The following is a 72,089-nucleotide window of genomic DNA, read 5'->3' on the forward strand; positions in this document are numbered from 1 at the left end:
AGAGAAGGTTGTTGATGAAATTCAGTTTTGTTACTTTGGTCCTGAACAAAACAGTGCAGAGAAGGACACAGTAAATGAGGAAGAAGTGGAAGAGAATGTAGAACCTTCTGTAAGTAAGACATTTAATGATCACATAACAAAATTTGCAATAGTCTCTAAAGAAAGACCAAATGTTACTTGTATTTGTTGCCGCAGAACTCATTATAGAAAACAAACTAGGAATGTTGATCTCTACAGAAAGAGTGAAAATGAAGATAATTATAAGTGGAAGGATTTTGCCACATATATATTTCTAGAAAATTGTTTTGAATTGGGTGAAGATCAGCGTATTTGTAAATACTGTTACAACAAGTTAGAGGAAAATAGAATGCCGACCAGAGCTGTACATAATAATTTAGAATTGGATGCTATTCCTGCTGAACTTTCTGAATTAAATACATATGAGTCTATACTCATTCAATGTGTTCATCCGTTCCAGACCATTGTACGTATGGAGCCCAAAACTGGTAAATTACCTCCTTCAGATTTACTGAGAGGTTTAAAAGGTAGAGTGGTGTATTTGCCCTTGGATTTGAAAAAAAATATGGAAACTATTGATGCGGATACTTTGGAAACTGAACCATTAATTATTCTGGTTAATGGTGTACCTACAAAGAATAAGAAGATTTGGCAGGAGCTGGTAGATGTGCGGAAAGTACAAAGAGCAAATTTGTATTTGAAAAAAAATAACAAATGGTATGAATCAATTTATATAGAAGAAGAAGAAGAAGAAGAAGATTTTCAAGAAGACACAGAAACACCAACTGGACAAATTGAAAAAGTGGACAAGTCAAAGGAAGAAGAAATTTATGAACATTTTAGCATACATCCTCTTCATTCGAAAGAAGTTATGGGAGACAATATTGATCTCTTTCAGATGAAGAAAGCAAAAGGAACTCCTGTGAGTGTATGGGAGGAGAGCTTGGAAGCTCGATGTTTTCCTCAGCTGTTTCCTAAAGGAAAAGGAGGACGATACGATGAACGTCCAGAACAGATTCCAGCTTCAGAGTATCGGACTACAAGACTATATGCTGAAGATCCCAGATTTCGACAAAGTATTCCTTATTTGTTCCATCTTTTATTTGAAAGCGACTTGTCTGCACTGTCTTATGCAGTAAATCACATTTTAAAAAGTGGAGTACATTTACAAAATGTGTCTGCTAAGGATTTTATGGAGAAAGTGCAGCACCGAGATGATCATTTGGAAACACAACTGATCAATCTGATGGCTTGTCAGCGTGGGACAAATGAATATTGGTACCGACGCCATGGTGAACTAAAATGCATGTTACGGAATTTAGGAACACCAACATGGTTCCTTACCCTAAGCTGTGCCGAGTACGCTTGGGATGATTTACTGGATTTTCTACGAGAGGCCAATTCAAACATTAAAAACATCGAATACAAGACAGCAGGAGAACTGTGCTCATTGGATCCGGTTAATGTTTGCAGATATTTCAATCATAGATTTGAGGCTATGATGTCCTTCATCTGCAATAAAAAAAATCCACCCCTTGGAGAAGTAGTGGATTTCTTTTGGAGAAAAGAGTACCAGGCAAGAGGTGCTCCTCATATTCATATGCTGTTGTGGATCAAGGATGCCCCAAAGTTTGGAACAGATGCTGATGAAGCAGTGTTATCTTACATTCAAGAATATGCAACATGTGCTATACCAAAAAGCACAGAAGAGAACAAGTTAAAGGAGCAAGTTTTACGTTTCCAAAGTCATCGGTGTGGAAAATACTGTCGACGGAAATACAAGAGCAAAGAAAAATACTACACTAAATGTCGATTTGGATTTCCTAGACCTGTTCTTTCAAATGGAAGAGTCAACAGTTTTATGTCAGCTGTGAGACATACTATCACAAGAAAATCACCTAATAATACCTACAACCTTAAAAGAAAAGAAGAATCAAAAAATATAAATGACTACAACCCAGTCATTTTATCCATGTGGAATGCTAACATGGATATACAGTATGTAGCTGACAATTCCATTGCTGTGGCACGATATGTAACGTCTTACATTACGAAATCAGAAAAAACAGAATTGAAGGAAATGTGGGAAGAGATTTCTCACGAGAAGACTGTCAGTAAGAAGCTGTACAGTTTCAGTTTGCAGATGTTATCGCATCGAGAAATTGGATCCTACGAATGTTCAGATAGGTTATCTTCTGCAAGTCTCTACTCGAAGTCAAGAAGAATAATTTGGGCAAGTTTAGGCCTTGCAGCAATGAGAAATCGGGTACCGAAATCTGTAGGAGAAATTGAATATTTGGTCGAGAATGACCCAGAAAGTACAGATATATTGAAAACAAACATGTTGGACACATATTATCCCAAGAGAAGTCATCATCTGGAGAACATGTGTCTCTATGAAGTGCTGCAGAACTACATTTATTCAAGGAAAGCCGCAGAAGACATCAATAATGGAAAATATAAAGTCGTTGGTGAAGAAGGATGTTTGGTGAAGCAAACAAAAGGAAGTTTGATAAATCACCGGAAGCTGAGTTGCGACACTACTGACAAGAAAGAATTTTACTACTTGGCTCTTTTACAGTTGTTTAAACCATGGCGTACAGAGGATGAACTACTGGGAGAATTTCAAAGCTATGAAGATTCATTTAATGGTTGCAAAGACAGCATACAATGCAATACATTCACAACTTATCTGCAAATGTTAAATGAAGAAATTGAACAGGAAACTACAATTGCAGCAGAAATAGCTAGAGACAGTTCTCAGGACAGCCAAAGTTCAGGAACACACAGTCAAGATCCCCTAGGACAACCAATCATTGAAAATGAAGCATCAATAGCCATGAATGAAGTGGAAACGGCTATGAATCAAGCTCAAGAAGAATTTATAGACTTAGAAAATTTGGAAAGACAACTGAATCAAGAGCAGCAACAAATTTATGAAGAGATCAAAAACAAAATTGATCACGGATTTCTACATGTAAAAAAAGAGTGCTCATGCACATCATTTCATCCAATCAGGAAGTATGTAAGCGGACAAGCTGGAACTGGAAAAAGTTTCCTAATAAAAGTCATCAGAAGCTACCTACAGCAAAAAACGGATTCTACTTTGTCTTGTGTGGTTACTGCTCCAACTGGGTTAGCAGCATATAACATAAAAGAAATCACCTTACATCGTTTGCTAATGTTACCAGTGGAGCATGAGAACAAAATACAATTCAACAAGCTAACTGGAGAAGCATCCTTGGAAGTTTCAAGAGTATTGAAGAAGATGCAAGTTCTCATTATTGATGAGGTGAGCATGGTATCAAACCTAATGCTTGCCTTTGTGCATTTAAGAATGCAGCAAATTTTGAAGACAGACTATGACATGTTATTTGGTGGAAAACACGTCATAGTTTTTGGAGATCTTTTGCAACTTACTCCAGTTAAAGGACAACCAGTGTTTAATACTGTGACACATGAAGACACGAAGAAGTCATTGGGAAGCATCGGAAATACAAATATTTGGTCCTTCTTTGAGTACAAGGAACTTACTACTAATATGAGGCAAGCAAACGATGAAGAATATGGAAGTATTCTGAAAGATATCAGGATTGGACTACTGACAGAAGTTGGCAAAAAAGCATTACAGAGTCGGCTGCTACATAATTTATTTCCAAAGGAAGAAATAGTTGCAGAGAAGATATACAAGAACATTGCAGAAAACAAAAGTGTCATCTGCTTAATGCCAACTCTACGTGAATGCTCAATATTCAATGAGGAGCTTTTGAAATTGGAAAAGGAAGAGATCAGGAAATTGGAAGCAGTGGACAAAATTGAGGATGGAAGAATTACTGTCACAGTAACAGGCAAACTGAAAAATAAATTGGACTCACTAGAGAAGAACATCTCCAAAACAGCTGGATTAGAAAAAAATCTATATGTTTGCATGAACTGTAGAGTGTTTTTAAGGAGAAATTTGGATGTTGAGAAATGTTTAGTTAATGGAGCGATGGGAAGAGTTGTGGGTTTTATTAATTACCAGAAAAAAGAAGGAGTTGAATGTTTAAAAATAAAATTTGATCAGATAGATGAAGTTGAAGATATTTGTCGTTGTACAGTTCGTTTTATGCTTGTGAAAGACTTATATGTACGTAGGAAGCAGTTTCCGTTTTCTCTAGCATATGCTGTAACTATTCACAAGTCTCAAGGATTGACTGTAGATTGTGCATTTGTGAACATTGGTTCAACTGTGTTCAAAGAAGGTATGGCATATGTTGCTTTGTCACGAGTCAAAACATTATCAGGTTTATTCATGATAGACTTTGATGAGTCAAAAGTTAGTGCTGATACAAACTGTGTAAAAGAGTATAATAGATTAAGAAGAAGCTATGCTCCTCATTTAGGTCAGTATCCTGTGTTGGAGAAACGTGTAGTTTCTCGTAAAAGAAAAAATGAGAATATCTGTAGTGAAGATGTAGAGAAGAGGAAAAAAAAGAGGAGTGATGTAATTGCAAGCAAAAAGAAAAAGGAAAATGAAGAACAGGTTGTAGGATGTCATTTTGAAAATAGCTCTGGTGTCAACTGCTACGCAAATGTAGTGCTGAATGTTGCATTTTATCTGGAAAGTTTGCAAGAGCAGATAATAGTAAATCAGGGAAAAAGATTCTGTTCAGAGCTGAGTCTCCTTTTTCAAAAGCTGAGTAAAGATAAAACTCAAATAGAAAGTGCTACTGACATTAGAAAACTTTTAGATGTATGTTCAGGACGAACACAGTTTTCTCAAAATGAACAGCAAGATGCACATGATTTTTTGATGTATTTTCTTCAGGTAGTGGAAGAAGAAGGAGTTCCCATTGACATTTTTTTTGGTCTCTCTTATAAATGGGAACATAGTTGTGATAATTGTTATAATATATGTGGCTCTATTGTTGATAATGAAAGGTTTATTTATTTGACATTGCCAGAGAGTAAAACAGTCACTTTTGCAAAATTAGTTAAAGATGCTAATCATAGCATGAAATGTGGTGAGTGTAATTCTGACATGTTTTCAACATTAATTTTAAAGGAATACGGACAGTATGTAATTTTAATGATGCAACGATGTAGAGCTGATGGTTCAAAATTGGATACTTTAATAAAGAAGTTTACAGGACAGCAATTATCAATTTCAGGAAAAACTTTTTTAACTGTTGCAATAATTTTCCATGATGGACCTACTGTTACTTCTGGACATTACACAGTTTATCTTAAATGTGAAAAAGGCTGGACACTGTGTAATGATTCCCAATTGATTTTCAAACAACATTTGCCTTTTGATTTAGCAAATTCCTATCTAATCTTCCTGAAACCTAAATTTTAGAGAGACTTGGCAAGATCTGGACAAAACAATTTTACCATTTTACTGGATTACCATTGCAATTTTGTAAAAAAAAACATTTTTTAAATTATCATTTGGCCTAATGGAAAGATAACCAATTGTAATGTGGACTTTTTTAATTTTTAATGAAACTTTGAAAAACCAATAATTTAGAGATTATAGGTAACTTCTGCACATTTTAAATTTTGGAATATTATTGGACTGCCATTGGAAATTTTTTCAAAAATGTTTTAAAAAATTACTATTTGGCCATGTGGAAAAGTAACCAATTCTATTGTGGAATTAATAAATTATTCAAAAAATTTTCGTGAACCAAAATGTTACAGAGAATCGGTGAGATCTGGACAAATTAAACTTTAGAATTTTATTGGATTACCGTTGGAAATTTATTCCCAAAAAAAATTTAAAATTACTATTTGGTCTAAAGGAAATGAAATCAGATGTATTTTGGAGTTATTTGAGATATAATATTGTGATTATACTTCTGAAACAAACATATCAGACGGTATTTTAAAGAAATAACTATTGGTATTAGATGATATTTTTTTAGAATATTATGCTTTTCTATAATGTTAAGTTTAAGTAAAAAGAGATTCTGGGCTTTTTTATTACAATCTTTGTGATTGTTATTTTTTTTTGCCCGCTGTAAAATGATGAATGCAATTGCTTACACAATTTATAGTGAAATGCAATATATTCTGAAAACAGCAAAAATAAGGCGAAAATATTTTTTGGAAAAAAATGTAAATGTGTGTACTGTATTATAAAATGTTTTTAAAATATTAATACTTTTTTCTTTTTTTCCAGATAGATATAGAAAATTTTCGAAAACTACAAACATTTTTAAAACTATTTTTTAAAAAAACAAATGAATAAATATTTTTTCAGTGAGTATGGTAAGTCAATAATAATAATTGTAGTCTCTCAAGGACAATGTAATGTGATAAATGATTTTTAGTGTTTTTAAAAAAAAAAAAAAAAAAAGTACGCGCGCGTACGGTAAAAAAAAATAAAAAAAAGTTTTTAAAAACATATGTAAAAAAAAGATGAAAGATAAGGTTGGCTCTTAAAAGAACCGTTGTGTTCATGCAGGGACAGAGGAAAGGAAGCATGGGAAAATTATTCAAAGCGACAAATGTGCTGATCTATTTTGTTGTTCACTAGGGAAACACTGGTCTCCCTATGGCAAATTAGATCTTTACAAAATGTGCAATGAATATCAACCTTCCGAAATAGAGGGTTCATTTCCAGAGGGCCAGCAAAAGGAGATTCTCCCCCCACAGATGAAGGGCTCACCTGACCTGCAGAAGAAGGAGTCAGCCCTGCAGATGATGGTTCAGGCTGAGCTACTGTGGATGTACTGGCTCGTCTTTCTGAAGAGTTACCTCCAAAAAGATGACCATGTGTCCTTCTGTGTACATCCTGGAGGTGTCTCTTCATGGTGTGATTCCCAAAGGAATACTTCCTGTTAGGATTACCTCTAGAAAGTACACGCTGACACAGCTTACAAGTCACTAAGGGTGCATTTACCTTTTGCTGGCCTTCAGGAAAAGTAAAATAATCCCATACATAAGAGGGCTTTTGTTTCCTCGATCTCTGCCTCAAGACAGTGCTGCTAGTGCTAGCCTCACTCTCAGAAGAGCTCTGCTGTTCAGCCATCGTATCCCAAAGACAAACCAGCTTCTTCTCCCAAGGGATCACAAGCAGAAATGAGGGGAATGGGTGTGGTGTAGGAGAGTTCTAGAACTGAAAGTAGTTTCAACCAATCAAAAGTTGTGTTTCATGATCACATGACCTACCGTACGCTTACGGTACGCTTACGGCAAAAGTGCGCATGCGCGTAAAAAAGACACGCGCTTGCGCGCATGCGCATAACAGTCACTACCCGACACTTCCGCGTAACGTGTGCGTGTGGCGTAAGCGCGCACGCGTCCCACGCGCAGTACGCGCGGCAACGCAAAGTGCGTAACTATACGCAAGCAGCGTAGATAGATTACGGACGTTGCGTAAACCGTACGCTTACCGTGAGCTTACAGTACGCGTACTAAAGAAATATTTTTTTTTTAAAAAAAGTACTGCAAATAAATTTTACATGTTTATTTTTAAAAATATATTTAAAAAAACATATTAAAGAATTTTAAAAATGTAATCATAGTCTTTATAAAAGGTAAGATAATTAAATTAAAAATATGTTAGAAAAAAAAAATTAGCATTTAAAAAACCTTGCAAATTCACTGAAAAAACCATGGGTTTCACACACGTTATAGTTAGGAATTAGCATTTAAAAAACCTTAGAAATTCTGTGAAAAAACCATAGGTTTCACACACGTTATAGTTAGGAATTAGCATTTAAAAAACCTTAGAAATTCAGTGAAAAAACCATAGGTTTCACACATGTTATAGTTAGCTGGACATTTTACTCGTAAAAAACCAATGAAATTGCCCCGTTATAGTTAGTTCAGCTAACTATAACTCGCGCGCCCGCAATGCACTGCTGATGACGTCACATATTACATCACTCATGACATGGTCAGTGACATCACTCATGACATCACTGATGACATCTCAAATGACATCACTGATGACATCACTGATGACATCATCCATTGAATGTGTGTTTTTCTGAAAATTAAATATGTTTTATTTATGTATATCTCAAGGTCGATGGAAGAATAAATGGGTATATAAGTGTCTAAATGGATGATTTGTTTTTGAAAAATTGATTGTTTAACTGACTGATTAAGTGTATCTTAGTGAATACATGGCTTAGTGAGTAATGTTTAAATATGTATATATCTGTATCAGTCTCTCACTTTGTGTATAAGTGGCTGCATGGGTTGGTGAGTAGCTACATGGGTGTCTATATAGGTTATTAGTTGGTTTTTTGAGTATCAGTCTGAGTGTCTGCATGGTTCGGTGGGGGGTATTACGTAGTGCATAGGTGCATGAATGAGTGACTCACTGTTTGTATGTGTTGAACAGACCATGTGTGCAGGACTGCATGGGTGGATGAGTGTGTGTATGGGTGTGTTAGTGAGTGAATGACTGTCTCAATAGTGTCTTTATGAGTAACTACATATGTTTTAAACTAGTATATGTGACTATTGGTGTATATATGTGAGTATATGCAAGGGTGAGAGATTGGAAGAGTTCCTGTATGAATAAGTATGTGTTTCTATAAGTGATTGTTTAAAAGACTAAGTATGTGTAAGTTTCCGTAGAAGTAAGTATGGTGGTGTGTGTATAACTGTATATGCAAGTAAATGTATGTTTGATTCTTTATTAGCACGAGTGACTATGTGTGTGAGTAACTCTATGCATGAGTGGCATTGTGTAACAGGATGTATAGGTATATGAGTACATATGATGAGTGAGTACATGTATGAGTGACTGTATTGGACTGTTGGTGAATGAGTGGATGTGTATGTGGATCTTAGAATTACTGAAGAGGTTGTTGTAACTGGTATTGGTATGTCCATTGTTTTGTAAATTTTAGTCTCTTTTTTTGAATGTGTGTGTCAAAGGTTATATTAGGGTGAGAGGAGGTCTACCACTCTATTACAAGGATGATGTCATCAGTGATGTCATCAGTGATGTCATTTGAGATGTCATCAGTGATGTCATGAGTGATGTCACTGACCATGTCATGAGTGATGTAATATGTGACGTCATCAGCAGTGCATTGCGGGCGCGCGAGTTATAGTTAGCTGAACTAACTATAACGGGGCAATTTCATTGGTTTTTTACGAGTAAAATGTCCAGCTAACTATAACATGTGTGAAACCTATGGTTTTTTCACTGAATTTCTAAGGTTTTTTAAATGCTAATTCCTAACTATAACGTGTGTGAAACCTATGGTTTTTTCACTGAATTTCTAAGGTTTTTTAAATGCTAATTCCTAACTATAACGTGTGTGAAACCCATGGTTTTTTCAGTGAATTTGCAAGGTTTTTTAAATGCTAATTTTTTTTTTTTTTTTTTTTTTCTAACATATTTTTAATTTAATTATCTTACCTTTTATAAAGACTATGATTACATTTTTAAAATTCTTTAATATGTTTTTTTAAATATATTTTTAAAAATAAACATGTAAAATTTATTTGCAGTACTTTTTTTTAAAAAAAAATATTTTTTTAGTACGCGTACCGTAAGCTCACGGTAAGCGTACGGTTTACGCAACGTCCGTAATCTATCTACGCTGCTTGCGTATAGTTACGCACTTTGCGTTGCCGCGCGTACTGCGCGTGGGACGCGTGCGCGCTTACGCCACACGCACACGTTACGCGGAAGTGTCGGGTAGTGACTGTTATGCGCATGCGCGCAAGCGCGTGTCTTTTTTACGCGCATGCGCACTTTTGCCGTAAGCGTACCGTAAGCGTACCGTAAGCGTACGGTAGGTCATGTGATCATGAAACACAACTTTTGATTGGTTGAAACTACTTTCAGTTCTAGAACTCTCCTACACCACACCCATTCCCCTCATTTCTGCTTGTGATCCCTTGGGAGAAGAAGCTGGTTTGTCTTTGGGATACGATGGCTGAACAGCAGAGCTCTTCTGAGAGTGAGGCTAGCACTAGCAGCACTGTCTTGAGGCAGAGATCGAGGAAACAAAAGCCCTCTTATGTATGGGATTATTTTACTTTTCCTGAAGGCCAGCAAAAGGTAAATGCACCCTTAGTGACTTGTAAGCTGTGTCAGCGTGTACTTTCTAGAGGTAATCCTAACAGGAAGTATTCCTTTGGGAATCACACCATGAAGAGACACCTCCAGGATGTACACAGAAGGACACATGGTCATCTTTTTGGAGGTAACTCTTCAGAAAGACGAGCCAGTACATCCACAGTAGCTCAGCCTGAACCATCATCTGCAGGGCTGACTCCTTCTTCTGCAGGTCAGGTGAGCCCTTCATCTGTGGGGGGAGAATCTCCTTTTGCTGGCCCTCTGGAAATGAACCCTCTATTTCGGAAGGTTGATATTCATTGCACATTTTGTAAAGATCTAATTTGCCATAGGGAGACCAGTGTTTCCCTAGTGAACAACAAAATAGATCAGCACATTTGTCGCTTTGAATAATTTTCCCATGCTTCCTTTCCTCTGTCCCTGCATGAACACAACGGTTCTTTTAAGAGCCAACCTTATCTTTCATCTTTTTTTTACATATGTTTTTAAAAACTTTTTTTTATTTTTTTTTACCGTACGCGCGCGTACTTTTTTTTTTTTTTTTTTTTAAAAACACTAAAAATCATTTATCACATTACATTGTCCTTGAGAGACTACAATTATTATTATTGACTTACCATACTCACTGAAAAAATATTTATTCATTTGTTTTTTTAAAAAATAGTTTTAAAAATGTTTGTAGTTTTCGAAAATTTTCTATATCTATCTGGAAAAAAAGAAAAAAGTATTAATATTTTAAAAACATTTTATAATACAGTACACACATTTACATTTTTTTCCAAAAAATATTTTCGCCTTATTTTTGCTGTTTTCAGAATATATTGCATTTCACTATAAATTGTGTAAGCAATTGCATTCATCATTTTACAGCGGGCAAAAAAAAATAACAATCACAAAGATTGTAATAAAAAAGCCCAGAATCTCTTTTTACTTAAACTTAACATTATAGAAAAGCATAATATTCTAAAAAAATATCATCTAATACCAATAGTTATTTCTTTAAAATACCGTCTGATATGTTTGTTTCAGAAGTATAATCACAATATTATATCTCAAATAACTCCAAAATACATCTGATTTCATTTCCTTTAGACCAAATAGTAATTTTAAATTTTTTTTGGGAATAAATTTCCAACGGTAATCCAATAAAATTCTAAAGTTTAATTTGTCCAGATCTCACCGATTCTCTGTAACATTTTGGTTCACGAAAATTTTTTGAATAATTTATTAAGTCCACAATAGAATTGGTTACTTTTCCACATGGCCAAATAGTAATTTTTTAAAACATTTTTGAAAAAATTTCCAATGGCAGTCCAATAATATTCCAAAATTTAAAATGTGCAGAAGTTACCTATAATCTCTAAATTATTGGTTTTTCAAAGTTTCATTAAAAATTTAAAAAGTCCACATTACAATTGGTTATCTTTCCATTAGGCCAAATGATAATTTAAAAAATGTTTTTTTTACAAAATTGCAATGGTAATCCAGTAAAATGGTAAAATTGTTTTGTCCAGATCTTGCCAAGTCTCTCTAAAATTTAGGTTTCAGGAAGATTAGATAGGAATTTGCTAAATCAAAAGGCAAATGTTGTTTGAAAATCAATTGGGAATCATTACACAGTGTCCAGCCTTTTTCACATTTAAGATAAACTGTGTAATGTCCAGAAGTAACAGTAGGTCCATCATGGAAAATTATTGCAACAGTTAAAAAAGTTTTTCCTGAAATTGATAATTGCTGTCCTGTAAACTTCTTTATTAAAGTATCCAATTTTGAACCATCAGCTCTACATCGTTGCATCATTAAAATTACATACTGTCCGTATTCCTTTAAAATTAATGTTGAAAACATGTCAGAATTACACTCACCACATTTCATGCTATGATTAGCATCTTTAACTAATTTTGCAAAAGTGACTGTTTTACTCTCTGGCAATGTCAAATAAATAAACCTTTCATTATCAACAATAGAGCCACATATATTATAACAATTATCACAACTATGTTCCCATTTATAAGAGAGACCAAAAAAAATGTCAATGGGAACTCCTTTTTCTTCCACTACCTGAAGAAAATACATCAAAAATTCATGTGCATCTTGCTGTTCATTTTGAGAAAACTGTGTTCGTCCTGAACATACATCTAAAAGTTTTCTAATGTCAGTAGCACTTTCTATTTGAGTTTTATCTTTACTCAGCTTTTGAAAAAGGAGACTCAGCTCTGAACAGAATCTTTTTCCCTGATTTACTATTATCTGCTCTTGCAAACTTTCCAGATAAAATGCAACATTCAGCACTACATTTGCGTAGCAGTTGACACCAGAGCTATTTTCAAAATGGCATCCTACAACCTGTTCTTCATTTTCCTTTTTCTTTTTGCTTGCAATTACATCACTCCTCTTTTTTTTCCTCTTCTCTACATCTTCACTACAGATATTCTCATTTTTTCTTTTACGAGAAACTACACGTTTCTCCAACACAGGATACTGACCTAAATGAGGAGCATAGCTTCTTCTTAATCTATTATACTCTTTTACACAGTTTGTATCAGCACTAACTTTTGACTCATCAAAGTCTATCATGAATAAACCTGATAATGTTTTGACTCGTGACAAAGCAACATATGCCATACCTTCTTTGAACACAGTTGAACCAATGTTCACAAATGCACAATCTACAGTCAATCCTTGAGACTTGTGAATAGTTACAGCATATGCTAGAGAAAACGGAAACTGCTTCCTACGTACATATAAGTCTTTCACAAGCATAAAACGAACTGTACAACGACAAATATCTTCAACTTCATCTATCTGATCAAATTTTATTTTTAAACATTCAACTCCTTCTTTTTTCTGGTAATTAATAAAACCCACAACTCTTCCCATCGCTCCATTAACTAAACCTTTCTCAACATCCAAATTTCTCCTTAAAAACACTCTACAGTTCATGCAAACATATAGATTTTTTTCTAATCCAGCTGTTTTGGAGATGTTCTTCTCTAGTGAGTCCAATTTATTTTTCAGTTTGCCTGTTACTGTGACAGTAATTCTTCCATCCTCAATTTTGTCCACTGCTTCCAATTTCCTGATCTCTTCCTTTTCCAATTTCAAAAGCTCCTCATTGAATATTGAGCATTCACGTAGAGTTGGCATTAAGCAGATGACACTTTTGTTTTCTGCAATGTTCTTGTATATCTTCTCTGCAACTATTTCTTCCTTTGGAAATAAATTATGTAGCAGCCGACTCTGTAATGCTTTTTTGCCAACTTCTGTCAGTAGTCCAATCCTGATATCTTTCAGAATACTTCCATATTCTTCATCGTTTGCTTGCCTCATATTAGTAGTAAGTTCCTTGTACTCAAAGAAGGACCAAATATTTGTATTTCCGATGCTTCCCAATGACTTCTTCGTGTCTTCATGTGTCACAGTATTAAACACTGGTTGTCCTTTAACTGGAGTAAGTTGCAAAAGATCTCCAAAAACTATGACGTGTTTTCCACCAAATAACATGTCATAGTCTGTCTTCAAAATTTGCTGCATTCTTAAATGCACAAAGGCAAGCATTAGGTTTGATACCATGCTCACCTCATCAATAATGAGAACTTGCATCTTCTTCAATACTCTTGAAACTTCCAAGGATGCTTCTCCAGTTAGCTTGTTGAATTGTATTTTGTTCTCATGCTCCACTGGTAACATTAGCAAACGATGTAAGGTGATTCCTTTTATGTTATATGCTGCTAACCCAGTTGGAGCAGTAACCACACAAGACAAAGTAGAATCCGTTTTTTGCTGTAGGTAGCTTCTGATGACTTTTATTAGGAAACTTTTTCCAGTTCCAGCTTGTCCGCTTACATACATCCTGATTGGATGAAATGATGTGCATGAGCACTCTTTTTTTACATGTAGAAATCCGTGATCAATTTTGCTTTTGATCTCTTCATAAATTTGTTGCTGCTCTTGATTCAGTTGTCTTTCCAAATTTTCTAAGTCTATAAATTCTTCTTGAGCTTGATTCATAGCCGTTTCCACTTCATTCATGGCTATTGATGCTTCATTTTCAATGATTGGTTGTCCTAGGGGATCTTGACTGTGTGTTCCTGAACTTTGGCTGTCCTGAGAACTGTCTCTAGCTATTTCTGCTGCAATTGTAGTTTCCTGTTCAATTTCTTCATTTAACATTTGCAGATAAGTTGTGAATGTATTGCATTGTATGCTGTCTTTGCAACCATTAAATGAATCTTCATAGCTTTGAAATTCTCCCAGTAGTTCATCCTCTGTACGCCATGGTTTAAACAACTGTAAAAGAGCCAAGTAGTAAAATTCTTTCTTGTCAGTAGTGTCGCAACTCAGCTTCCGGTGATTTATCAAACTTCCTTTTGTTTGCTTCACCAAACATCCTTCTTCACCAACGACTTTATATTTTCCATTATTGATGTCTTCTGCGGCTTTCCTTGAATAAATGTAGTTCTGCAGCACTTCATAGAGACACATGTTCTCCAGATGATGACTTCTCTTGGGATAATATGTGTCCAACATGTTTGTTTTCAATATATCTGTACTTTCTGGGTCATTCTCGACCAAATATTCAATTTCTCCTACAGATTTCGGTACCCGATTTCTCATTGCTGCAAGGCCTAAACTTGCCCAAATTATTCTTCTTGACTTCGAGTAGAGACTTGCAGAAGATAACCTATCTGAACATTCGTAGGATCCAATTTCTCGATGCGATAACATCTTCAAACTGAAACTGTACAGCTTCTTACTGACAGTCTTCTCGTGAGAAATCTCTTCCCACATTTCCTTCAATTCTGTTTTTTCTGATTTCGTAATGTAAGACGTTACATATCGTGCCACAGCAATGGAATTGTCAGCTACATACTGTATATCCATGTTAGCATTCCACATGGATAAAATGACTGGGTTGTAGTCATTTATATTTTTTGATTCTTCTTTTCTTTTAAGGTTGTAGGTATTATTAGGTGATTTTCTTGTGATAGTATGTCTCACAGCTGACATAAAACTGTTGACTCTTCCATTTGAAAGAACAGGTCTAGGAAATCCAAATCGACATTTAGTGTAGTATTTTTCTTTGCTCTTGTATTTCCGTCGACAGTATTTTCCACACCGATGACTTTGGAAACGTAAAACTTGCTCCTTTAACTTGTTCTCTTCTGTGCTTTTTGGTATAGCACATGTTGCATATTCTTGAATGTAAGATAACACTGCTTCATCAGCATCTGTTCCAAACTTTGGGGCATCCTTGATCCACAACAGCATATGAATATGAGGAGCACCTCTTGCCTGGTACTCTTTTCTCCAAAAGAAATCCACTACTTCTCCAAGGGGTGGATTTTTTTTATTGCAGATGAAGGACATCATAGCCTCAAATCTATGATTGAAATATCTGCAAACATTAACCGGATCCAATGAGCACAGTTCTCCTGCTGTCTTGTATTCGATGTTTTTAATGTTTGAATTGGCCTCTCGTAGAAAATCCAGTAAATCATCCCAAGCGTACTCGGCACAGCTTAGGGTAAGGAACCATGTTGGTGTTCCTAAATTCCGTAACATGCATTTTAGTTCACCATGGCGTCGGTACCAATATTCATTTGTCCCACGCTGACAAGCCATCAGATTGATCAGTTGTGTTTCCAAATGATCATCTCGGTGCTGCACTTTCTCCATAAAATCCTTAGCAGACACATTTTGTAAATGTACTCCACTTTTTAAAATGTGATTTACTGCATAAGACAGTGCAGACAAGTCGCTTTCAAATAAAAGATGGAACAAATAAGGAATACTTTGTCGAAATCTGGGATCTTCAGCATATAGTCTTGTAGTCCGATACTCTGAAGCTGGAATCTGTTCTGGACGTTCATCGTATCGTCCTCCTTTTCCTTTAGGAAACAGCTGAGGAAAACATCGAGCTTCCAAGCTCTCCTCCCATACACTCACAGGAGTTCCTTTTGCTTTCTTCATCTGAAAGAGATCAATATTGTCTCCCATAACTTCTTTCGAATGAAGAGGATGTATGCTAAAATGTTCATAAATTTCTTCTTCCTTTGACTTGTCCACTTTTTCAATTTGTCCAGTTGGTGTTTCTGTGTCTTCTTGAAAATCTTCTTCTTCTTCTTCTTCTTCTATATAAATTGATTCATACCATTTGTTATTTTTTTTCAAATACAAATTTGCTCTTTGTACTTTCCGCACATCTACCAGCTCCTGCCAAATCTTCTTATTCTTTGTAGGTACACCATTAACCAGAATAATTAATGGTTCAGTTTCCAAAGTATCCGCATCAATAGTTTCCATATTTTTTTTCAAATCCAAGGGCAAATACACCACTCTACCTTTTAAACCTCTCAGTAAATCTGAAGGAGGTAATTTACCAGTTTTGGGCTCCATACGTACAATGGTCTGGAACGGATGAACACATTGAATGAGTATAGACTCATATGTATTTAATTCAGAAAGTTCAGCAGGAATAGCATCCAATTCTAAATTATTATGTACAGCTCTGGTCGGCATTCTATTTTCCTCTAACTTGTTGTAACAGTATTTACAAATACGCTGATCTTCACCCAATTCAAAACAATTTTCTAGAAATATATATGTGGCAAAATCCTTCCACTTATAATTATCTTCATTTTCACTCTTTCTGTAGAGATCAACATTCCTAGTTTGTTTTCTATAATGAGTTCTGCGGCAACAAATACAAGTAACATTTGGTCTTTCATTAGAGACTATTGCAAATTTTGTTATGTGATCATTAAATGTCTTACTTACAGAAGGTTCTACATTCTCTTCCACTTCTTCCTCATTTACTGTGTCCTTCTCTGCACTGTTTTGTTCAGGACCAAAGTAACAAAACTGAATTTCATCAACAACCTTCTCTACATCTGATACCGTTCCTCGGAACAGAGCCCTATTCAATTCATTTAACTTTATTGCTGGACTTTTGGCAAAATACAACCGTCTCACAAACTTTCTCATTCCAGTATGATGAACAGCCAGCATCCTAAAATGATGGAAAACACTATTGCACACTTTTCTAGATAGACAAGCCAGAGAATGACCCTGCAAACCAGTATTCTCTCTCACTCTGCATGGATCCAGACTTTGAAGCACCTTAATCTTCTGTTTTACACTTTTTTTACTATATTCTCTTAGAAACTCTCGAAATTTGTCAATAGATTCCTGACGCACAGTGCAAATACTACTACAATTCCAAGTGTACACTGGGGCTTTAGGACGTCTCCCCATTGCCTCATCTGCCATCACTTGTACCTCATCTCTTGGAACCATTATCTCCTTCTCCATTATGCAACCATTTGTTACTTCGTATGAACGACCTCTGGTGTCAACTGCATGCAGCAAACTATTACTTTGAAAATAGCTCTCTTCATTAAAAAAAGGTTCACTACTTGAACTATGCATCCACTTTCCTAAAAACACTTTACAAAAGTTTGTTCTGTTCACTACTCTTTTCCTTTTGCTATGTGATTTCAGTACATTAACCATTTTGTCTAATGTACGCATCCTATTCAAAATTAATATGAATAGTTTCCTTTTTAATTCTAATGCCTTTGCTGCAATGGCTTCAATTTATTTTTTTCTCTTGTAATATTTTGCCTTTTGCTTATATTTCTTCACATCCTTTATCAAATTGGACATAACTCTTCTCTGAAACATTTTTCTACGTATCTCTTTAAACGCTGTTTTTCTGTTTATGTAAATCTTTTCAGTTGCAGAAGGTATATTTGCATTAACTAAATTCTCAATTTTTTCCTGTTCTCTTCCTTTTGTAACATTCTTTCCAGTACAGACATTTTGTACATTTTTCTTTGTTTTGAATATATTTTTAAGAAATTGTTTTTTCTGCTTACCAGAAGATTTTTTCTTTTTCCCAACATGAGCATCTTCTACTAACTTTGGTCCTCCAGTTGTCTTCAAATATAGTTTTTTTTTTTGCGTTTTTTGAACTCTGGATTTTGTAGGCATCTTAAATTTTGTTCACTGCTCTTCAGCAATACCTGAAAAAAACTAAAAAAAAAATCCTTTATTGTATTTAAATATATTACTACATTTCTTTTCACAATAGTCACAAAACGAAATTTCTTTGCCAATTTTGAATGCACACAAACTGCTCTTTTTTTTGGGCAAGTGAAAATCACTTTTACAAACTGTCACATTATTAAACCACTTTTCAGATTTTTTAAAAAGCCCATGTCCAAAGTGCTACACTCCAGCAAGGGCAACCAGCCTTAGTGATGCTGAATGTATTTGCATTACAGACTGAAACCTGAAAACCCCACTCGCTTGTAAATACTGTGCATGACTATACATGGCAAGCACATGGGTGTGTGCTAAGACTCTGCTTCTTCCCCCAAAAATTCGCTCCCCCTTTCCATCTAATGTAACTGTGAAATCACCAGAGCAATACGCAATAAATCTCTGCCTATAATTCCTCTCTGCACACAGAGTCATGTTTTCACATTAGTCCCAAAACTAAATTTCTTTGCCAATTTGAAAGCACACTTACTGCTCTTTTTTTTTTCGGGGCAAGTGAAAATCACTTTTTACAAGTGAAAATCACTTTTACAGGCTGACACATTATGAAACCACTTTTTTTGATTTATTTAAATGCACATGTCCAAACTGTTTTTTCAGACCACCACCATGTGTATTCTCGGTGACTGCCTACACTCCAGCAAGGGCAACCAGCCTTAGTGATGCTGGATGTATTTGCATTACAGACTGAAACCTGAAAACCCCACTCGCTTGTAAATACTGTGCATGACTATACATGGCAAGCACATGGGTGTGTGCTAAGACTCTGCTTCTTCCCCCAAAAATTCGCTCCCCCTTTCCATCTAATGCAACTGTGAAATCACCAGAGCAAGACGCAATAAATCTCTGCCTATAATTCCTCTCTGCACACAGAGTCATGTTTTCACATTAGTCCCAAAACGAAATTTCTTTGCCAATTTGAAAGCACACTTACTGCTCTTTTTTTTTTCGGGGCAAGTGAAAATCACTTTTACAGACTGACACATTATGAAACCACTTTTTTTGATTTATTTAAATGCACATGTCCAAACTGTTTTTTCAGACCACCACCATGTGTATTCTCGGTGACTGCCTACACTCCAGCAAGGGCAACCAGCCTTAGTGATGCTGAATGTATTTGCATTACAGACTGAAACCTGAAAACCCCACTCGCTTGTAAATACTGTGCATGACTATACATGGCAAGCACATGGGTGTGTGCTAAGACTCTACTTCTTCCCCCAAAAATTCGCTCCCCCTTTCCATCTAATGCAACTGTGAAATCACCAGAGCAATACGCTTTAAATCTCTGCCTATAATTCCTCTCTGCACACAGAGTCATGTTTTCACATTAGTCCCAAAACGAAATTTCTTTGCCAATTTGAAAGCACACTTACTGCTCTTTTTTTTTTCGGGGCAAGTGAAAATCACTTTTACAGACTAACACATTATGAAACCACTTTTTTTGATTTATTTAAATGCACATGTCCAAACTGTTTTTTCAGACCACCACCATGTGTATTCTCGGTGACTGCCTACACTCCAGCAAGGGCAACCAGCCTTAGTGATGCTGAATGTATTTGCATTACAGACTGAAACCTGAAAACCCCACTCGCTTGTAAATACTGTGCATGACTATACATGGCAAGCACATGGGTGTGTGCTAAGACTCTACTTCTTCCCCCAAAAATTCGCTCCCCCTTTCCATCTAATGCAACTGTGAAATCACCAGAGCAATACGCTTTAAATCTCTGCCTATAATTCCTCTCTGCACACAGAGTCATGTTTTCACATTAGTCCCAAAACGAAATTTCTTTGCCAATTTGAAAGCACACTTACTGCTCTTTTTTTTTCGGGGCAAGTGAAAATCACTTTTACAGACTAACACATTATGAAACCACTTTTTTTGATTTATTTAAATGCACATGTCCAAACTGTTTTTTCAGACCACCACCATGTGTATTCTCGGTGACTGCCTACACTCCAGCAAGGGCAACCAGCCTTAGTGATGCTGAATGTATTTGCATTACAGACTGAAACCTGAAAACCCCACTCGCTTGTAAATACTGTGCATGACTATACATGGCAAGCACATGGGTGTGTGCTAAGACTCTGCTTCTTCCCCCAAAAATTCGCTCCCCCTTTCCATCTAATGTAACTGTGAAATCACCAGAGCAATACGCAATAAATCTCTGCCTATAATTCCTCTCTGCACACAGAGTCATGTTTTCACATTAGTCCCAAAACTAAATTTCTTTGCCAATTTGAAAGCACACTTACTGCTCTTTTTTTTTTCGGGGCAAGTGAAAATCACTTTTTACAAGTGAAAATCACTTTTACAGACTGACACATTATGAAACCACTTTTTTTGATTTATTTAAATGCACATGTCCAAACTGTTTTTTCAGACCACCACCATGTGTATTCTCGGTGACTGCCTACAGTCCAGCAAGGGCAACCAGCCTTATTGATGCTGAATGTATTTGCATTACAGACTGAAACCTGAAAACCCCACTCGCTTGTAAATACTGTGCATGACTATACATGGCAAGCACATGGGTGTGTGCTAAGACTCTGCTTCTTCCCCCAAAAATTCGCTCCCCCTTTCCATCTAATGCAACTTTGAAATCACCAGAGCAAGACGCAATAAATCTCTGCCTATAATTCCTCTCTGCACACAGTCATGTTTTCACATTAGTCCCAAAACGAAATTTCTTTGCCAATTTGAAAGCACACTTACTGCTCTTTTTTTTTTCGGGGCAAGTGAAAATCACTTTTACAGGCTGACACATTATGAAACCACCATGTGTAACTACAACAAAAACAATTTCCATTTCTATTATTCATTTTTAAGTTACCACATACATCCCCTCTCAAACTGTAAACTCACCTTTAAAATTAGTTAGTTGTGAAAGAAATGTGACACTCAAACAGCAGATTATCAGAGCCAGGATCTCTGTTGTGTTCACCTCTCTCCTCTCAGCAGAACCAGATAATGGCAAACTTTCCCTCTATTTTTCCACACATATACTTGTAAGTTTCAAATCTCAGTGCTTCCCCCTTTTTTTCAAATGTAATCACACATTTCTATTGGTTTAAAACCAACCCTTTTCCAAAAGTACCCTTCCCCCAACTTGACTTCTGCCTAGTACCCTTCCCCCAACTTGACTTCTGCCTGCTACCATAGCAACAGCTCATGGAACACTGCTGTGTTGAGTTAGGTCAGAAGTTCGCCAAACAATGTTTCAATTCCACAGAGCAAGAGTGCTTGACTTTTCAAGCCTAACAGCAAATCCATAGTACTGTTCTTTGGTTACACATTTTTTTTTACCAATAAAAAACATGCTTCTATTAATTTACACATACAGCCTAGTTTTTATTCTAGAATGGTATGAAACAGCCAATCAGTTCTTTTTGTTTTGAAAAAAATATGTATGCCTCCATTTCCAAACTGTCTTTCTTTTCATATTGCCATTCTACTGAAAGACACCTCCTGAGTGCATCCAGTTCTCCTTTGAAGATGTTCACAGTGTGGATTGTAGGGCACAGCTATGTCTTCTGGAGTGAAAAGTTTGCAGAGAAAACAGGTATTGTGAGAGACCTTGCTTTGCCAAATGTAGACATTAAATGGATTGGTCAGAGAGGGTTAAAGTGGCACCAATTGATGCCATTGGTGAAATCCTTCATTCAAATCCAACACCCTGACCTCATAATAGTGCACTGTGGTGGCAATGACCTAGGCACTTTGACTGGGGTAGGTCTGGAAATGCTTATTTATTTATTTATTTAAGCTTGTACCGCGCACAGCTACCCACAATGGGTTTCCCGGCGCCAGGGATAGACTGTAGAAGAAAAGAGAATGTCACCTTGACTTAAGGCCTCTGCCGACTATTGGTCACGCTTAGTAAAGAGCAGGGTCTTCAAAGCCTTACGGAAGCGGAGTAGGTTGGTCTCAGATTTTAATGCCAATGGGAGGGAGTTCCAGTATTTAGGACCAAGAGTGGAAAAGGAGCGGCCTCCCATTTTTGCCAGCTTCCATCTTGGTACTGTGAAATTGCCAATGTCCGATGACCTTAATGAGCGCAGGGGTCTATAGGGTTTTACCAGCCCCTGAACATATACTGGGGCGCTACCCTGCTTAGCCTTGAACATATAGCAGAGTGCCTTGAATTTAACGCGTTCTGGGATGCTCAACCAATGGAGGTCACGCAAAGCGGCAGTGGCTGAGGTGCGTCTGGGGACATTCTTTAGCAGGCGCGCGGCCGCATTTTGCACCACCTGCAGCACATGTATAGTAGCTTTATCTGCGCCCAAATAGAGAATGTTGCCATAGTCCAGGCGTGATGTTACAAGTGCCTGGACTACAGTTCTGCGAGAGGAGAGGGGGAGCATCCACAAAATCTTGTGAAGCCATCGCAAGGTTGAAAAGCAGATGGCTGAGACCTTAGTAGCCTGTTGTCTCATAGTTAGCCTGTCGTCAGTAATGACGCCCAGGTTATGAAGGACACCTTTGCACAACTGTTTACACTTTTCCCTAAAACTGCCTTTGTGTTTTCCAACATATGCCAAAGGCAAAAATGGAACTGGTCCAATCATTTCTGTCCACAGATTGACAAAGCAAGAAAGCACGTCAACAAATCTGTTTCTGCTTTCCTCCGTGACTATGGTATGGGTGCCATTTACCACAACAACTTGCGTGATGACATGCAAGACATTTATAGAGGAGATGGTGTGCACTTCAATGATGAAGGGAACAGAGTCTTCCTCTTGAACCTTAGACTCTGCATCGGTACTTACTTGTAGGTACCACTAAAAAAATGACTTCATAAACACAACAGCTCTTTTTAGAGCTCCCTAATATCTAAACTCTTAAATCTGCTTTTCTTTTATTTTTTTTTATTTTTTTTTACCGTACGCTTACCGTAAGCTTACCGTACGCGTACCCCGTGATTTTTTTTAAAATCAATAAATGTTTTCTTTGTACTTTTCTGTCCTTCTTTGACCCCCTTACAAATGTTAGGGGGTCTGTAACTCTCCTCATTGCCCCCTTTCCTTGTTTTCACTCTTTTTTTTCAGAGTGAAATACACAAAATGGCGGCCGCCGCTTCCTGGTTTCGACCGATTCGAATGTTTACTAAGATCTAAGAGCCAATCAGAATCGCGCTCGCGCACGCCACCGTACGCTTACCGTAAGCTTACCGTAAGCGTACGGTAAGCGTACCGTAAGCGGGCTCAGATATATATATTGATTTAAAGGCTATTTTCTCAGAATCTACTGAACAGATTTACACCAAACCTACAAAAGGCACTTCCTTGACCTAGGGACTACATCTCTGCCAAATTTTGAGTAATTCTGTTCAGCCGTTCGGGCTGTAGCTCGTTCTAAAGGTCCTATGGAAAAATGCATGGGAAAAACGCGTTTTGGGACCCCCCTTTTATCTCAGCCCCCGCTTGACGAATCCCCCCGAGACTTTCAGGGTAGGAGCGGAGCGTAGCGCCCCACCTAATTTGAAAAATTCGCGAGGATTCGTCAACCGGCGCCAAAGTTATTCAAAATAGAATGTTGCGGATTTCCTATGGAAAAGGGGTCCTAACTATAACTACCTACTGGCGACCGCCAGTAGGTAATATATATATATATATATATATATATATATATATATATATATATATATTCACTTAAAAAACCATAGGTTTCACACATGTTATAGTTAGCTGGACATTTCACTCGTAAAAAACCAATGAAATTCCCCCGTTATAGTTAGTGCAGGCAACTATAACTCACGCGACCGCAATCCTCTGCTGATGACGTCAGATATTACATCACTGATGACATATGTGTCTTTATGAAAAATAAATATTTGTAATATATTTATAGCTAAAGATTAATGGAAGAAGACATGGGTAAATAAGTGTCTAATTACAGTGATGTAATATCTGACATCATCAGCAGAGGATTGCGGTCGCGTGAGTTATAGTTGCCTGCACTAACTATAACGGGGGAATTTCATTGGTTTTTTACGAGTGAAATGTCCAGCTAACTATAACATGTGTGAAACCTATGGTTTTTTAAGTGAATTTGCAAGGTTTTTTAAATGCTAATTCGTAACTATAACGTGTGTGAAACCTATGGTTTTTTCAGTGAATATATAAACATATAAATATAATCTGCATATCTATATAAATATAAATTCATGCAAACATATACATATATGCATACATATGCATGGTATGTACATGAAAGTTTGAAAAACTCTAATACAAGCAAAGCTAAAAAGCCACCTAATTACAAACAGAATTGCTTTAACTTAAACGAGGGCGATACCTATTGCATTTTCAATGCTTGTTTACTTTGATTCCATCAAGAAGGCATTCAGATGTGTCCCACATTTTCCATAAATTCTGAATGGTAGCACTCTAGTTGCTCATTAGATCACTGTAGTAAAGCTACTGCTCACCAGGGAAGTCTGCTGCTGGTATTGAAAGTGCATGTTTCAGTCTGCATGTCAGAATTTTTTAATGAAATAGAGGAGGATTTGATAAGTCACTCAAAATGTGCCCTAATTTTTCTTTTTTCCTCACTAATCATAATTTCTATGGCAAAATGAACCTCCTCATTGTGTTCCTTTTAAATTAAACTACTCACTCTCTACTACTCACTCGCTACTACTTTCTACTACTCACTCTCTACTGCTCACTTTCTACTACTCTCTACTACTCTACTACTCTCTACTACTCACTCTCTACTACTCTCTACCACTCACTCTCTACTACTCTACTACTCACTCTCTACTACTCTCTACTACTCTCTCTCTACTACTCTCTCTACTACTCCCTCTCTACTTCTCTCTCTACTACTCACTCTCTACTACTCACTCTCTACTACTCTCTACTACTCTCTACTACTCTCTACTACTCACTCTCAACTACTCACTCTACTACTCTCTCTACTACTCACTCTACTACTCACTCTACTACTCTCTACCACTCACTCTCTACTACTCTCTCTCTCTACTACTCACTCTACTACTCTCTACTACTCTCTACTACTCTCTCTGCTACTCACTTTCTACTACCCTCTACTACACACTCTCTACTACTCACTCTCTACTACTCACTCTCTACTACTCTACTACTCTCTACTACTCTCTCTACTACTCACTCTCTACTACTCACCCTCTACTACTCTCTACTACTCTCTCTCTACTACACACTCTCTACTACTTGCTCTCTACTACTCACTCTACTACTCACTCTACTACTCACTCTCTACTACTCCCTACTACTCCCTACTACTCACTCTACTACTCACTCTCTACTACTCTCTACTACTCACTCTCTATTTCTCCACTACTCTCTACTAATCACTCTCTACTACTCACTCTGTACTGCTCTCTACTACTCTCTCTACTACTCTCTACTACTCACTCTCTCTACTACTCTCTCTCTACTACTCACTCTCTACTACTCACTCTCTAGTACTCTCTCTCTACTACTCTCTACTACTCACTCTCTACTACTCTCTACTACTCACTCTCTACTGCTCTTTACTACTCACTCTACTACTCATTCTCTACTACTCATTCTCTACTACTCTCTCTCTGCTACTCAGTCTCCACTACTCACTCTCTACTACTCTCTACTACTCACTCTCTAATACTCACTCTCTACTACTCCCTCTACTACTCACACTCTACTACTCTCTACTACTCCCGCTACTACTCACTCTCTACTACTCTCTACTTCTCACTCGCTACTACTCTCTACTACTCACTCTCTACTACACACTCTCTACTACTTGCTCTCTACTACTCACTCTACTACTCACTCTACTACTCACTCTCTACTACTCCCTACTACTCCCTACTACTCACTCTACTACTCACTCTCTACTACTCTCTACTACTCACTCTCTATTTCTCCACTACTCTCTACTAATCACTCTCTACTACTCACTCTGTACTGCTCTCTACTACTCTCTCTACTACTCTCTACTACTCACTCTCTCTACTACTCTCTCTCTACTACTCACTCTCTACTACTCACTCTCTACTACTCTCTCTCTACTACTCTCTACTACTCACTCTCTACTACTCTCTACTACTCACTCTCTACTACTCTCTACTACTCACTCTCTACTACTCTCTACTACTCACTCTACTACTCATTCTCTACTACTCATTCTCTACTACTCTCTCTCTGCTACTCAGTCTCCACTACTCACTCTCTACTACTCTCTACTACTCACTCTCATACTCACTCTCTACTACTCCCTCTACTACTCACTCTCTACTACTCTCTACTACTCCCTCTACTACTCACTCTCTACTACTCTCTACTTCTCACTCGCTACTACTCTCTACTACTCACTCTCTACTACTCACTACTACTCTCTCCTACTCACTCTCTGCTACTCTCTCTACTACTCTCTACTACTCTCTCTACTACTCTCTACTACTCTCTCTACTACTCTCTCTCTACTCTCTACTCTCTATTACTCATCCTCTACTCTCTACCTCTCTACCTTTCTCTACCTCTCTCTCTACTACTCTCTACCTCTCTACCTCTACCTCTCTACCTCTACCTCTCTACCTCTCTACCTCTCTCTACCTCTCTCTACACGCACACATATGCACATATATGCATTTATATATATGTATGTGTATATATATGTATATACATACATATATAAACATATATATAATCTGCATATCTATATAAATACAAATATAAATGCATGCATACATATACAGATATGCATGTTATTTACATGAAATTTTGAAAAACACTAATAAAAGCAAAGCTAAAAAGCCACCTAATTACAAACAGAATTGCTTTAACTTAAACGAGGGCGAGACCTATTGCATTTTCAATGCTTGTTTGCTTTGGTTCCATCAAGAAGGCAATCAGATGTGACACATTTGGCATAAATTCTGAATGGTAGCACTCTAGTTCCTCATTAGATCACTGTAGTAAAGCTACTGCTCACCAGGGAAGTCTGCTGCTGGTATTCAAAGTGCATGTTTCAGTCTGCATGTCAGAACTTTTTAATGAAATAGAAGAGGATTTGAGAAGTCAAAATGTGCCCTAAGTTTTCTTTCTGCAGCACTAGTCATAATTTCTATGGCAAAATGAACCCCCTCATTTTGTTCCTTTGCAAATTAAATGTTTTAAATGTTACCACTTTATTCCAATCAAGATGGCTGCAGGTGTGCCATACCTTTGTCATAAGTAAGACTGTTAGCGCTCTAGTTGTTCTTTAAAACACTCTGGGATTTCTGTCATTGGGCTATACTTGGGCTACATCTCGGTGATATTTGTGCTACATTTGGGCTCTTTTGTCTCTGGTGGCCATCTTGGGAGACTTGTTATGAAGTTTCCTAATTTCCTCATTTACTGCAGTCTCCTCAGTAGGCATACTGTCAGGTTTTTACTTTGATTCAATGAAGAAGGCATTCAGATGTGTCACACATTTGCCATAAATTCAGAATGTTAGCACTCTAGTTGCTCATTAGATCACTGTAGTAAAGCTACTGCTCACCAGGGAAGTCTGCTGCTGGTATTGAAAGTGCACGTTTCAATCTGCATGTCAGAATTCTTTAATGAAATAGAAGAGGATTTGAGAAGTCACTCAAAATGTGCCCTAATTTTTCTTTCTGCAGCACTAATCATACATTCTATGGCAAAATGAACCCACTCATTTTGTTCCTTTTTAAATTAAATGTTTTAAATGTTACCACTTTATTCCAATCAAGATGGCTTCAGGTGTGCCATACCTTTGTTATAAGTAAGACTGTTAGCGCTCTAGTTGTTCTTTGGAACACTCTGGGAAGCTGCAGTAGAACACAAAGGAATCAACTGACAGTCTCTGCCCTTGTTGGATGTACATGTTTTACTGAGAATGTCAGACTTCATTCTCACATGACTGAGAAAGATAATGTGAATTTACAGAAAATATGCCCTCAGTTTAGCTTATAGATCACCTTCCAAACCTCTGTGGGAAAAGCATGTGAAAATAGTTTTCTCTCAAACATGATTCATGATATCCCAGCAGAAGGCTTTTTCACATGGTAAAATCACCTTAGAACATACTACAATTCCTAAAATGAGTATGGTACCATCAACAAATGATTTATAATGTAGCTAAAGTCTTAAAACCTTCTATTAACTGCAATGCTTTTTAATGAGGTGCTATCATGTATATTGGTCCCAAGATGGCTGCCAACACTTCTTGGATGAAGTGCTGACAGCCAATCAGATCTCACAATGAGATGTGTGGTTAGGCTCCGCCCAGATATGTATATGATTTTACTTTTGATTTTCTCAGGAACTACTGAACGGATTTACACCATATATGCAAAAGGCACATGCCTGACCTGAGGACTACCTCTTTGCCAAATTTCAAGTAATTCTGTTCAGCCGTTCTGGCTGTAGCTGTGTCTAAAGGTCCTATGGAAAAATGCATGGGGAAAACGCGTTTTGGGACCCCCCTTTTTTCTCGGCCCCCGCTTGACGAATCACCCCGAGACTTTCAGGGTAGGAGCTGAACGGAGCGCCCCATTAGTTTTGAACATTTCGCGAGGATTCGTCAACCGGCGCCAAAGTTATTCAAAAAAGAATTTTGAGATTTCCTATGGAAACTAGGTTGTAACTATAACTATCTACTGGCGACCGCCAGTAGATAATATATATATATATATACATATCATTAGAGAAACACAAAGGGGGGGAAGATTTACTGACCTTTGGCACAACACAGAGCGCCAACACCTTTGCAGCATTGTATTGTGTCAAAGGGTGAGAAATAAATACAGCCATTTTTAAGATATGATGCTCTTCTCTCCCCCAGCACTGGCTCACTTTAGGCTGCTGTAGGAGATGTGTTTTGCTCATTTAATCCCCATGTATTTTTTTCTTTCTGTCTACCCAGTTTTGGACTTCTCTGTGACAACCAATTGACTTTCACTCACAGTAAATTCTGTGGAAATGGACTGAGAGTGGTAACCTCCAATGTCTGCCTTTGAAGATAACGTCACTGCTACACACCTGAGGAAAGAGGATCTGGGCCAGTTACATGCAAAATTTAAGTACACGTGTATGGGCTGAGAGCGAGAGACTAGTGTCTAGCCCAACATAGTATTTTTGCCTGTTGCAGAAGGGATCCTTCAGGAATTGGTGCTGACCTGGTGTAGGCCTTGTAATGTGAGTGGAATTTATAGTAGTGGTGTGTAGTGAGTACTCAAAGGCTGTGCACTTACTGCATAATACCTTATGGGCGAAATGTTAGTTTCTCCATACATAGGCCTAGAGGCACCAGTCAGGTATAAAGTAAACATGTACCTCAAGTGGAAATACACTGTTACTTTTGTGCTAACAGTACTCTGGCACTTTGAGAATCATCGTAGCCCTAATTGAGTCTCAGGCCTTAGCCCCCCCTACTGGGCCAAGGTAATTACTTTGCTGGACAGTAGGAATATCAATGGCCTACTCACACAATCGAGCAATTTGTCAGTGCTTGACACAATTATTGTGAAACAAATGAGTGGGGGGGAAACTGCATGTGTTAATTAACTCTTCACTCTGCACATGGCCTGGACAAGCCAGAGCCCACAGGAAGCCCTGACCTCTGGAGCCCAACACAGGAGAAGCTCCCCTTGGAAGTTTTTGTAGGAAGGGATCAGTCAGCTCTGTCAGTTGGAGGCAGGACTGAGTCTCCCATAGAAGGTAATTTTCATAGACCACTTGAAGTTGCCATGTTTATACATCCCCAAATGCTGTCCAGGAGGGCTGGGGAATGGGTGGAAACATGATGTGGCATTCTATGATTGGACAGAGCTGCCAACCCTCTAGGCCTTTCCACTCCCCAGTTAAGAACCCCTGCATACGGGAGAGACACTGAAGAACAAACTGTTCCTGGAGCTGCAACACCAGAATAATGTCCAGCTAAAAGGAAGAAGAGTGCTGAACATCTGTAAGATCGTAATTTGGTACTCTGAGCAGCTGGCACCCAGGACTAGGATGTATCTCTCCAGGGCCAGTGGTGCTGGCCTCCTTATTCCTCCTGGGGAACAGTAAGCGAATGGATCTGTAGAGGTGTGCCAGAGCGTTCCTCTCAGACTTCTGTGGACAGCCCTTTCATCTGCTGACACGCACATGCCCTGCAAGTAGTCAGAAGGCATGAGACAAGGGGAGAGTGGCAAGGAGAGTATTCTGTTTGTTGGCTGTGGCAGGGCTTCAGAAGTCCAGGCAAAGCATCAGTCCAGAAAAGGGAGCCTTAAGAACCAAGTCCCTGAGGTCAGTGCATCCTCGTTCGATTAACCACCTTGGGGAGAGTTCTGTCTGGATCTCTATCCCCGAGTTCTTCTATGGCCCATGGAACCCCATCCAATGGCGCCCAACAAGCATGAAAATTGTCCAGGGGGACTCCTTCTACCCAGGACTGAGTCAAAAAGATGAGCGTCACTAAACTCCTCACGTGGGTATTGTTATATTCCATATAGGTACCCAATATAGGCTCATCAAACATCCTAACCCTTCACCTATATTCTTCCCTACATTACACACATAACGGTTCTTAGGGACTGACCTTTTACCTAGATACGACACTGCACACAGAACGTGGGATTTTCCCTGGTAAAAGCCTCATACATTATGCATGAGGATTCTTGGAAACTCAGCAGGACTACCATCTCCTGTATATTAACTATGTATAAAGTTTATTCCCAACGTCATCCTTAGTCCGACAAGTGGCACAGCAAGGTAGAACCCCCAAGGAGACCTTCGGGTATATAAACATCACATCTTGCTGAGACAAGTAGAGGAGATCAGGACTTCCCTGTCGACACACTGACGCGAGACGCTGAGGCTCCTGCATGCAGATACTCCAGCTCGCAGTGGTCTAACATCCCTTGTGGGGTGTCCAACTCAAGACCAAGACGGGGTCCCACAGTCTCTCACTTCAGGTAATGGGGTTGACTTTATCCTAGAGGGATTCTTGGCTTAACAGCTACATACGTGCTACGTACACTTTGGTATATCTAGTTAGGGTAGGATCGTAGGAGTACGCATTTTTTGTCATGTATTTTATATCCTTGCCTGTATTCATGGTTATAGCAAAATGATAGAAATCTACTATGCTTTTACTTTCCTAGTGCTTCTACTCATTTATATCTGTTACTGTCTAATGGTTGTTTCAGCGCACCTATTTTACACTAGAATAACGACTGTTCAATAAATACTTATTGGAAAACGTCCATATTGTTTATTCTGTGTATCTCTCTGAGACTGAGTGAGCACGAGTGACTGAGCGAAAAGTAGTACACTGTTCCCACGATCCTGAGGGATCAGGGTTGTCATGCTCGATAGTTGCCAACACCTTTTCTCTCCTTGATAAGAGGAGTTTCTAGTGGCACTGTGAGCTAGCTGGTATACAGGCCTACATACCCGGTGGGGGTGTCTACAATCAGTCTAACTGACACCAATCCTACAGTGTGTGTTGTCTAAACGCATAGATCCTATATAGGTTCTATAGGAACTGCAAAACAATATGGGTGCAACGGGGTGCACGCACGACACCACTGCTGCAAGTCTTGCCGGCTTCCATGCCACACAATAGAAGTGCAGCAGAGTTGGAGGTTCACCCGGCAGTGCGGGAGTGGGCTCCCTTCACTGCCCCAAAACAAAATGCATGTGGATGTGACACAAGGCCTCATTATTTGGAAAATAAAGATGGGAAATTATGCCACTAATCAAAAATGCATACTATGGGCAGGGGTTCTCCCTATAGTCCCCTTCAGCCAATCATCTGGAGCAGGCTAACTCCATTAGGGTTTTGGATGGCCTAGAAACTAGTATACTGTTTTGTGTAGTGCCCCAGAAAGGAAATGGGCACCACCAACATTTAGAACGTAGATTTGGGGACTGCAGAGAGTGCAGCAGCTCCCTAGAAATTGTTACCTAATAGTGTCCCTAAGTCTCCCAGTGGGGTATATTGATGCCTTCAGTGATGTTGTTTGTGGTTTCAAACACCTCTGAAGCCTCTATTTCTTTTCCAGGAGGACTGGAGTGCAGAATGCTGTTGGCCTGTTCTAAAGCTGCAGTGGCAGCAGGTTTAAAAGAGATGATAGACTGGCACGCAATGAATTGTTTTGAATATGTTGTAATGCCAATAATAACAATGACATGAAGGGTATAAGTGTTTATGAAGGTTTCTAAATATTATAAAATCGCTATTGAATTCCGTTGTAGTTTATTGGTTCATTATTCCATATTTCTGCTTTCATGAGTGTGGTGACACCCAGAAAAAGCCAGTAGTTCTACTTTTTTGATAATTATGCACCCTGTGATGTGTTTAACCTAGATGATAGCATTCAGGACCCCCTGTAGGTGTAACGTGTTATGAGGGTGTCACTAAAGATATTTCCATCTCCCTGGTTGCACATATTTGTAATTGCATATTATTTTGTTGTGTGTGTGTATAATGTACTTTTGCTTTTCATAGGAAGAAGGGTCTCACAGATTTGTATTCATGCCTTTCAGAATCCACGGGCATTACCCTACAAATCCTACAGATCCCAGCACTTCTGGTTTTGCACACACATAACCTTTCACATATACATGGATTAGCTTACGTGACAACTTCTGCGATGATGACATGAACATACCTTTTGTCAGACTGTCAATGGAGATGCCAGGTACTTTTGTCGGCTTTGATTATTTTCCTACCATGTCTTGACACGTGAGATATGTAATGAGAATACATTCTGGACTCAGGTACTGTATTGACGTTGGCAATCCTTTGATCATAGCTAGATGCATATGATGTCTCTTGAGAACATATTCTGTCCCCATTTTAGTCAACTATGTTATGCAACATAATGTCCTAGTCCTAATGAATCTTTATAAAAATTGGCCTTGCACCAGGTTTTATTTTTATTTTTTACTTCAAAGTATTTTATTAATTTTTACAAAACATTTGCATTTTCATTATGGGGTTCAAGTTAAACATAGTTGGTGTTACATTAATTACAGGTGCTGTGATGTACACGTTCAGCTGAGCCCCTCTACATTGACTTGCTGGAAAATTAGAGACAGGATAGTAAAAAGAGAGAAGATAGGAGAGAAAGAGTAGAGATAGGTTACAAGAAGTGTTTCTATCGCTATGAGCCTAGTTTGGGGTTGTATACCTGTGTGAAATCCGATCCTCCCCGGGGGTCCCAAGTGGGCTCATGTGGGTTCGTAGGAGTCCAGGAACATGTCTCGTGACTTCCGCATCCCCCTAGTAGCTGGTCTCCAGGGTGAGTTTTGCAGGGCAGTGCTATCTGCGCCTCTGAGGTATGTCACCCAGTTAAACCAGCATTTGCATGATGTCCTAGCAGTGTCCTTCCAGTCGGACAGGACCAGCTTAACTGCCGCGGTCAATAGGAGGTCCAAGAGCTCCCTGTCCTGCTGTGCAGGGAGTCCTGTGATTATGAATGCGGTGGTGAGGGAGGAGAATTCTGGGATTAATGTGCACCCCAGCGCCTTTTTTATGAAATCAAAGATTTCCTCCCAGAACTTTTTGAGTTTTGGGCAGTAGAAGATGAGGTGTGCTAGATCCCCCTTTACGTTGCCGCAGTTCCAGCATAGGTCGTTTTCTCTGAGACCTAGCGAGGCTAACCGAGCGGAGGTCCAGAAGGTCTTGTGGAGTAGCCAGAATTTTGTTTGTGAAAGTACTGGTGAGATTTTGTTACTTGAGGGGGAGGCCCAAAGGAGAGCTAGCTCCTGCTCATTGAGTGTGCTATTGGCTTGTTTTACCCAGTAGTTAGTTGACTTGTCGATAAGTTTGGTGGAATTTGGGTGGCGTAGTTTGTAGAGGTGCGATACTTGATGACCTATTCTATTGATTTTTGTCATATACTGCATGGTCGACGGATTGGATGGAGAAAGTTTGGCTTTTGCTAGGGCTGTTTTGATTTTTAGGAAATTGTAGAACTCTATTGCCGGAAGTTTATGTCTATCTTTCAGTGTGTTGAACGTGCTGGGGTGGCCCTCTTCCTCTAGCTGGGCTGGGTATGAGATGCCTTTCTCCATGCGTCAAAGGCTAGGCATTGCCCATTGTATTTGAACTTGCTGTTGGCCCAGAGGGATTCCCATTTCGAGTTCTTTACACTGTTCTCCATTTTCTTGTCTATTTTAAGTAGGGCGATTTTTGTGTTTTTGAAGATTGGGCTGGAGGCGTGTGTGTGTTTGTTAGCTGTCAGCAGCACCAGCGGGTTTAGGTTGTTTAGTATGGTTCGCTCTACTAGTAGCCATACTGACGTGTAACCTTGCGGGGGTGACAACCAGCAGGCTCCTTGCTTTCCCAGGAATGCTGTTTGGTAGATTCTAAAGTCTGTTAAATTTAACCCTCCCAGCTTTTTGTCTAGCCTTAGTTTTTTCATACTTATGCGTGCTTTTTTAGCCCGCCATAGGAAATTAATTAGTTTATCCACTTTGCGATGGAAGTCATCCCTAAGTAGTAAGGGAGCATGCACACCAGGTAATTGATCATTGGTGTGATCATCATCCTGATCGTTTCTATTCTGCCCCACCATGTTATAAATTAGGGGGACCAGGACTCCAGGAGTTTCTTTATTTTTTCTAACAGTAGCTTCTCATTTTGGTTTGGTGTGGTCATGAGGTCGTTACCAAAGTGAATCCCCAGATATTTGATGAACCCTGTTTGCCAGGTCAGGCCCGACCCTCCCAGGGAGTCCCTAGTGGTGTGGATGTTGAGAGGTTTGCACTCTGATTTGTCCCTGTTGAGCTTATATCCTGAGTGTCCTGAGTATATTTCTATGGTTTCTATCAGGGCCGCAATAGAGGTCTTAGGCTGCTCTGTTACAATAAGAATGTCGTCCGCATAGGCGGCGAATTTTATTTCCACGTCCTTTATGTTGATCCCCTTTATTTCGGCATTAGTCTTGATATCGCTAATCAGTGGCTCTAAGGCTAACAAAGAGTGAGGGAGACAGCGGACACTCCCAGCCCACAAACGCACACTCCACGCTAAAAAACATCTGCGTCAAACTCAACCTCAAGGACCCATGGCGGCTCTAGCACCCGAACACTAGAGACTATACCTTCTACTCCAACCCGCACAACTCATATAGCAGGATAAATTACATACTAATCATAAGCCCACACACACACCTGATAGAACATACGGACATAGCGCCGAGACTAGTGTCAGACCACTCATGCATTAGCCTAAAGCTGAGTGGGTGCCACAGCGAAGAAATCCCACGAAGATGGCGTTTTAACAGCTACATCTTGACAGGCCCAGAAAACAAAAAAAAGATAGAGGAGGCCATAAATGAATACCTTAGACACAATGACACACCGGAAACTAATCCAACCACCCTTTGAGATGCACTCAAAGCGACAGTCAGAGGCTCAATAATTGAAATTAAATCCAAAATTAACAAAAACTCTAACCTACACCTGGCCCAGCTTGAGCAAGACATTAAAAAACTAGAAGCAGGCCAAATCAGGGCCACGCAAGATACTAGTACCCTACGTGACCTTCAGCAAGAAGTATGAATTTAACGAAATCCTGAGTGAAAGGGCCGGTCTGTGGATCAACAAATACAAGGCCATAAACCTTTGCAAGGCTAATAGAGCGGGGAAACTCCTAGCCTCTTACTTAAAACACAAACATAACCAATTCACCATCTCATCCATCACAGACACTCACAACAAAACCTTCTAAGAGTTCTACCAGGAACTCTACAAAAACGGCCAGACCTTTGACCTGGAGGCGTTTACAAAATACCTCAGCAGACTTGACCTCCCCAAACTAACCAAAGTAGAAACACAAAGACTAGGGCAGGAAATTAGCAGGGCCAAGATCGAAATGGCGGTCAAGTCTATGAAGGACAACAAAGCCCCAGGACCGGACGGTTACACAGCCACTTTTTACAAGTCCTTTCCTTCTCAACTGAAACCCACCATAAAAAGGGTGTTCAACCATTGTGCAGAGGAAGGGCTGGTTTCACAATCCATGTCAGAGGCCAACATAATTGTCATAGCAAAGGAAGGCAAGGATGAACTGCTGCCCAAGAACTATAGGCCCATATCCTTAATCAATGTAGACTGCAAAATGTACGCGAAAATCCTGGCAACTAGACTAAACCCCGTCCTACCCAGTTTAATAAGCAGCTCACAAGTAGGCTTCCTAAAGACCCGTATGTCTAACGACAACACCAGACTCCTCTACCACATTCTAGAACACACCGCTAAACTGACAGAGCCAGCGGTGGCTATCGCCCTTGATGCCGAGAAGGCCTTCGACAGAGTCTCATGGGCCTTCCTCGAGCAATGCATGCAGTCATTCAACCTAGGGGAAGGGTACATTAGGAAGGTGATGGCATTGTACAGGGACCCAAAAGCACGCATAGTCATTAATGGATCACTCTCCGAACCTCGCACCAGGTTATTATGGCTATGTATGAGTTGCTGCTTATAAATGACATCCCTTGCTATTCCTCATGTATGATGAGGATGTCTTATGTCTGGCCTACGTATTTCTAGGCTTTCATGCACCAAAATTAACTCTATCATGTCATTACAGCACTTCTGCTCAAAATACCATCAGTTCTAACAACAATTTCATGGGGTAGAATCCATCCATACCCTTGATTCATACAGCTGGTATGAGTTGGTTCCTGCATGTGAAAATGAATTTGTGCATTTATTTAGTCTTTCGGCTCAATCCACTCCCCTCTGATTGCAAGAGCTGAGGAAGGAACACGCTGTAGGCCAGGGTAGGAGTAGTCTACTTTGTATGTGATCTGATGTTTTTGCATGTAGTGCAGTCACTAAAACAGATTGTACAAGTGTATGTGTAGTCATACTGCTTACTATTTACCAAATGAGAATGAATATTTCAAGATGTAGTCTTGTGACCATATGTACATTACCTTTACCTGCATCAGATCCACACGAAATAGGAAACTAAATCCTACAAATTGACACTTAGGGGCTGATTACGATGGCGTAACTCCATCGTAACCTGAATTACCCACCACCATATTACAATGGCCGTGGGTATCGCGGTGGACGGAAAGCCCATCCACCGCTGTTCCGCCAGGCGGAGCAGGGGCACAAATATGGCACCGCCATCCATATTAGGATGTAGAGCATTTGCAGGCCTTTCCATGGTGGAGATGCCGCCATGCAAGGGCTGGCAGGGATTTGCTTAGGGGGCCCGTTATGGGGTGTTGGGGGCTGCACTTGGGGGGTACCCATGGTACCCCCTACATTGCCATGCACAAGGTGGCAGGCACCGCACGGTGCCAGCCACGTTGTGCATGGCAATGCACAACATGGCATTTTACCATTGTGGCGGGTGCTGCAGACAGCAGCACCCGTCGCAATGTTAAAATGCCAGATGTGACCGCCGCGGTTGCATCATAATTGGGGTGGCGGGACCACCGCATGGCAGGCGGGGGGTCCCGTTACCGCTAGGGTGGCATCCTAATGACCCCCTTAGGCTTTGTATTTGTGCCTTATTTGTTTTCAGCAGTTTGAATTCTACATTCTCTGCTGGGCTTGAAAGAAGCCCCAGGCACCTTTTTGAGGGCTATGGCAAGGGCTGAAACACGACAAGAGCATAATTATTTCCCTTTCAATTTATCTCTACCCACTGGAGCCTAACACCATATTTTTGTCTACCAGATGATAGTTTTACCTGTTCCGCTCTGCATATTACCTAAAAGTTACCCCCACACCAGATGATGCAGGCCCCCACAATCACACATTGGCTCTCACCTGCATCTCCAGAGCGCCCCTGTGGCTCTCACCTGCATCTCAAGAGCTCCCCTGGAGCTCTCACCTGCATCTCATGAGATCCCCTGTGGCTCTCACCTGCATCTCAAGAACTCCCCTGTGGCTCTCACCTGCATCTCAAGAGCTCCCCTGTGGCTCTCACCTGCATCTCAAGAGCTCCTCTGTGGCTCTCACCTGCATCTCAAGAGCTCCCCTGTGGCTCTCACCTCCATCTCAAGAGCTCCTCTGTGGCTCCCACCTGCATCTCAAGAGCTCCCCTGTGGCTCTCACCTGCATCTTAAGAGCTCCACTGTGGCTCTCACCTGCATCTTAAGAGCTCCTCTGTGGCTCTCACCTGCATCTCAAGAGCTCCCCTGTGGATTCAGGGTCTTGGCCCCCATTGATAGAGGCTTCTATCATTGGGAGGAGGGGCCCGATGATGAAGCATGCCACCCAGGGTGGGTGAGGGTTTCCATCCTTTAAAAAGCAAACTTCTGCTATGCTATTGCATGAGCCGCCACTAGTCATGATCCCCAAATGTTCACTTCAACCATTTTGCCTGCATGTCTTACATCTCTCCTGCTCCCCATAGTGATGTAAAGTATTTATCAAAGCATCATGTGGCAGAGCAAGCTTCATGACCATCATAAACGAATAAAACACTTCTGTTTCGAATGTTCATTAATAACTATTTCGTGCATTACCGCACCACAACTTCTATTGATTTCTTGTGGCAGTTTATTTATGATTTGGAACATGAGCTCACGCTTGATAAATTGTCAAGCCGTATAAAATAGTCTCACTGGCTGTGACGTGTAATCCCATCTCAGTGGTAGTCTGAAACCCATACCCTCTTTCATGAGTTATTTTTTTTTTTATAGCCTCCCTGCATATATATTCCTGTAAAATAACTATAAGACACTCGCCTAGTCTTTTTTTGTGTTTTTGCAAGATGTGCGCACTGCAGAAATGGGAGACGAATAATAGCTTCCGGGGTGATGGGGTTAATTACCACCCAAGGAACGCGGCTCACAATACACTCTGCTCAGCTTGTAGATTATTCAACCCAGTGAAGCATATGTGCACATATTGGTATGCTGGGCGCCACAATTTATGCATTGTAATAAAACATTAATATCCCTTTTTTGTAATTCTATCACAGTAGAAGATCAAACATCAACGGCATCTAAAGTTCTTCAGGTTCCAGATCCACATTTATTTAAAATAACTTGTGAGAGCAGAATAAGGGGCGCAAAACTGTTTTATAATTGTATTATTATTTCTAAACCTATAGTATAAATAATGTTTTACTGTACTGTTTTGTTTGTGCTTTGCATACTTTGTTTTAGGACAAAATAGAATGACTTTCACTCAATATGAGTATTTATCGATTTTTGAGTGGCCATCAGAGTGCACATAGGTGTGTACATCATTACTTAAAAGGACTGCAAAAATGGGTAATTAGTTGAGAGGGGTGGAACAAAAAGTCACTAAATTAATATGTGCTTAACCCACTGGTAGCTTGTCACAAAAGCAGTCAGGCTTAACTCAGAAACAATGTGTAAAGTATTTATCCAGCACATAAAAAGTAATAAAGTGAAAACACAGCACTAGAAAAATCCCACAACAATTTAGAAGTAAAGTGTAATAAATACAATGACACCAAAACATATTATATCAAATTGGTAGCACTGAAAACATATATATATATTTTGGGGGGTGAAATCTATCACTTAAAAGGTCAAAGTACCAACGGTAGGTATCTGGTTGCGTGATACCAGGTGAAAGTCAAAAGTTAAGGTGCGCAGGTCGAATAACAAGGGTTGGAATGGGCCCGGTCTCTGCTTACCTTTGGACTCAAAAACACATTGTTAAAAAAGTTCTTCAGAAGATATATTCACAGTGGGGCAAACAGCAGGTTGTGTTTGAGGACGAGTCATTGACATTGGGGAGTAGCTGGAAAAGCTCTTGGTGAAGCCTTCGATGAAGGGGGAAAAGCTCCTAGCAGGAGAAGCTGGATTTTGAGCAGGTTGTCCTCGTCAATGAGGTGCTGGTCATCGTCGAGCCCGGTGAAAATGTCTTCCTTTGGACTTAAATGTTTTTCTGGAGCTCAGATTCACCCACTGGGATGAGGCTGCAGATTGTGGCTGGAGAGGGCTCCATGAGACGGGATACCACTGCCCGGTAGGTCCTGCTAAGAGGATTTGCTGCTGTGGAGAAGAACGTAGTGGGAGCTGCGGTAAATTCAATCCCACCAGCGATCCACCTCCATTGGATCATCTTGAAGGTAGGTTCCAATCTCCTTTCGGTTCTCAGAGCAGTTTTTGCTGAAAAATGTTCTAAGTCCAAGGTTTTGGATTTTGGTAACAGTAGGCCACTTCAGCACCAACTTAGGGTCTACATCTCACTCCATCAGGGACAAGCAGCAGCAGGCAGGGAAACTGCAGGGATCCTGGAGCTTGTTGTGTCTCTGTAGATAACACCGAAGGCCAGCCAGATAGCTCTCGGAGTCACTCTGGTAGTCCTGGGTTCAATGAGCAGGTCCAGTCTTTCTTCCTCAGGCAGCAGGTCAGTGCTTCCAGCAGTAGAGAAGCAGGTCAGTTCTACCAGCAGCAGTCTGCCCACAACTAGTCAACTTTATGTCACTGTTTGGGAGAAATACACAAACCCCCAATAACAGAGTCATTCACAGTAAAGTGATCCAGGTTACAAGGAGAAGGCACAAATGTTTGGGACAGGAAGATTCCAATGTTCTAAAAGTGACGTTTTCAGAATTGTGACTTAAAATTGGACTTTGCCATCAAAAAGGATTTTGAGTTACAATTCACTTGAGCATAAACAGCATATCTCTATCTACTCCCAATCCAAAGTTAGCTCTTATTAAATGTAATCCAGTTTTTAGTCAATGGGAAAGCTAGGCCTTACCATAGTGAAACATTTCTTTTGGAGTTTTTTACTGCCTGAACATATAGAACTTAAGTACACATGCCCTAATTTTTAAATACCATGCCTCCTTCTCAAAGATCTATTAGGCCATGCATTAGGGGTGACATATAAGTATTAAAGCGGGAAGTTTAGCCCTGGCAAAGGTTTTTTTGCCAGGTTGAAATTACAATTTTGAAACTGCACTTCAGGCTTCATTGGCAGGCCTGAGACATGTTTTAAAGTGCTACTTTTTGATTGGTGGCACATGATGAGAGCTGTAGGCCTACTATTAGCATTGAATTTACAGGCTCTGTGTGCATGGTGTACCATATACCAGGGATTACAAGTTGAATAAATGTGTAAATTAGGGGTAGGCCAATGTTACCATGTTTCAAGGAGCAGACAGAGGCACTTTTGAACTGGTTGGTAGAGGTAAAGTGCACAGAGTCCTAATGCCAACAAAAACAAATTCAGCACAATAGGAGAGGTGGAGGCAAAACATTTGGGGGACTACCATCCAAGGGTGTCGGATCTCATTTGAACAGCTAGGTCTTGAGTCCTTTCCTGAATTGCCGGAGTGATGAGGCAGTCCTGTGGTGTAAGGGACGGTTGTTCCAAGCTTTAGCCACCAGGTGTGAGAAGGAGCGTCCTCTGTTGTTGCCTCAGTGAATCCAGGGGTTGTCTACAAGGAAGAGGGAGACAGACCGTAGGTGTCTGGTCAGTTGGTGGAAGGTCATGCTTTTGTTGATGTATGCTGGTCCATGGTTGTGTAGGGCTTTGTATGTGTGGGTCAACATCTTGAACTGGCATCTCTTCTGGATCGTGTAGCTTCTTGAGGTGGGGTGTAAGATTGTATGCTATTGTGCTTATCTAAGGAATGTCTGTACGGTATTTTAGCAAACTGCTGAAAGTTGCCAATAGGGCTTGACAGAAGGTGTCTCATCAGTAGTGAATGCATACCAGTCAACCTCCTTATTTAAAATTGAAGGCCATCGGAAATCTTTGAGTTTGACCCTGTTAAGACGAAAAGAGAACAAATTATTTTTGGAGCATTTTTAAGGTTTAAAAAGGCGGTGACCACACTAAAGTCTATGGAGGAATTTTGTTTATTTGGTAGATGAGTACCAGTAAAAAGAGGGTAACAACCACGTGGATGACTTGACAGATATGCTATGTGTCCAGCATGTCATAATGAGTGGGTGAAGCCACCAGTGATGTATTCCATGATGTGCTTTAACATGTTCTGAGTGATGTAAGAAGAGAGGTCATAAGCAGTTCATGGCCGGGGTAGTTAGATCACTAAAGTATAACTGATGGATTTCAGAGGCTTTTCATTTTTTTAGAATTTGTTCTTGTTTCATTTCAATACCTAACTATAATGTCAGTTTAATCTTTGTCAGTGAATTTCTGTTTATTCTTATCATATTCAAAGTTGAGCATACGCCCATACCCCAGGTAAGAAGTATCCATCACCCCCAGTGCGCACAGCCAGCATGTTGCCCACAGGATATGGCCCAAACGGGCGCCCCCAAAACCCCACAGGTGGCCAATCCCATGTGTGTACCCACCCCCCCAACACATCAATCTCCCCACTGCACACGGACTATGGCCTGCACAATGGCGGTTGGCCCTTGAATAATTTTTTTAATGTTTTTTTACCTTGGTGCGGTATCACAGGAGTGGCCTTTCTGGGTACCGCTATGGCAGATGCTGATAGCTCCGCATAGGTAACCAGAAATATTTTTTCGGTTTCATTTAACTAAAAGAAGGATTCCTTTGGGGCCCCTCTCCCCTACATGATCCAGGTGCTCCTACTGTGCCCCCTATGCATCCTTTTCAGGATTCTTTCAGGGCTCGGGGATCGAGTACCCAAGTCCTGTAGGAAAGACCACAACATTTTCTTGAGTGTTGCAGACAGCCAATCAAATCATTAGGTACTGCTGTACCAGCACTACTATGGCAGTACCCTAATGACCAACTGGATAAAAAACTCCGCCGGTTCATCTGAATGGCCTCTAGTGAACCTCAGCTTTGTGATTGCAGCTGTGCCATTCTCCTCATAGGTCATGGCCTCTTTCCTTCTCACATTCAAAGACTATCTTGTGCAGTTGCAAGCTGTGGAAAACATGTTATATGCATGTCCAGCAGTGCGGCCATTGGGCCTTTAAATGTACAGCACAGTACCCAAGTGTAAAACAATAAAAACTGAAACTGCTTGAGATGTCCCATCCTTTATCTTTTAGGGACATTCATAAATAGTTAATTCAGTCAAAGAATCAGCATTGCATGATTCCATTGCCAGGTCCAACACAACTGGGCAGACATCCTTGAACAGGAGAGGGACTTCTTTAACTATAGTGGCCAGGAGGTAAATGTGATATAATCATTCTTAAATGAGGTTGGTGGTTAGCGCCAGTCCCCGCCTTTGCTTCGGCCAATCCATGCTGACACTACTCAAGGAGAGCTAATGTCAGCACTGATACTACCTTGCCCCTAGCTAATTGAAAATTGAGAGAATGGCCATTTGTTGGTTAGGGAGGGTCTAGAAAGGGCTGAGGCAGTGTCACTGGATGCCACTTTGAGATTTCAAAATAATGAGCCCAATTCAAGAGAAAAATAGGAAAAGTATGGACAGAGGGCACTCCACCTCCACCTAATCATAAGTTACCTATTTTTCCTTGTTCACCAACATTCTCAGGTGCACACCTGGACAGCTGGCGCAGGCGCAGATTTCCAAACATATTCAGGGAAGATCGTCTTTCTACGTGTCTCCTATTCCTGTTGTGTGAAGTTGACGGTAGTGTAGAACTCCTCTCAATGGAAGTTGGATTGCCCTGTGCAAATGCACCTTTCTTCTTTTTTTGATCCATAGAAAAATTACTTTTTACCGTGGAGAAAGGGTCTTCCTTACTCCCCTTCCAAATCCCATCTTGGAAGGGGAGTAACGCCAGCCCTTGGCATGAGTAGATTGTAGATCCTTCAAAAGGTGAAAAGTGAAGGACAAGGGGTTTGGGAATGTCTAAATTGCTCAAGTTTGTCACAGTTTCCTAAAGTTCCAAAGCATGCCATGCCTTGGAGTGTCGACTCTCCTACCACTTGAGTGCAACTTATGGCTTTAGAGGTCTACAGGCTTGTGGTGGAGACCTTCACCCCATCCTTTTTATAATCCGGTAGTTATCATATTAAAATAAGAAAAAATACAGTCAGATAGAAGCACCTTTTTACCAATATTAAATAACTGACACGGCCTACAAATATTCAGTTTAGCAGTGGCAGCTAGCAGCTTGCCAATATCTATTGCACAGATAACGTTTTTAGTTCTCGCCTGGCGTAGGTTGCGCGCATGCGCAGTCTCGGTGGCGAGATTTAATGAGATGGGGTATTTTCTGTAAGGGGCATTAAGCCCTGCCCCTCTTTTCCATTGGCCGGCGTCACCGTTTATGCTAAACAGTGGCCAGCCATTGGAAAAGAGGTGTCGGTGACGTCTTTGCTCGGCTTTCTGAGCCGTCCCATTTGGACGGGCTCGTCTGCCTTCCGTGTATCGTGAAAGCTTTCTTTATGGGGCTATGTGTTTCAAACAGATGGCCCCATAAAGACAAGAAAGCTTTCACGAGGGACGAAAGTGAAAGCTGTGACCAAGAAACAGGGAAGGAGGAACTGTATCTCAGTTACAGATCACGACTGTTCACCTGGACACCTTAATTGCTTCTCCAGAGTGGGGATTCTAACATGCTCCGACATACACCACTCCTTTATACAACATGAAGATCCCCACATCTCGCACTCGAATCCCCTCCGTACCTCCGGCACCGGACTACCTTGCCTGCTGCATCCGTTTTCTTCCAGCGAGACCTCGGCCATAGTGATAAGCAGACTCCGTAGGTCCAAACTTCGCAATCCAATTCAAATCTCGCGAGATGAGTGTGGGCGCTGGGATATGTAGTCCACTACTGTATGGAAAACGTACCACATGGAGGCCTGCTACAGCTAGCTGTGCTCGGTGTTAAGAAAGAGAGGAAGGACGATCATAAGCTGTCAGAACTAGAGTGCTATTTTCTGGTGGGTGACCTTATGTTACCCCAGAAGCAGCGGACAGCGTATCCCGGCGGCGGCACTGATCTTGCGAGATTTGCTGGGTGTTGAATTTGGAGTGTTGCAGAGTCCTGTTTCTATACCTACAGCAAGGGGCTGGGTCTAACGTTGTCAGGGTGATGGAGACGCCGAATTGTAGTGAGGGCTGCGATTTAGATACATACATTGCTATGTTGGCATAAGCGCGTTAGATGTTAGAAAGCCATCTTGCCACTTTTGCTGCTTTTGCACACGACACTGCAGATACATGTTATTATTTGAAAACTGCTTGCTCGCCTTTTTCTTCACATGAGAACTGTCTGTTATTCACATCCGTAGACGTGCGCTGCGACCTTGGTCTGAACATTGTGTAAAGAAACAGTCTGGGTCGCCAGACAATGCATGTTTTTGAGTTCAGGTTGATCGGCCCACTATTTAGCCATAACACGCACACAGCTGCAAATACTCGAAAGTCGAGAGCCTTTAATATTGCAGTCTGCATGCCTTACACACACATTCTGAAGAAGAGCTTTCCCAGGAGCAGAGCACACCTGATCCTGTGATGTGATTCAACTAAGCTGATCTTTACGGTATGGGGTTCCCCATTCAAGCCTAAAGACCTTCTACTAGTCTAATAATACTAGTTTACTAGCGAAAGGAAGGTGGCTGTATTCCACTGTCATTTATACTATGATTTCTTCTTTCATTTTCTATGGTATTGTAACAATGCTGATGGTTTTGATTTTAATCATTTGTCTGCTTATGTTAGCCAGGACACGTAGTTTATAAAATAAACGTGTCAAACTTTATCGTGTCTCTGATTACTCTTGTTGTGGACTGATATGAGAATAATGACGAACAGGTATTTCTGATTCCCACCATTCCTGAGAGTACTCTGAGTCGCTTGTTCTGGGTTGTCTATACATTGGGACCTCCGATAGAATACGGATAACGAATGGGACACTGATGCTGGTCGGATAGGGGTTCTGGGTTCTGAGGTGAGTTTTTGGTACACCACAATTCACTGAGGTCCTGGTTTCCTGCGCATAGTTCTGTGCATGAGCAGAATCCCTGCAACAGAATGAGTTGGGGCTGCCGGTAAAACGGGGCAGCGGAATGGAGACAACGGACCCGAGAGAGGTGTCCATGCACAACATCAGCAATGACCAGACACCGAATGAGTGGGGGTCTCCTGAAAAGCGAGGGAGCGCAATGGAGACCACGAACCAACCCCCTGACTATAGCCCGAGAGAGGTGTCCATGCACAGGTTCAGCAAGGACCTTTCGGGGTCTTACCAGACCCAGAATGAGTTGGGGTCACGGTAAATCGGGGCAGCGCAGTGGTGACCACGGACCGACTGCTGTCTATAGCCCGAGAGAGGTGTCCATGCAGAACATCAGCAAGGACCTCTCTGTGTCTTACCAAACGCCCCATGAGTTGGAGTCCCCGGAAAAGCGGTGGAGCGCAGTGGAGACCACGGACCGACCCCGCTTCTATAGCCAGAGAGAGGTGTCCATGCACAACATCAGCAAGGGAAGGTGTACGACCTGACGCCGCTTGCTGCCCAGCACTCCGGTAAGGAAGGAGGCTGTTTCTTTGTTCCTAGTGTCGCCAGAGAAATTAGTTTGTTCAGCACTTAACATGATCAAACTTCTCCTAATCCACCACCCAGCCCCTTCCAAAAGAACAGCCCCTCTACCCACACTTCGAACTTTCACAGGTGCATGGAACTTGGAATCTCTTTTAGCAACTTTGCTGGGATTGTTTAGTTGTACTCAATCACCTGTAGAAAATTGACCCTCCCTTACATGATGTGGGTTATCAAATCCAATTTTAGAAGAAAAGGAGTGTGTAAAAGTCCATGCATGATTTGTCTTTCCAAAATTCAAAAATTAATACTGTTCATTCCTTAATTATGATGAGTCCATTAAAAAAATAATCACTTGGGAATCTTGTGTTTCTCAATGAATCCCCAAAATTGTATTCAATCAATGCTTTTCATCAAAAGCAGTCAACGCAGCCCAGTCACTGCGTTTCGTCCCTACGGACATCATCAGTGCGTGCTCTCATTCCCAACAAGGTGTTCTTTCTGTATGTTGATTTCATTGTATTCATTATTGCTCATTAAATATTTTTAATGGGTTTGTAATATTAGACTGCGCCTAACGCCCACATGAACATGCATTTGAAATGCAGTACGTCGTGCATTTACGCGAGTTTAAGCTTTTGCCATTGTGTAAATGACAATGCCTTTTATTTATGTTTTAAAAACAAAAATTAAAGGAATTGTTATTTACAATGTCAATAGCTCAAACTCGCCTAAATGCGAGACCTGTTGCATTGCAAATGCTTGTTGTAATTGTACTGTGCCCAGGAGCATCATTGTCAGCTTTTTTTGCCTTGGGTTAGGAATGACAGTATTGTTGGAATGTAAGACAAACATTTCTAGGTTGGGATATGACTAGGAGGAGATAGAAGCAGTGGTCAGATGCATGACTGCCAAATATCAAATCATTTACCAGTCTTAAACTTTAGGTGAACCAGCTCTTCCCACCATATTGCCACTCTGCACCAAGCCACGAGCAGTGCTATAGCAGTACATTTTCTGATAGGCCAGGTTGCGGTTCATCTTTCTAATTTCCTTTAAAATTCCTACTCAGTATTCATGTTCTCCTGTACAAACAAATCCAAGAGAAGTGCAGACGGTCATCCCCACTTTGATATCTGTTGCATATGTCTTCCAGTATGAGGCCAAGGAGTATATTTACTAAAGATTTAGCTCCGTGTTTGCTTCACAAAGTGACACAAATCAGCAGGTTTTTTATTTTTTTACTAACTTATTTGCCAGTGCAAAACTTATTTTGCGCTACAAAATCACTTGAAAGTAGCGTAAAGCAGCGCATAAGACTGCTGTACATTACTTAGACACCCTTCTGGGCATCCAATGACTGGGGGATGGGTGTTCCCTTAGAACCACCCAAGGTTTCTGACAGAAAACCGTATTTACTCAAAAGTAGTCAGGGTTTTGCATCAAAAAACAGTGCTCACTTCATCCTGGTGCTATCATGGAGAAATGCTTTTATTTCTCCTTCCTTGTCTGACTTTCCATGTATGCTGCACTGTACTCCTAATACCGAATCGGAAACAAATTTTGCGATTCGGTAACATGTTACCGAATCACAAAATTAGGTTTGATGCATCAGAAAAGCAATTTTCCGATTCTGCGAATCTGCCCATTTGAGAACGCAAAAATGCTTGATATATCTGGCCGATAATATTTAGTACTATAAGGATGTCCTTCCAGTACAAAATCTATGCTAGACTCACACAGACACCCTTGCACTATTGTACAAAGGTGTGTGCTTCGTGCATTGCAGCACGTTTCTGTGCCGGCCCTGGGGTGAGGGGAGAAGAGTGCCATATTCTGGAAACATGGCACTCTTCTGATCCTTCCTACTCAGGCAGAGCAGCATTTGCAGCTGCTGCATTGCGCTGCTTGATAATTTAGTAAATCTGGGCCGAAACGTTTTAAAATTGGCCGGAGTATAGTTGTAACTCTGGATGAAATAAAAGTGAGTATGCCTGGGATGACTATTCAATGAGATCTTTAGTTTCTAGATGCAGCAATATTTCCATTGCACCTCTGTTATGAAGTTCCCCAAGTTAGTTTCCCATGCAGCACAAGCCCTTCTATGTCCAGGTATCCCTACCCGGTTCATATCTCCCTACAGTGGAGAAATTATATTTTTAGGGTTGTTAGTGCTAGAGTGTGAAGCTATTCTGGTTCCAAACCTTATCTGTCCAATCAATGGCTGTACATTTGCCAGGAATCCCTTTGAGAATTCCTGGAAGTTGTGCCTAAGACATGCTATGGGTGTGCAGGGCTTTACATCCACCAGGGACATTGCCCTGCTCAAGGAAAGTGGTCCTCAGTATGCAACAAACGGAATCATTTCGCAAAAGTATGTAGTGCCTCAGTGCCCCTGAAAGGTCAAAGGCCCAAACCTGGTCTCAGACAGTCCCGCAGATGAAGGGGACATGGACGATGATGACATTGAGGGGGTAGTTCACGTGATACATGCCATGCAGCTTGTGGGATGCCCAAGAAAACACATCCCAAAGTACAATATATTCCTGGGGGGTCATCTAGTGCAGGCATTGATTAACACTGGAGCCTCCATCAACATCATAGCCCAGTCTATGATGCTCACACTGCCAGCGCCACCTACCCCGAGACCCACCACTACTGAAGTGTTTGCCTACAGATCCACCACTTCACATCCTCTATCGGGTGTATTCACAGCCGAAATTGCCCACAAATCTCGCTCAATGCGGGTCAATATCTATGTCACCAAAGGAGGCACGCAGATGCTGCTGAGTTGCCGAACAACAGAGTACCTTCAACTCGTTGCATTAGCCCTCAGCATACACCAAGAAAACATGGATGACTTGTTAACTCAGTTCGCATAGCTGTTTGAGGGCATAGGGTGTTTGAAAGACTGTTTGATATGCTTACATATCGATGAGTCGATCCAGCCGGTAGCTTTGAAGCACCGATGAGTGGCGTTCCACCTCAGGCCAAAAATGCAAGAGTAATTAATCAAGCTGGAACAGGGGGATATCATCAAGAAAGTTGATGGTTCGACTCCCTGGGTGTCCCTAATCGTTGTATCACACAAGCCTAAACAACCCTGAGAGGTTCCAATATGCGTGGACATGTGCCTACCTAACTTGGCTATCAAACAGAAGCGGCATTTGAAGCCCGCTGCGGCTGCCGGTAAAGAAGGAAGGAACAGTTGAGCTTCATTCAAAGGTTTGCAACAATGTTGCACTAAAGATCCAGAACACGCGGGTGACTGAAGTTTCTCCAGCACTCAAGAGCCGATTACATTAAATACCAAAGAATCGTAAGCAAGATAAAAAGCCTTAACACTGGACATTCAAGAGTGTTCCAGCACTGATCACTAATGTGTTTGACCTAGTCCTGGTCCTGAGGAGAACCCGAAAGGATTTCAAGGGTTTCAAAACACCTTGACCCAGCTAGTTGGATAAGACATTAAGTTGTATAGAATACAAGCAGCCAACAAACATGGCAATCAACCTGTTGTTCCATTCGCTCCCAACTAGCTTGCAATGGCAGGATTCACATTTTGACTAGTGTATAAATTTGTTGACTGTCATTCTTTATAACTAGAATTGAAGGATAGGTCTGCCTATCAATTGTTATGTTTGTGTATTCACATGTTTTTCATTTTGTATTCATTCTTGTGATTATGTATGTTTTATATATGTCTTGAACCGGTGTTCTTTCATGTACGACATGTTTGAAATGTCCATGACTCTTTTTTTCAAAGAAGCAAAGTAAAAATTGAAGATGAATTAAATCACTAAGACCACTAAATCCAACATGGTGGTCTTGTTTTTTTGTAGTTTTTCAAATGAACTGTAGCACCCATCCACTGTATAATTCTGTTATATATAATTGAGGCCTAGTGTGGGTGCTTTAAATGGGCCCAGCCCCTTCTGGTTCATAATAAGTGGATGATATTGTGGCAGAGGTGAGTGGCTCAAAGTGGTTTTTGGAAATGGATTTACGAGCTGGTTATCACCACCTAATGTTGGACCCTAAATCTCGAGCCATCACCACCTTCTCCACCCACGTGGGCCCGAAGAGATATAAGCGTCCCAGTTTTAGAGTTTCTAGCACTGCTGATGTCCTTCAGGACACCGTCAGGAGTGTACTTGCCGGCCTGGAGGGAGTCCTCAATGTCAGTGATGACATTTTAGTACACGCCCCCACGTTAGAGGAACATTTAGATCATTTGAGAACCATTTTCAACGCCTAATAGAAAATGGACTAACGCTTGATAGGGAAAAGTGTGCTTTTCTGCAAAAGGAGATTGTGTTTTTTGGTTACCATTTTTCCCAGAATGAGGTGTCACCTGATCCCGTCAAAGTCCTGGACATTCAGGCTGTTCCAGAACCCCCAATGTGACCGGAGTGAGAAGTTTCCTAGGCATGGTCACGTATTGTGGCCGGTTAATTTGTAATCTCACTGACATTACTGCTCCTCTGAGGGAGTTAGTCACACCCAACATTGTCTGGAACTGGGGGGCCTGATCAGGAGAAGGCTTTCCAGGCCACGAAGCTGGCACTGTTAGCCGACACCACCTTAGTCTACTTTGTTCCTGCCAATGAATCTGAACTGTCAATTGATGCCAGCCCCACTGGCCTCGGAGCGGTGTTGCACAGACAGAGTAACGCAGAATGGGCTCCGGTGGCATATGCCAGCTGAGCACTGACTGCGATGGAGCAGTGGTATTCCTATTGCTGTACATTGGGGATGCCGTCATTTTCATCAGTATCTTTACAGCCAACCTTTTGCTGTACTCACTGATCACAAACCCCTCATCCTGTTGTTAATGGGGTCATCATCCAAGCCCCCGCTCAAATAAAAAACTGGAGGAATATCATTTCACAGTTGTGTTTGGTCCGGGGACTCAGAACCTTGCGGCTACCTGTCCAGACATGCCTATCCTGATGCCGAAAGTGAAGAACTTGTTGCGGAAGAGGTGGAGAAATAAGTTTCTTTCATTGTTGAGCACTCCCGTCCACCCCCTATATCCCTGGACAGATCATCAAAGCCACCAACACCAATGAGTGCATCCAGTTGAGCATTTCTGCCGTGCAATCCGGAATATGGTGTACCTTGCATTGATAAAACTACAAATCGTACGGACGATGCAAGACTGATGATAGCCTCCCTATACAATGTTCGCGAGGAGCTGGTGGTGTCCTTGGAAGGCTGTCTCCTTAGAGCAGAGTTCTTCAATCTGCGGGGCACCCCCCACCCTCCGGGGGGCACAATACCATCTCAGGGGGGGCACGCACTCCACACTAAGATCTTACCTTTGTTGTTCTTTTACTGTCCCACGTCGCAAGTCTTCACCCATTTCAAATGGGAATTCTTTTATTGTAGAACTCTGGTAACACAGGGTTGGTGGGGGGAGGGAGGGGAAATAGACAAGGCACGACTGCCCGTGCTTTTGTCGTGTAAAGAGCTAACAGTTAACCTTCTGAGGAGGGGGTTAATTGGTAGAGCTGAAATACTTCAGCTGCAGTGGATGGCAGGGTGTCCTCTGCTAAAACCGAAAGCAAACGAACAGACAGTCCTGTTCCTTCACGTTCGTTTTCATTGTAGTGGAGACTCCTTGCCTCCCACTGCAGCTGAAATGACTGATACTTTCCTTCAGTTTTAGCAGAGGAGACATCCCGCCTCCCACTGCAGCTGACGTATTTCAACCCTACGACTTTAACCCCGCAGAAAGGAGACAACGTTTCTTTTAAATTTACACAGGCAGACTCGCAACGCCCACAAGGTTTCAAGTTGCCAAAAGAAAAATGCCAGCCAGCCGGCAAATTGATTGTCTTGACACTAAATATGCTTCTAAAGAAGTATGTATACATTTGTAATGTGACTTTTCTGTCTTCGTTCCATTTTATTATCAGTCATGGATCATTCAGGCAGCCCTAGAACAACACAATTAAAAGTGCTTCTATTTATATTTGCTGTTCATAGTATGCACACACAAGTGCTGAAAAAACAGATTTAGGTGACTGTTTATTTTTGTACTGCCTGGGACATCAAAATAATGAGCTGGGAACCCTAATCATAAAACTGGAAGTTTGTTGTAAGATCAGCACATTTATTTCCTCCACCCTGATCAATGCCATAATAGCAATAGTTTAACATATCTGAAACCCTATGTTGCCGTCAATAACCTGCTGAGTTACTTCAAGTGTCTGGGAATGCACCTTGGATTCAGATAACTCGCTCCTCATTCTTGCCCTTCACTTTCACGCTCACCCTGCACTCACAGCGATCACAATGCCCTCACACTAATCCCGATGCACTCACACCATTCACCCGCTCACCCTGCACTCGCAATGATCACTCTGCACTCACAATGCACTTACGCTGTTCACCTTGTACCTCACTTTGCAGTCACACAAGCACACTACTCACCCTGCACTCATGTGACACTTCACTCACCTGTCCCCTTACTACTCAATCTGCAATCTCACTCAAATAAGACCATCACTAACCATACATTCATTTGTCCCACTCTGCACTTACATCTGCACCCAAATTCATATGGTCACCTCACTCACCCTGCAGTCACTCCTCTTACCCTGCTCTCACAATGTTGCATGGCTCACCCTGCACTCACATGGGTACTCCTGCCACTCACACGGCGCAGAGGTTTAATGTGCCTGCTACAAAGAACGTGTACCATGCAGATAAAAGAAATGCGTGCGAGTAAACAATGAGTAGTTCTATAAAAAATGAAATGTTTGCCACAAAGTTGCTATAGAGAGATGAGGTGCATTGTTGGTGAGTGGTAGTGAGGGAATTCATGGAGAAGGAGGAAATGGGGGAGGGGCCGCCAAAACAGACCGTTCCACTGTGTGCGACCAGTGCTAGGGCCAGCCCTGGCTGGGAGTGTTAGCCCCACCCGAAGTTCGGGTCTAGTTGCGCCCCCGTACACAAGTATGGGCATGTTGTGCCCCATCAAGGTTTTCATCCTAAATTACAAAAGGACACATTTACATGCACTGCAATCCAGCATTTCAGGGGGCCACTTGATACAGGCAGCTCTGTTTTTGCCCTGATGGCCTGGAATAATTCCTAAACAGATTTTTGTAAATGCCGTTTTGTTTAATATTTTTTTAATGTGATTGATGTGAGAGAGTCTATTACTATTTGCAGAGAAATGTTTTTATTTCATGGAACAACCATAAAAAAGTTTATTTTAGATCAAAACAGGTCCTCACATATGAGAAATTGGAGGATATCACGACGCTGGGATACAAGGAACCGCCCTCAACTGGATCCGATAATTTTTCTCCTGCAGAACCCAGAGGATCAGACTCCCCCCTTTCATCTCCGAACCCACAGAGATCAACTGCGGAGTACCACAGGGATCATCGCTCAGCCCCACGCTCTTCAACATCTACAGGGCCCGCTCGCCACCTTCGTCAGACAGCATGGGCTCAACATTGAATCTTACGTCGATGACACCCAACTCATTCTCTCCCTCCCCCGAGCTCACCAGGCTCAGCTTCCATGAAGGAATGAGGGAAGTTGCAGCATGGATGAAGGACAGCTGCCTGAAGCTCAACACTGAGAAAACCGAGGTCCTCATCCTGGGACCCTCGACCTCCGCCTGGGACAACACGTGGTGGCCCTCTGCCCCCGGAAGTCCTCCCACCCTGACAGACCACGCTTGGAACCTCGGCATCATCCTCGACTCCTCTCTCACCATGACACAACAGATCAACGCTGTCGCCTCCACCAGCTTCAACTGCCTCCGCATCCTCCGAAAGACCTTCAAATGGATCCCCCCCGAACACAGAAAAACTGTCACCAATGCACTCATAACCAGCAGACTGGACTACGGAAACGCCCTCTGTGCCGGCATCAACAGGACCATTCTACACAAGCTCCATACCATCCAGAATGCCAGACTCGTCCTCGGGACCCCTCGGCATGAACGCATGACTCACCACCTTTGAGACCTACTCTGGCTCCCGGTCGAGAAAAGAATAACCTACAAGCTTCTCACTCACGCCTACAAATCCCTCCACAACATCAGACCCAAATACCTCAATGATAGAGTCTGCTTCCACGCACCCAAAAGAACTCTCCGAACCACCGACCTTGCCCTAGCAGAGACACCCCGCATCCACAGAAGCAGAACAGGAGGAAGGGCCTTCACCTACATCGCAGCCAAAACCTGGAACAAGCTCCCGGTCAGCATCAGACGCTCCCCTAACCTGCACATCTTCAGGAAGGACCTCAAGACCTTGTTCTTAGATTGAGTCAGAGCTGGCTACCCCACCTCTCTCCCCCGTGCCTTGAGACCCTCACGGGTGAGTAGCGCGCTTTATAAACTCCTGATTGATTGATTAATTGATTGGTATTATTCGCTGTAAAATTATTGGGCTAGGGCTTTGTTACAACAGTGAAAACACACATCACTATCTCTGAATATTAGATGTAAACACTTTTAGAATTTCGACCATAGCACCTGTGCACCGTTAGTTGCCTAGCTAATGAGGGTATGGCAGAGCTGAAAGTGAATCATTTAATCTCAAAGCTGTTCTGAACAGGGGCCCCCAAAATAGTATTGGCCCAAGGCACGCAAAATCCTTACCATGTCCCTGCCACCATAAAGTCTGTCAGACAACATTGCTCTGAAGTAAAATAGGCAACATCATTAATTTATTATCAGTTCTATTTATTTTAAACATAAGCCCACCATATCCTAAACTCCCACAGCTTCAGGCAAGCAACTTATTGTACCACTAAGCAATTCTCAATTAGGTGTTCGTTCAGCGCCCTCTCTGTGAACTTTCACATTTGTCTTCCGATCCATAACTGGTTGGTGGGCAATTATCCCACTATAATGCTGCCTAAAACATTTGTTAATGGTTTCTAGAGAAGAATTGTTTCTCGTGTACCAACTCTGAGCTAGGTAGTGCTCGAAATATCTGATAACACTGTCTCCCTTACAGTCACTGTTTTGGCTGAAAATGTCTGCAGAATATTCAGCTTTGAGAGAAACTGTTATCAAAACTCTCTTGCCTTTCAGCTCGTCCTATTTATGTGAGATTGGATTCTCAGCAGTTGCAGTATTAAAGACTAAGTACCGTTCAAGACTGGATGTGGAGCACAACCTGAGGTTGGCAGTAGCAAAAATCCATCCACAGATTGACAATCTATGTGGCTAAAAACCAGCACACTCGTCACATTTATGTTGGTGGTGTTATTATTAATCTATGTCATGTGTAAAACAAAGCATTCTAGTAAAAACAATTGTCGCACATTTTATCTTGGAAAATTGTTTTTTGAGCTGTGTAATAAGCCTCTGTCATTTCACCACACCCTCTCACAAACCTGCAGTTTACTAAACACTCTTATTGGGTTGAACATAATTTGCCGGATATGGACAATGATATGCGCATGGAGGTCGATTATGTAGTGTACCAGATTCCAGAAATTTCTGTCAGGTGGTGGGGAGGGGGGCCCAAAATAAAAAAAAATCAGCTGGGGAGGCTCAACCTACAAACGTTTGAAGACCTCTGCCTTAAAGGGTCACGTTTAGTGGTTCCTGGGACTTTACAACAGCGAGTGGTTGATCTTGCCCATCTGGCCCATCAAGGGGTCGTCAAAACGAAGTATCGACTGAGGTGCAAGGTGTAGTATCCCAATCTGGATACCCTAGTAGTGCAGGTTGTTCGTCAGTGCTCTCTCTGCCAAGCTGCAGATGCACAGATCTGCAAGCCCCTATTATCACTGAAACCATCCCGCCATTTTCCTGGCAGAGGTAGAGTGTGGATTTTGGTAGCCTCCCGGATGGGCGAAACATGATTACGGTCATCAATGACTTTCCAAAATCTCCTGAGTTTGAGGTCATGGAATCCACCAGTGCCAGTCAACCTATTCCTCGTGATTAAAACACTGATGGGCACTCACAGATTACTCAAGGAACTGCACATGGACAATGGCCCTCGGTTTTCGATCTAAGAATTCACTGAATACTTACAATCACGGGGTGTCCGCCACAGGAAGGTTACACACCACTGGCCACAAGCAACTGGAGAAACAGAGCGCTTCATGCACACTCTAAATAAAGTAATTATAATCGATTTGGCCAATGGATGGAATGTGGACTGCACTCTGTATGCTTTTCTGAGGGAGTATCATTTGACTCTTCACTCTATAACTCATGTCATTACAAATTCTATGTGCATCAATCGCACTGTCGGTGCTGTCATTATGCATTGCAAGAACAGGTTACAGACACGTTGTAGAAGTGCTGCGTAAGAAATTAACACATTTCCCAAGCTTGCAGAGCCAAACAGAGTTCCATCAAAGTGGATGACCTGGTGATGGTAAGGAATAAACACTTCCGGGGAAAGTACACGCTACCTTTTGAGCTCGATCAATGGAAGGGGCAAACAGTGAAAGGAACCATGATCACAGCGCAATGAGCTGGAGCGACCATCAACAGCCATGTCTTCTATCAAACTCCTGTGAACAGGCCCATGATGGATCGGGTTGAAGTCGAAGTGCTGCCTGAGCAAGAGCTATTGCCAGTTAGTCATCCTACCCCACTCAACTCCACAGAGTCAATGCCCTCGCTCACTGACTGTGGGAGGAGTTGCTCCCAAGAGTTGTGCTTACCTGGACCATCTGCTTGAGACGCCTCACCACTGTCTGCTGTGCCAAATGAGCCAAGCGGAGAAGCCAGTCACCAAGGGACAGGAAGATACCTTCTTTGACCCCACCAGACGAGGTTATCTCGTTTGAAAGATTTTCTTTTGCATTGAATCCCTGATTTTGATGTCTGTTGCTCTCTCTATCTTTCTCTCTCCCGCTCCCGCTCTCGCTATCTCTATTTCTTTTTGTCCTTTTCTTTTGCCTATTGTTTTCTTTTCATTGGTAACGAAGGAATGGTATGTTTACATTAGTGGGTTGAACCCACTGTGCTAACTCCAGGAAGGGTGTTCTGTAAGATAACCCTCCCTGTCTACGTAGGGACGCGGGATATAAAATAAACGGACCTGGGGCGTGACCTCATGGTCGTAACGTACGCATGTGCAGAGTGTATCATTATCCTCCCGAATAAAGCTGCTCAGCTTACTGCAAGTAAAATCCTGGATGGCCACTGTACCCGTGTAACATCCAACAGTGGCAGCACTGCAGATAACATTTTGTGTTTCTGATATTAGATAGTTATTTGGTTGGGTTGGGGCTGTGGAAGAAGGTGATAGAAAAGGAGTGAAAGGGAATGAGCCCGAAGGAGGTGGAAGAGTAGTGTATGGAATGGCTCTACCATGACTTCGCTAGTCAGTGGTTCTCGGTACTCTGCCCCGTCACTTAATTGCCAATACTTGCTCTTTGGACAAACATTGCCGGGGGCAATGGGTGGTGAAACCTGCAGTGGCCTTCTACGAGAGCCCTGGTGCAAATTAGGCACCTCCTGTATTACTGCACAATTGTTCCATGTTTGTGAAGATCCAAGTTTTGTGACTTTGCAGACAAGCTTGGTGTGAGTGTGAAATATATCAAGATGCGGGAGAAGAAGTTTTTTTATTTGCAGGAAAAGGACCTATTGGTAGGATAACAATGAGGGAGTAGGGTGTGTAGGAGACAAAGGTTACTGAACTAGAAAATGTGAATGTCAGTTTTTAACATGTGCTTACAACAAATGTTGTACAAGTCTGGACAAATAATGAGTACCTTTTCCATCCTTCATTTTAGGACAAACACAGAGAGCGATACGGAGAAGGCTTAGGTGCTGCTGTGATGGCAAGACATGTTTACCTTTTCTGATTTTATAATTACTAGTCACCTTTTGTTAGAGCACACCTCTCCCAATAAATCTGCAAAAAACAACATACTTTGTAGTTCGTATGATTCTTTGCAACTTTTGCCCAGTAACACAGTTGCAGAATAAACAAAATTACAAAAAATAAAAAGAGGCAGCAAAAAAGCTTGCTACTGCTGTTCAGGGCTGAGAGACTGCTGCTCAGCAGTCACTGCACATACTCTCTCTGCGGAGGCCTGGTGCAAAGAGATATGGGCAATAAGTAAGCTGCTTGGCATGCACCAATTTTGCCACGTGCCACTGACACTCAGGGGGCAGTGGCAAAGGCAGCCTGAGTGGCAGCTGGGAAAACAATTCTCGGCTGCCAAATAATCGCTTGTGGGTCTTTGGGCAGCAAGAATATTGGTTCGAGCATGCTGAAAACTATTGCTTGAGGTATAGTACTCAGGGAACCTTACCCATTTTCATGAAGGGACAAATTTAGCAAATTTGCAGACACGCTTCGTCTAATAATGGAAATGTCTGAGAGTGAAAGAGACACAATAATATTAGGATGATAAGGAGGCGGTGGGGTCTAAGACTGATTGCCTTTTTTACTTGTGCTTCCTGGAGTGGGTAATAATAAGCAGTGTGTTCTTTTCTAGCAGCAACACAGGAACAGCAGGGAGACCTGGTGGGGAAGCAGTGGCACCTGGGGGTGTGTTAAGTCATGTTCCTTGGTTCTTAATTGTAATCATTAATATAGCTATATTTTAACTTTGTAAGACTGCAACTGTTTTTTCACAGCACGCCTCTGCCATTGAAGTGGTGAGTTGCCATATTTTCATGGTTAAAGTTTAAAATATATTAAAAAGTGAAAGTAAAAAGGTTCGTGTATGTTGTGTCAGGTTTCTAGATGAAAGTCAGTGGGAGCTGTGATATGTATGTTAATGTCTATTTGTAGCACACATACTTCATAACTTAATTGTTTCTAGAGACTATTATAGAAATGAGAAATTCAGGGGGATATTCTCAAGAACGAGTGATAGCTACCACAAAAGTAGCTTAACGCAACTACTCACCTCGCAGTCTATCACGGGAAAATAACACCTTGTCAACGTGGTATTCTCAACACTGTGGCACCATGCGATAGGCCCACGATAACACGTCAAATGTCCACGATAAACTCAACCCGACGCCGCAAAAACGCGAAACACCAACGCCCAAAAAGTTGCGATGAGGCCAATGGTGACACAAAACCCAGCAAAAACCAGCCACAGGACTGCAATTCCCACGCGTCATGTCTGAAAAATACAACATAAAAGCCACGGAAATAAAAGGGAGATAAAAGGCAACTGCGTAGCACCATGGATGTACTTGGACCGAGTACAGAGGCCAACGCTAACCCCACAAGCCCCACAAGCTACCAGCAAGGAACACGGGGTCGGGAAGGCTAAGGAGAAGAGTGAGAGGAAGACGGGCTGCAGTCGGCAGGAAAAGCAGATCAGCATCACGGAGGTGACAGAACCTTACCATCAACTGACACACAATTATACCACCGTGAATGCAGTCAGAGTGTCGAGGAGGGCAATGGAGGAGGTCAAGAGGAGCTGTCATGATGTGAAAAGCTAAACCAAGCACAAACCCGGTGCTAACAAGAAGGCAGCTACGGCAACATGAGGTGGGGGTCCTGCACCACAGGAGGAGCTGGAGGAAACTGAGGCCACAGTCATCAGTGTGGAGACGCTGCAAGGAGGTGGGAGTCAGGACACAGCCCGAGAGGACCTGACACAACATCAACAGGGTGAGTAAAGACCAGGGACTGGGGTGAAGGGGGAGATGGGCACAATGGCACACATGCACAACGATGTGTAGCACACTGCACACCCACAATGACCCTGTAACATGTCCCTCATCCCCATGGCACACAGCAGCACACACACATAGCAATAACAGCACATCCACATTCACGAAAATGTGGCACAAAGTGCAAGACCGACACTGCAGAACAGAGGACACAACTGGCTGCGCTCATGCACTGAAATAGGCCAACCACATCTAACATAGCAGGAAACTGTGAGAAGGAAATGTACGCGTACAAACCCACATCCGCCATGTAGTCCAAATGTCCACTGTCCCACATCAAAATCCAGCACCTCCCAAACAGTCACAATGTACATAGTCATACAGTCTGCATGTAAACAAGGATAATGCGCCAGCATACATGTCAAAAAAATGTCAACATGCATCTCCCCTTCACATTGCAGAGGGACAAACAACACATCCAGCAGAGCAGACCAGACTACCCATAAGTGATGCTGGAGAGGACCACCCCACCATCGGCATCGACACCCTACAACAGGACATGGACATCTTAGGCAACCCACCCCCAGGAGCGGGGAAGCCAAGCCACACAGAGGAGACACCAGCCCCCACACAGACCACACAGCAGGAAGCACCCGCCACCAAGGCTGGCTCCCAACACGTCACCTAGGCAAACATCGCATTCCAATGCCAGGTGTCAGAATGACAAAAGGAGGTGGCCGAACAGGAGAGGGTGGTGCCCAAACCCATGGAACACGAAATAGACCACATTCGTGGTTGTCTAATTCCCCTCAGGGACCATCTACACCACACCAAGGAGACCCACACTGCGACAGAGACACATGCATGTGCACATTTACAGTACTGAACCACGCCCAGAGGCACACAATTATCATTCATAAACCCACGCTGGACCTGCGGTGGTCCAGCGGACCCAGTACATACCTCTAACGTATTGAGTGGGTGACGATAAAGCTACATGTCCAAAGTCTAACACGCTGCCAGCGGTGACATGTTGGCGTCCGCTGTACACAACACAATGTAATGTATACATTATGAACACAAGGACACATACAGATAGTTCGTAGAACTGGCCACGGGCACATGTGCCCGGCCCCTTTATTGGCAGGGCCACATGTACAGTGAGACCTGTACTGGATGTGTGTAGGGTGAGTGTAAGCCGGCCCGCAAGGAGTTGTTGGTGCTGGCAAAGACTTGAACTGCAGTAAAACAGAAACAGAAAACACCAGCATAACAGAGACAACTGCGGAGCATCATGGAGGTAGCCCAAGCAAGTACAGAGGTCACCCAATATGCAAACAGAAGATCAGGCAGATGATGGCATCCACCACAGGTGTGAGCAACTCAGTTAGCCTGCCAGTACGACTGTTTTGACTCTTGCAGTTGGCGGTTGGAGGTGGAACTGGTGGTGGTGGCGTGTGCCTCCTGCCGTGATGCGTCGTCCGGGCAGCTCAGGACTCGATTTGATATGTGAGCCCTGGTGTAATGCAGTTGAGGAAGGCGGACGGCGCAAGGCCACAGACACATAGCGTCGATGATCCCAAGGCCATCATCTCAGAGGCCATCCAATATCTCAAAAGACAGGGTCCCTGACTTGAGATGCACAGAGTTAGTGGCCCCGGATGTACTGCGGCCGGCACAGGCACCCGGCTACAGGACGGTGACTTGCGTGCAGTGAGATGGGCCACGCGAGCTGAGCAGGTCCTCATCGATGTCCGAGGTGAATATGGCAGAGGGTTGCGGGGGACAGTGGAAGGTGTCCTCCAGGGCATGATGCAGAGGGTGGATGCTGTCCGGAAGCAGCAAATGGAGGAGTGGAATGCCACTGCTTCGTTTTTGCCACAAAGTCAGCATCACCGACATGATGGTGACGGCAACCCCAAGTCCATGGACTCAGTCGCCACCAAAGTTCAACCAGAAAGTGTCCATGGGTCTCAGGGAACAGACTTAGTGGCACCCGGGCTGAAAGGGGATGCAGTCTGCGATGAGGCCTGTACAGTGACATCAAGTCAGCCATACATAAATCAAGACTGAGTTCGAAATGTGTGACCTACTCGACCGCAGTATAGGCCCGAGGCAGCGGTCAGCGCGGGCCAGACACGGTTCAGCGAGCTCCTCCTGGAACTCAAACACACAACGTTGACATGGCATTTGGGGGTGACTAGTGGTTGACGGAGGTAATAGCACCAGAGCCGAGCGGGTATTCAGTCAGCGACGATGAAGTGTCCTGCCTGGTACAGACTGGATTGGATTTGTGTGAGGCCTGCTGGACCGCAGTGTAGGCCGACGGTGTAGTCATAAAGTGCCCACAAACATGTGTGGTTGTGATGCCAGGCACAGACTTGGTGTCACCACATCGAAGGGAGTACATTGATGTAAACACTGCATTAATGTGTGTACTCGGACAATGTATGATCAAGACTCAGTCCCAAATGTGTGACCTACTCGCACGCAGTGTAGGCCGGAGGCAGCGGTCAGCAAGGGCCCACAGCCACATGTCGTTGTCTTGCAATGCACAGAGGGCCATATGTAGGAAGCCAAATTGCGATCGCAAATGCTGAAATTCGCCGAATTTCAGCGTTTGCGATCGCAATTTGGGCAGTGTGCTATGTAGCACACAAAAACCCACACGCAAAATAAGGAATCGCAAAATTTGCGATTCCTTATTTTGCTAATACATTTAAGGAATCCCAAATTGCGATTCCTTAAATGCAATGTAGGAAGCACCCAAGTTGTGCGATTTTGGCTTAAGGAATCGCAAATTACCACCAACTTCAGGTTGGTGGTAATTTGCGATTTCTTTGAAAAATGCACTTTTTTGCATTTTTCAAAGTGCCATATATGTGCGCCACATGTGCACACATGTTTATTTCAGGGGTGCAAAAGGGTGTCCTATTGACACCCTTGCAACCTTGAAATTGCATTCTCAATTTGCGATTCTCTAATGGAGAATCGCAAATTGAGAATGTCTTCCTATTCATTCCTATGGGCCTTCTAGCCCATAGGAATGAATGGCAAGGTATTCCTTATTTGCGAATCTCAATTAGAGAATCGCAAATAAGGAATAGGTGGGAATCGCAAAATATTTTGCTAATCCTACCTACATTGCGTTTTGCAATTCTCTAATTGCGATTACCTAAAAATTGCAATTAGAGAATCGCAAAACACGTTTTACCTACATATGGCCCAGAGTTAGTGACACCAGGGCAGTTGTCGGTAGTGTTCAATCACCTCCGTAACGATGATCCTTTTTTCCTCCTGACTGACACGCGTCTTCCTCTCACACCTCTCCTTGCGTGCAGTGATATGTACTTTGCCAATGACAAATCAAGACTCAGTCCCACATGTGCGACTGACTCGAATGCAGCATGGTCAGAGGGCAGTAGTCCGCGTGGGCCCACGGACACGTGTGGATGGAATGCTATGAACAGCCTTGGTGGCAACACATCGAAGGGAGTATAGTGACATAAAATCAGCCATAATTAATGTTCCCCTGCCATAGTGTAATCAAGACTCAGTTCCAAATGTGTGACCTACTTGTCCGCTGTGCATGCCGGTGGAGTACGTCAACGAGAAGGGAGTACTGCAGGCCTGTGTCGAGGAGGCCGTGATGGTCTGAGGAGGCTGCCAGGTTTGCGGCACTCGGGCTTGGAGCTTGCACCGGCATGTGGTGGGCCCCCTTTGACACACGCCGGTGTCGGCAGGTGTGCATTGAGGCCTGGGTGCGCAGGGTCTGGCAGACCTTGTCCGGGGACCTGCGGCCCGGTGTGCAGCAGACGCACAGGAACGCAGGCAACACCGCTCACGGCGACGGCCTCATGGCGGGGTGAGGGGTGCTGCCCTGGCAGAGACATTGGGCATTCCAGAAGAGGACCACACCCAGAGCTACGTGCTTTTTATTCACACCCCTATGCTGGCCTGGCGTACGCCGGGCCAGCCCACTCCGCTCACACTTACAGGGGGGACGTAACAAGCTACATTTCCTGGATCTTCCCCACAGGCTGGGGTGACATGGTTGCGTCCACTGTCCACTGCACTCCATACACCAGCGGTGTATGTCGACATGGATATGTGTGTGGTCTTCATACTGCAGTCTGGCCATCACTTCCATGCCACAACTGCCATTGTGTACATTCTCATTCTTCGGTCACTTGCCTCCTTCGCACATGCCTGGTCCCCACCTCTTCCCACAATCGGCTATCGTGTGGCTGTGGTGCCATGCAATTGATGGCTTATGTGCATGGCTGGCCCAGGTTGCCAGAGTAAGTTGTGCTGTCATGTCTGGCGGGTGGGCATGTTGTTTGGCCTGTTGTATGTGAGTTGTTGACGTGTGCATTCCCAGTGTTGTGTGTTGCATGATTGTGGAGTTGAGGTGTGTGGTGTGTTCATTTGGGACTTGTCAACACGCAGCGCATTTCCGTAGGTGCCAGCCAGGAAGTGCCGGGTGATGATGGACTGTCGGAAGATGTAGGACTCATGCACTCGGAATGGGTGGTTGGCGTCGATGTTGGTGGGGATTCCCACGTGGTCCACTATTCCCAGCACAGTGATGGTATGCGTGTGCTTTCGGTAGCGCATATTGTGTGCAGTGTCACCAGGGGGAACAAGTAGGACATATGTGCATTCAATTGCCCCCTGACATGTGAGGGAAGCCAGCTATGACGTAGATGCCTTGCTTGGACTCCAGCTGTTCCTGCGTAGCGTGGGGGAAGGATAGGTAGTGTGGTACCAAGCTGATGATGGCATCCAAGACAGTTGTGGGGGGCTTGGATTGGGCTGGCTGTGAGACACCTACGACTCTGGCGGTTGTTGGTTGGCAGGTCCCAGAGGCCAACAGTTGCAGCCCAGCCAGCAGCTTTGTCTGCGGAGGGATGTTGGTTGTCCGCTGTGTTGGTACCGTCGGCCTGTGGGAAATGGTGGTCAGGATGCGTAGGATGGTTGTCCTTTTGAGCCTGTGGTGGGCAATGACATTCCCTGGTGTTGGGTCTGTGAGGTTGGTGCATTTTCAGCAGGTCGATGTCTTTGTCTGCGCTGCTTCAGTGTTGGTCCGGGTGGGGCGCAGGGGGTACTGGGGGATCCTGGGGGTAGTGGCGGTGGGTGTTGTTGCCCTATTGGGGGTCTGAGCTGAGTGTTCATTTGCCCAGGGGCATCTGTTGTTCTTCATGTTTGGCTCTGGGCTGTGCTCCCTTGTCTGGTGTCGGTTGTGGTCCGACTTTGCACCAGGTCAGAGCAGGTGTTAATTTCCTGCTGCTAATGCGCCTTATCGCCTGTTTTGTTATCTTATCGCCGAACTGGCTGGTTGTTGAGAATGTTGTGGAGCGGTGTTGTCGCGGTTTTCTGCACGGGATTGCCTACTCTGCATCTCATTAGCGATAGTTGCCAGGGTCATCTGTGGCGGTGTTGTTTGAGGATGCTATCGCCGGAAAACTGGTGATATGGGCTGTTAGCACCAGCTTGTGAATGGGGCGGTAACTTTATCGCGAGTTTGGCTGCAATAAAGTGCCATTAACTCAGTGATAGCACCTTGAGAATATGCCCCTCAGTCTCCTTGTGACCCTTTAATGACATGCACCTTCTAGTGAACGGGAGATTGAATTTAAACAGTTAGACCCAGATTTAGAAAGATGTCATGGAGTGAGCAGAGAAGCGCCATTTCTAAAGTGATATGGCACTATCCTGCTGTATCCCTAGAGCTGGAACAGAATCATGCTGCCTAGCGCCACAGACACACTTTTGCACCATGGTGCAAGGGAGTGTGAGTGATATCTAGCATAGACCCTTCCAGTTCAAACTAATATGCCTAGATAAACTTTTCCCACTTTTGCTGTGTGCTGTACATGCATTTCTCCTTTGAATGCCTGGTTCAAAGTTGCGTTATTGTTTCGCGCAAGACCCTGTCTACTACAATTAGTTGATAGAGCAGGGGGAAGATCATTCTCCTACATTGCGGCCAAGGCCTAGGACGAGCTCCCCACCCACATCAGACGCGCCCCCTCCCTGAACACCTTCAGGAAGGCTCTGAAGACCTGACTGTTGGGCTATTATGGACCTGTTGATCCCCGCCCAGCGCCTTGAGTCCCTCACGGGTGAGTAGTGCGCTTATAATTCCCCAGATGGAATGATTGATAGAGTTTTACATCGAAAACCATTGGTGATTGCATGGGAACGCCCATGTTCCACCCATGAAACACCCTCTTTACGCAGAGCAATTCTGCTACCTTCAGGCAACTTTCCAGGGCAAAACAAATTTGTCCTGGAAATTGAAAATAAAACATTTTACACTGGTTTGCATACTTTTGTGATTCAAACCCAGTGAAAAATGTTTGTAAATTTGGGCCTTAGACTACAAAAGGTTTATGAACAGCAGAAGTATAATTAGGGTGGCTATTATATATCTCTACTGGAACATTTTTACCAATACATAATTGAATTGCTCATATTGAGAAAATAGATTATTGGTTAGGGTGGATGGTAGTCTACCTGAAGTTATACGGTCACTTATCTTGTTAGGTCTAGTAAAGGTTTCGGTCATTTAAAACTGAGCTCAACCACTGACAGCTTTGTCACAGGACATACAGGCTTAACTTCAGAAAATATGTAAAGCATATATAAGCACCGAAACAGTTAAAAAGTTGAAAAAACAACACAATACACAATCAAAATCCCACTCCTATTTATAAAAATAACATTTTAAATAAAAACAGCACCAAAATACATTAAGCACCAGCCATGATCATCTGCTAGTGATTGACCAATACCTATGCGCGATTTAAGGCTGTCCTTGATGGAGCACTGGTCAGATACAGAAACAAGGTTCCTCCTGGTAGGAATTTTTACCTTCTTATTTAGGGACTGATTTAGATATTGGCAGGACTCCCATTCTCCCTCCATGGTGGAGGTTACAAGTACTCCACCAAGCTGATGGAATCCAGCCCGTCGTATTTAGATGTGTGCAGGCTAAATTGTCGTCCGTGTCGACAGAGTGTTTTCTGCTGCGTAAACTGTTCACCGCTGTCGACGTGGCTGACTTCTCTGCAGGCTAACATTACTTCATCAGCATCAGGGTGGCGGGTTTGCACCGAGCTAATTTAGATTTCCCTGTTGTGCAGGTGGTGTTCTAGCGGTGGATTGCCGGTGTAGTGATTCCATCGCAGGACGCGTTCAACATTTGACTATTTCTGTGGCTGTTGAATGTATGCTAGCATTATACAGCTGATGTGTTTTGGCTAATTGTTTTCCCCCCATATCTTACTATTAGACCCACTCCTTTTCAGACCTTTTCAAGCAGAACTCATGCCAGTTAAGTCAGGTTTATCTTTTTTGCTTTCACTGTTTCTTGCCCCTTATTTCGTCTCTCATTTATTTTCTTGCGAGTAATGACATTGATTTAATTTTGGTTTTTTTTCTAATGGCAAGGACAAGAAATCCCCATTTTACAGAGGGAGAATGACGATCCTCCAATTACTATGCAGAGAGAATCTTGATTTCATTAAAGACAACGGAGGCTAACATTATCCCACCCTCCTCTCCCGAGGAAACTTGGGTTTCTTTGCACTTAACTTTGTGTTCATACTGTCTGTTATTCTGTTTATAATTATTAATGATTTAACTAGTTACATATAATGCAAATGTTATGCATGTTTAAAGCCACTCAAGGCTACATTAATAACATGTTCTACTGGTCTTAAATAAAATGTAGCGAAAGTACCAGCATTAGACCAGTTAGCCGCTTTAAGAATCTCTGGGAGAGAACCAACTGCCCAGAAAACCTTACTAGCCATTGCTTCTCTTGAAGAGTGAGCACTAAACCTAGCGAGATCTACACCTGCTTCATTCATAATTGAGCAAATCCATCTTGCTAAAGTAGCAGTTGAAACTGGTTTATGTGGTCTAACATAAGACAGGAGTCATTGATCAATGCCACCCGCTCTATTACTTTGAATTTTTAAGTCATACACTTTTATGCAATTAACCACACACAGTTTTTCACAATTATGGAAAAAGGTGTAAAATATGGACTCTGACATAGTTTTCGTTCTTCTCGAAATGTCGAAATGAACACCTTCAGAAGAATAAAACCTTTCAGAAATTTCAAGGACATTAATGTCAGAAACCCTCCTAAAGGAGATTAAACATAGTAAAGTAGCAATTTTCATGAAGATTTGCTTGAGAGAAAGTAGAGTGTTGTCATACCAATTGCAGAAAAGTTCAAAAATCAAATTGACATCCCAAAGAGAATTATAGCGCGATTTAGGCGGTCTTCTTAATCTAACCCCTTTCATGACTCTTTTAATTAAGGCATTACTACCAATAGCTAAATTATTTATCAAAGCGTGACCTGAGGAGATTACGGATCTATAACAGTTTATAGTTATGTAGGAAAGATCAGAATCGAGGAGATGTGCTAAATAGTTAGCTATCAATTGAACAGGGGCTTCCACAGGATCCAGGTTCCTCTCCAAGCACCAACTACACCACTTTTTCCAGATGCCCAGGTATCTCTTCCTAGTGCCTGGTGCCCAAGATTCGTTCAGTAAGCTTTTAGCCTCCCCTGAAAAGCCAGGATATCTCTCTGAACCCCTGAGATCCTCCAAGCAAGAAGGTTAATTTTCCCTCCTAGAATAAGAGTATGTTCCTCTCTGTCTGGGCCCAGAAGTAGACCCAAGGATGGTGTGATAAAACGTGGAATGTCTATTGAGAGTTCCATTACCTCGGGAAACTAAACCTGGTACTTCCAAAAAGGAGGTATTAGGATGATATTGCTGAGTTCTTGTCTAACTTTCCATAGCACTCACTGTATCATGGAGAAGGGGGAAAGGCATAAGCCCCCATCTTCTCCCAATCTTGTAGGAAAGCATCCACAGCTAGGGCACACGGATCTGTCCTCCAGCTGAAGTAGGACTGGACCTGACAAGTTAGTCTGCTGGCAAAGAGGTCCTACTATATTGGGCCCCAAAGATTGTCTATCAAAGAAAAGACCTCTGGATGTAGCATCCAGTCGCTGAAATCTTTGCGAAATCTTGAGTTCCAGTCTGCATTTGATACCCCTAAAATAAATTCTGCCCTGAGGGTAATTTTGTGTTTCCAGCAGAAATACCAGATTTGAGCTGCTATATCTGATAAAGTCTTGGATTTGGCTCCCCAAAACCTGTTTATATAGCAGAGAAGCTGTCTAGACGAATCAGGGTGTTGGAATTCACTAACTGCTCCCTGAAACTCATTGGGGCATTCAAACCTGCTTGCATCTCTAGACAATTTATGTGAAGAGATTGTTCCTCTAGAGACCATTTTCCCATAGTTTCCATTTATCCTAACTGTGCTCCCTAACCATGGTTGCAAGCATCTGATTCTAAGTCTGGCAGGTTCCCAAAGATGGCCTTTCCATTCCAAGCTTCTAGGTTCCATAGAAGGTCCTGTTGTGCGTATTTGGAAAGGGGTAGCATGTCCCCATACCAAAGACCTTTCCTTAAACCCCATGCCTTCAATCTCTGGAGAGCGCTGTTGTGGAGAGGGCCAGGGGAAACTGCCTGACTTGATGAGGAAAGAAGACCCAGAACTTGTGCTAGGTCCTTCAGAAGGATGGAATCTTTGGATAAGACTGACCTAAGTTCCTTCTTTATCTTCAAAAAATGTTGCGTGGTAAAAACTAACTGTGACAGGATGGTATTTACCTGGAAACTAAGGAATTCTAGTTCCTGAGAGTTAGTCATGACAGACTTCTCTGCGTTTATAATGGACTCCAAATTTTCCAGGAGATTCATAGTCCAGGATAAGTGAGTCAGCACTTCTGATTTGCTCTGCGACATAATGAGAATGACGTTCAGATAGATAATGACTTAAACTCCTCTTTCCCTTAGAAAGCTTACCACTGGACAGAGAACTTTGGTGTAGCACCGTGGAACTGACGAGAAGCCAAAATGAAGACAAAGGAATTGATAAAGAGTTCCCTTCTAAAGGAAGCGGAGATACTTCTGGCAGTCCCTGTCCATAGGTATTGTAAAGTAGGCATCCTTGAGATCCAACTTTACCAGCCAGTCTTGTGTTTGTAGAATGTCTCTTAAAAGATGGATACCTTCCATCTTGAAGTGTCTGTAGACCAAGAAGCTGTTCTATTACTTTGTGATGTTGTGAGAAAGTGCCCTCGTTCTGCATGGTTGCCCACACTTTCTTCTGAATTGACTGAGGGTGACCTGGGCTCCTGCTAATCTGGTACCCAGGGCCTATGTTCTTTCCCTAAAACTGGATTGAAGCCTAAACCCAATTGGCAACTCTGGCCACAGGTCAGTCCCTGGTAAATGGTACCACAGGTACTCAGGGAACTGTGACCAGAGAAAGCCTCTAAGGGCTTAGAGGTCCTGTACCCTTATACACATAAGATCAGTCACCCCTTTAGGTGGGTGCATTATACCAGAGGTGAGGGTACAGGTGCATGAGCTCTGTACCCCTACAGTGTCTAAATCCATTCTTAGATATTGTAAGTGCAGTGCTGCCATTATGAGTATATGGTGCTGGGAGTTTGTCATTACGAACTCCACAGCACCATAATGGCTACACTTCTCAGCACATTAAACCCACACTGATGCCATGGAGGACTGCCATGGTGTCTAAATCATGGCAGTCCTCCATTTAGTGGCCACAGGATCATTCCAATAACAGGTTGCCGTATCTGATACAATGTCACAAGCAACTTTAAGTGTTGTGCTACAAGAAATTCTTTCTATAATGATAACACACATCAACAGCCTCAGAAACTTTAAAGAAAATTAGGATTTGTCAAATGTTAACAGCGGTTAGTATGCTTTGTGTCAACTACCACATGTGGTTAGAGCAATTTAAGCAGCACATATTGGCTTGGTGCTAATATTCCACAGAAAACAAGTCTAACACAATCTTAAAATCTTCATTTCAATCACTGTGCAAGTTGTCTTTGTACAAGAAGTGTACACCCAAAGTCTGTGCTTGTCTTTCACAGGATCAAGCCATGTTCCCTTTGAGTTTGAGCAGCCAGGTGCACAGGGTCTTTGAGGTGTTGAGTTTCTTCATCTGGGAGCACTCACAGTTGAGGGGGTCTGCAAATTGAGGCTGCAGGTGACGTTGGGGAGTTCATGAGGGGCAAAACCAAAGTGGACTCTTTCTCTGGAGGGCTTGGAGACCAGCCTGACATTATTGGTCCATTTCAACTCGGGCTGGGGGGCTCAGGTGCAGTGGTGTTTGGCAGCGGCGGATTTTGGCGGTTCCAGACTCGGGATATCACCTCCTTATCAGCCAGGTTAGCCTGAATCCCATGGCATGGAAAGCACGAGACCCACGTCTGGGCATACTTGTCCCACTGTGATGACAAATGCAAGAAGAACAATTGATGGATGGAAAGCTGAACAATGTTAAACACAGTCAAAGATCTGGGCCTTAATCCATTGTTTTTTTGCTCACCACGCCATTCCAGTTTGGACACAACCATTTGCAAATCAGTCTTGACACTGTTCCCCAGGGGAACAGTCCAGTCGAAACTGCCAGGCCAGGTGTTCCCTGAACCGGAAGCAAGTATCTTAGGACCAGTTTTAGAGTATCACTGACTCATCAGTCAGGATAGCTTGAATCCAAGCAAATGCAAAAAGAACAATTGAATAATTACCAGTGGCTAAGATTAATTTAAGCATTCCATCCATCAATATTTGTATATTTTAGTTTGTCACCCTAAGTGGGACTGGTATGTCCAGCCATGGGTCCCGTGCACACTGTGTCACTGGAACCAAGCTGTACCCGGCTGATAAGACTATAACTTGGGTAAAACTGGTCCTAGGTTGTTTGTGTTCCAGTTCAATGAGGACCTGGTCTGGCAGTTTGGGCTGGACTGTTCTGACTGTAGCAAGGTCAAGACTGATTTGCACATAGCTGGTTCCAAAGTGAGGTGACATGGTGTGCAAACCAACAATGGATTGGGATGCGGCCCTAAGTAATTACCAGTGGCTGCGATTCATTCAAG

The sequence above is a fragment of the Triturus cristatus genome, chromosome 2_2 (assembly GCF_964204655.1).
Source record: "Triturus cristatus chromosome 2_2, aTriCri1.1, whole genome shotgun sequence".
NCBI lineage: Eukaryota > Metazoa > Chordata > Amphibia > Caudata > Salamandridae > Triturus > Triturus cristatus.